General features: G+C 40.4%; 1 long non-coding RNA gene across 1 annotated transcript; it reads right to left on the bottom strand.

Annotated features, from left to right (window-relative positions):
- Positions 1-44,300: 44,300 nt before the first annotated feature.
- Positions 44,301-55,666, bottom strand: LOC115352686. The gene is made up of 3 exons (XR_003927234.1): positions 55,656-55,666; positions 55,272-55,277; positions 44,301-44,415 (listed from the first exon to the last, which is right to left on the bottom strand). It is a non-coding gene; the product is annotated as an uncharacterized LOC115352686 (long non-coding RNA).
- Positions 55,667-72,089: the final 16,423 nt, after the last annotated feature.

Raw genomic sequence — 72,089 nt, 5'->3', positions numbered from 1 at the left:
ATATACCTTAAACCACCTTTGTAGTTTACACAGCTTTTATTAATTCTTCTGACATGATTAATGATGAAGAATGAGAAACAGTTAAGCAAAATACTTAAAACCTCAAGTTATGTGATGTATATTACTCTGGTGTTCATGAGTCAGGAATTTTTAATGAATATATATCATGCAGATGGACATCAGGCAAAAAAAAATACATCCAGTTTTTGAGCATCCATAGATGTGTTTCTATTTATATCATGGGTTCTGGCTCACTGCAGTATCAAATAAGCTATTCAGAAAATCCATAGCTACATGTGGATTCAGTGTGGAATTCAGGTATCTCCAGTATCAGTGTGTTCAAAACTGAGAGTTGGTTTGGATCTGTTTTCTAATGTATAGTATTAGTGGGCTAAATTCAATCTGTGTAAAAGGTTAAAAGTTTGGAGATGCAGTATCATAGGGAAGTTTCTTATGTCTCCTATCACTTGCTCCTATCCTAAGAGGGTGCTTACACCAACCGTGCACCAGCTTCCATGAACCCAGGGACGGTTTCTTTCTTGATGCATTCTGTGCTAAGGCTTTGAAACCAGGGATCAGCAACCAGAAGACTGCAAGGGAAAAATAAGAAAAGATGTGGAAACAAATGAGCTAGAAAGCAGCAATGCCACATAATACCTGGCGAGCCTGATACCTCCCTGTTTGAACAGTGCATATTTTCTAGACAAGAGAAATACAGCAGATCTAAACTATTCATTCACTATACATCTAATACAAGGATACAGAAAATTGTTAGCGAAATTAGAGAACATGAGGATTATTATATGAATAGCAAAGAAAGCAAGAAACAGGCTAAAGAGAAGATGTTTATATTGCATTGAAACAGGAACTACTGTGCTAGAAGGAAGTTTTAGTACAATTCTGGATATTTTTGTCTTTAATACTTTCATTAGAGTAACTATTAAAGACTAGAAGTATACTAATGGCATTTGTTCAAGGTACAGCACAGTCAGGAAGAACTAGAGGCCTTAATTACAGAATTAGGCTGAAATTCCATACTGTAACATGAAAACACCTCCATTGAGGAATTAATAATGAAAACTGAGGAGTTAGCAGTTAGAAAATACAAAGGTGCTGAAAGACTTGGAAGCACCGGTGGATCAGAACATAGACCAGAAGGTGACTCTGAATTTGCCATCTCTCTGTAACTCCTGCTGTGCCGTGGGATGGAGAAAAGAAGTATTTCTGTGTCAATCTGGCAGTAGATATCCAGTCAAGACGTAAGTCTTGACATTCATATGAGGCACTGGCAAATTAGATTTTGGAGTTCTGATTCTCCAAACAAAAAAGGAAAAGAAACAAAAAAAGATGAATTCATGGCATGGAGCTCAAAGAAAGACTGCTCAACAACTTGGAGGAACTGAAAGCCTTTAAGTTTTAATTAGCTGAGTGAGTAAATTTCTAAAACTGCATGGGCTAAACACGAGAGAGGGAAAAGACTAATTTATATTAATTAATAGTGGTCTCAAGAAAATAGAAGCTAAGTAACTACAAATACAGTTATACTGACAGTTTACAGCTTCTAAGACTCAGGGGACAGATGTTCTGAAATATTCTTCCTACGGTGGAAAACTAACTGATTTTAAGTGAGAACTTGGTATATATGTGAAAATATTACTTGATATGTTTACCTATACCAGCAAGAGACATCACTAGAGGACCCAGTAGGTCTGTTCAATTCCATTGTTCATTGAAAAATCAGTCATTTCACTGATTGCTCTGAGGCAATTCTGAAGCAGCAAAGTGATACGTTATGTATATTCAGCAAAATGATTTAATTCCCCTGGTGTCCCAGTGCTCGTACAGCACATTCTCTCTGTTTTGGTAATATTTTTCAATAATTAAATTTCTCCAATAGCTCCAAGAATTTATAAAACATCTTCATTTCATTAATTTAGCAGCCAGTGTAGAATTTTAAGCAGCAAGTGTTCCCAAACTTCAGTGGCTTTGCAGATGTTGCGATGGATAGAACTCCAGTGACTTAAGGCATATTAGTGACAGTAACATGCAATTAGTCACACCCAATTACATTTGTTTATTGTGTTAAAATGGAAAAAAATCCTTTTTAACAACATGAAAATGACTTTAGATGATCTTATATGCTGTCTTTGTAAAGGATCTCATATTCCATCCTCTTGGCTCATACCTGTCCTCAAGAATTTGAGTTCTTTTCCAACTTCTTTCTACCCTCCACTCTGGCTTCCTATCTTCTGACATCACAAATAAATTTCTGTCAACCCCTTTCCGACCAAATCTGCAACTTTTTTCCAGCCACAGTGCTTTTTTGAACCTATTGATCATTCCTGAAGTCTCACCTTGTTTGACTTCTGTAACTAACTCTGGGAGCCTTTCCCAATTGAAATTGCTAGTAAGACTGAGACAGGGAAAACATGGTGACTCAACATTACGTAAACAGGGAGAGCTTTCAGTACACTTCCTCTGAGCCTCTACTCAAGATTTCCTAAGTGTTGCACAATCAGAAAAGGGAGTTTAATGTGCAGCAAATTGGCTTTTTTCACCTAATATGTTTTTTACTTTATTGAAGAGGAGAGTTGCTCTCTTTTACTGCAAGTCCTAGCCACTACTTTGTGATACAAGAAAAATAAAAGTCACATATCTGCCTATTTGAGAATTTTCTTAGTGCAGGCTAATGCAGAAAGCATACCATAATTATTAATTTGACCTATCTGTCAAACTTACATGGGTTCAGGGATAGGAGGCACTGGGTTATGAACTGAAGGTCTCAAGTAGTTGGATACAGAAAGCTTACATACATGGCATCCTTAAAAAAAAGGACTGCAACAGTCCTAACCCAGTGAAAGTGCATGTTTGTATGTTGTGTGCCTGTGTTTGTGTTTGAACACATGCATGCACCTAGGCTTAGCTGTAATTAAAACCTGTATTTGTATTTAAAGTATGTCCTCTCATTCATTAGCCTTGTATATTGGTTTCAGAATTGTCCATAATTTTCAACGTGTTGAACATTTCTTATTTGATGTGGAAGGCCAAAGAACAGAGCTATGGAATAACTGAAACCAACACTATTTTTTTTTTAACAAATAGCAATACTCATTAACTGGAAGAAGGTCATTATATTGTGTAATTCCCTGCTGCTTTGTTATGTGAATAATCAGTTTACATAATGAGATTTGAGAAATCCTACAAATTGCACAAAGTTTACTAAAAGAAGCATGAAGTGTTTAGTTTAACTCAAATACATAACTATAATATTTCATCATAGTAATTAGAGTTATTTTGTAACATCTGCATATCAGGGTCCTGATGCTTCACTTATGATTAACACATAATTAAAGCAAGCACATTATAAACCGGAGATACAAAGACAAATATTATCCTGGAGAACTTCTCATTTTAAATGTCAGTCAAAGGTCAGAGGGACATAAACCCATATTTGGGCTGCCAACAGGCTGCTAAGTTTAAGATGCATAAAATCACATCTATGCTTAATGCAATGAACTGGCACTGTTCTTTGAGAAACAGCTCGTTCCCTGGGCCCTCCCCATGGTCCAAAAATGGCCATTACCTTCTGCTTTATTAAGCCATTCTCAAGCTGTTCCATGTGGAAAAATTCATAACCAACTGTACTAGGTCATTTGTTGGATACACATTTTCATCTAATGGGTCTGCTGAATGTGCCTCTGATAACATGGATCACAGGAGACACCGCTCCATCATCTGGGACTCGAGAATCACCGCTGATGATTCACGTGCATTACCCCTCCATGATGCTTGGCATATTCCTCCTGGGCCAGGCTGGCATACTCTTCCTAAGCAGTGACAAGAATGTCACCAGGGCCCCAAGAAGGAAGTTGTGGCAACTTCCAGGCTCCGTATTTTTAAGGTGCCATGACTGTCACAACTGTTAGCTGGATGTCCACAACTGCTTGCCATTTACAGACCTTCTCTCCAGTAATTTTCCCACCTCCTTCTCACTCTAACCATTTTCCTCTCGCCCTACATAAGACTCGAGGCACTCCAGACATGACTTTTGCTCGTGGGTGACGAGTCCTGTCAACCTTCTCCCTGAAGCTGCCCTAGGTGCCCAGTGTACACCAGCTACTCTATGGGTAGTCTGTCAGTATGCTGGCTTCCCAATGTCTTCTCATCTCTCTTTCTTGAAAGTATTAGCTACTACTTTCACCCTCTAATTTCCATTACGTTCCTGGAATATAATTTGGGAGTTACCATCCTGAAGACTAACTTTCTTCTAAAAGAGTTCATAGACCCAGGAGAAGCACAAGCCAACATCCCCCAGTAATGCAAGCAGCAAGAGTCATATTTGTCATAGGCAGAAAAAAGCTGTCATTGTCTCCACGAGCAAATAAACTACTGAAAAGAAGGGAAAACCTGAAGCCTTCCCAGAAATAACAGGACCCCAGAGGCTGTCTTCCTCAGTGGATCTGCCAATGCTGCTTAATATTAATATGAGAATATTCCTTAGCATTACAGCCAGGTAGTACAGTGCACTTTACCAGCACATTGCTAAGTTCCCCTCCCCTTCCCCCAGTTCAGAGTGGATGTGTCCATACTGTACATTATTTGGAATGATCCTTGGTTTTATGCCCACCCTACTGGTCTGTATGGCTACTCGCCAGGGGACCTCTCTAGCATGTCATGCATGACATCTTCCTTTTTACTTACTGCATGCATGGTATGTGATTGTGCATACAGTCTCTAGAAAAGGGACAAAGTACCCTATGTATGCATGCAGGATTTTAGAGGTCAGCATGACACTGTGCTGTCCATAGCTGCATGCAACTGATGGTCTTGATGGTCTTGCCACAGTTGAGCCTGTTGGTCATTTTCATGCCAGATAACTTTAATACCTTCTCTAGCCTCGGAATCAGTCTCTCAAGGATGGAGCCAGGTGAGCTACCACTTACCAGAAGCATAACAGTAGAGCAGGAAAAACTGCTTCCAGGACTCCTGGGATATGGACAAATACTTAAAATGGGAGAGCTGCCCTCATCATCTCCCTAGATTTGGAATGCACCCATTTTTGAGTTATTCCCACTTTGAGTTATTATTATCAGGTTAATTTGCCCCAGGTAGTGAAGAGACTTCTCTGCAATCACTGAAAACAGAATTTTAATGGCATAATGCATCAAGAATGTATAGGCTACTCTCAGGCATGGTATGAGGAAAACAAGGTGCACATGAGAGCTCTAGGATGCTAGAATGCTAAATAAATCAAAATTCATGTAATCTCATCCATACAGCCGATTACTAACAGGGCCCAGAACAGGTTGCTTCCCAAATGATTTGCAAGTTTCATTTTAGAGAAGGCTAATTGAATGACATCAAAAGAGAATTTGAGAGTGCCCTCAAAATTACACAATGTTGCTGACCATGCATTTAGTACTTGAGCTTGTTGCCTAGTGCCAGTTTATTAAGGTGCATAGACATATTGGAAGCCACCAAATATTTAAATTGTCTCTAGACCCCTCTAAGACTACTCAGACTCCAGGCAGAGAAAGTTACCTACACTCAATTTCCTTGTTTAGCCATTAAAGCATGCAGAGAAAGAAGTGGAAACCTTGTAGAAGGAAGATTTGTCAGTAAGAATAGAATAAACAAAATTAAGGGGTCCTAACCCAATCTGCCTCCCAGTGTCAAGTCTCCATTCCAAGCTATGGGCTGCCTGCCAATGCTGTATTCATTAACGCTGTCTTTACAAGAAACGACGAGATTAGCCTACCTCCAAAAATGCAAAAATACACAACCAAAAAAAGAAGGCAAAAGATACTTCATTTAGCCCTGACTCTGGCTTTCCTTGCCCTTCATCTTGTTGACCAAGTGCTTCTACCCCTTTCTCTTCTGCCGACATTTTGACCTCCTCTGGCGAGCATGTCCACTGCAATACTGAACAAGGCAGAGGTGCCCCCTAATTATTTATAGCCAGGTTGCCAACTGGCTACCCACTCTCGTGGCTGTAAGCTCTGTGGAGACTGAGACCTCCTGAGTACTTCTGAGTCAGGGGACACTTGGATGACTACTGACACCTGGATAGCTACCGAGAGTACCCTTCAGTCTCATTGGGTCACAGTCCCACTGAAAGCACAGGGACCCTAGGCAGGAACTGGAGTGTACCATGCCTGGTCAATTTTAGGATAAGGATGTCATTGGGTATAAAACACATAACACAGCACACAGCTTGGTTTGATTCAATGAAGTATTCTTTTGTGATATAGCCTAAAATTTGGATCTGAGACTCTCATATGTGCTAAATAGGGGTTCAAATCTCTTGACCAAGATGTTGTGAGAGATTTCTTGTATTTTCTCAGTCCAAACAGTCAACAAACACACCAAGCAGAACAATCTTTTTCTTTCAAGGTGAAATCCAGAAGTCTAGATAAAAGCCAAGCTCATTAAATGCTGTTTTGATGGTTAATGAACATAGATTAGCAGGTTGTCGGATAGATGTGTGCAAGTTTGTTCTTGATGTGTTCCTGCAATGAACTACTAATGAATATTTTCTTTTGACAACTCTTTAATGCCTTAGTTCAACTGAATGCAAATCAAGTACAGAGAGAATATGATTTTTTTACAAAATTTCTGATATTCTGCAGCATCTCTTTTCTTTACCTATCAGCCTAGTTATTTTGTCTCCATGAGGCCTAAAAAAGATTTTCCTTGGTTACAGAATCATAGAACCACAGAATTTCTGAGGTGTGAGGGCACTTCTAGTCCAGGAGTTCTCTAATCCATCTCCCCTACTGTCCAGTTGAGTTTTGAAAATTTCCAACAATGGAGACTTCACAAAGTCTCTGGGCAACCTGTTCCAGTGTTTGCCCACCCTCACAGTAAAAAAGAGCAGTTTTAATGTTTAAAAAGAATTTCCTGCATTTCAGTTTGTGTCCATTCCACCCTGCCCTTTTCCTAAACACCGATGAGAAGAGTCCAGCTCTGTCTTCTTTAGTCCCCTCAGTCAGGTATTTATACACACGGATAAGATCCCCCTGAGGTTTCTCTTCTCCAGGCTGAACATCCCAGCTCTCTTAGCTTCTCCTGGTATGACAGTTGTTCCAGTCCCTTAATCACCTTTGTGGCCCTTGGCAGGACTCATGCCAGCATGCCTATGTCCCTCTTGTACTGGTGAGCCCAGCACTGCACTCAGCACTCCAGATGTGGTCACACCAGCACTGAACAGAGGAGAAGGATCACCTCCCTTGAACTGCTGGTGATGTTGTTGGCCAGCATGTCTGCAAGGGCACATTGTCTCCTTGTGGTCAACTCATTGTCCACAATGAAGAGCCCTCTTTTGCAAATCTGCTCTCCATCTGGTCAACGCCAGCCTGTACTGGTGCATGGGGTTATTCCTCCCCAGGTGCAAGACTTTGCATTTCCTTTTATTGAATTTCTTGAGATTCGTGACAGCACATTTCTTCAGTCTGTTGAGGCCCCTCTGAATGGCAGCACAACCATCTAATGTATCAACAACTCTCCACAGTTTTGGATCATCTGCAAACTTGCTGAGGGTGTGCTGCCCCATCATCCATGTCATTAATGAAGATCTTGAATAGTACCGGGCCCAGAACCAACCCCTGGGGTACACCAGTAGGGACTGACATCTAGCTGGACTTTGTGCTAATAAACATAAGCCTTTGAGCCTGGAATTTCATCTACTTTTCAGTCCGCCTCACTGTCCCCTCAGCTGTTCTGAGGGGGGAATATGGTCTATGAGGATGTTATGGGAGACAGTGTTGAAAGCCTTACTGAAGTCTAGGTAGGCAATATGCACTGCTCACCCCTCATCCAGCAAACTAGTCATGTCATCATAAAAGCTATCGGATTGGTCCAGCATTTCTGCTTCATAAATCCATGCTCCCAGTCATCATCTTGCCCTTAATATATCTTGTCCATCATGTGCCTGGAAATGGTTTCCAAGATTATTTGCTCTATCACCTTCCCAGACTGAGGTCAGAGTGACTGGCCTACAGTTCCCCAGATCCTCCTTCTTACCCTTCTTGAAGACAGGAGAGACATTTTCTTTCTTCCAGTCATCAGAAACCTCCCCTGATCACCACAACAGTTCAAAGACAATAGACAATTGTCTCACGATGACATTGGCCAGCTCCCTCAATGCCTGTGGACACATCCCATCTGGTCCCATGGCCTTGTGTATGTCCAGCCTGTTTAAATGTTCCCTAACTAGATCCTCCTGCCCCAAGGGTAAGTCTTCCTTGCTCCAAACTTTCCCAGTGGTCTCAGGAATTTGGGATTCCTGAAGGCAGTTCTTAACAGTGAAGGCTGAGGCAAAGACAGCATTGAATATCTCATCATATTCCATGACCCCTGCCACTAGTTCCCCGGCCCCATTCATCAGCAGGCTCCCTTTACTCCAGCCTTTCTTTTGCTGCTGTAGACACCCTTCTAGTTTCTTTCATAGCCCGTACCAGATTCAGCTCCAGGTGGGCTTTGACTTTCCTAACCCCATCCCAGAACACTTGGACAGTGTCTCTATATTTCTTTCTGAGTCACCTGTCCCTGCTTTCACATCTTGTATGCTTTTTTTTGCAGGGCCTTCTACCACCTTAGCAGGATTTCTTGCATGTGGGGAATGGACCATTCTTGAGTTTGGAAGAGATTCTTGAAAATCAACTCATCCTCTTGGAGCCCTCTTCTCTCCAAGACAGTATCCCACGGAATCCCTCTAAGCAGATCCATGAACTGGCCAGAGTCTGCCCTCCTGAAGCCCAGGGCTGTGATCCTACAGTTTGCCTTGTTCTCTTCTCTCAGGATCCTGAACTCCACCATCTCATGGTCACTGCATCCAAGGCTGCCCCTGACCTTCACATCCTCCACTGCTTCTTCCTTGTTTGCAAGTGTAAGTTCAGCAGAAAGCCTCATCTTTCAGACAGATGACAGCCTGAAGGTTCAACAAAGTGCAGGTCTTCCTAGCAGCCACAGAGAGGGCTTGCAAGACTTTCTTTTGGGAGGGGGTGATCCCTTCAGAGCAGAAAGGTGCCCATCAGGAGTGCTAGTTGCATCAAATGCAGAACACGCATGCAAGGTATGAAAAATGACAAAGCTGTTTCTTTCTACCTCTTTTTTGCCCTGCTGGAAAATCTCATGTGGTGAACAGGAGCAGAATTCACAAATGGTTTCAGGATGACAAAATTGCCTTTATTGAATTTCCTATTCACTATCCCAGACTTGCCAGTCTCCACTGTACAAGGCAGTGCTGCTGAAAGGACAGGTGAAGACAGTGCTGGTCGAAGGAGTGCCTTTGTTGGCAGCCTTAGTAGCTGGCTAATGAACATTTTGTTTTTCTTTAAAGAAGTTATGCCTACTCTTATACTGCAGTCAGGAACACAAGATGTGTTTCAAATTTGCATAGTTCAAAAAAAATCTCAGAAAGAGAGGACAGACCTCATTCATTTATAAACCATGTATAAAACAGTCTTGAGAACTGTGAAGGCCTGGAATATTTATATGAGGTATAGACACACATATTCAAAGAGCAAAGGAATAAAAGGAGCAGTGGAGAAAAACATAAATAAAAGGAAAGCTATGCAATACCAAAAAGGCTGGAGGCCAGTTCTGTGTGCAGAAGCACTCTGCAATTTTAGTACCTGCTACAGCTAATGGTACTAGTGAATATTGGAAATTAGGATTTAAAAGCTGATCTATTATGTACCACTTACTTTGTGACATTCTTCATCCTACATAGGGCCTTTTTTCCAGGTAGTTGCATTTATTATTTTTTTTTATTCCTACAAGAACACAGCATAACAATTCCCTAAATGATTTCTCAGCAGGCCCAGGTGATGCTTAAGGAGTAGAGTAGGAGGACTGACAGAGGTTGGAGTGAATGTTTCAGAAGGCATCACTGAATGGGCTGAGAGTGTGGCAGATGCCTCCTAATAATTCCCACTGTTGTGGTCTGAGATTTGAGAAAAATACTAACCACTGGACACAGGCCCACTGATGGATTGCTGGTGACTATGCAACCACAGCTTCAGCTGTGCATGATATGTTAGCAAACCACACATTTACAACAGAAAGTGCAATTTTATATTTTTCTTACTGACTGTGTAAGCTTTTGTCCTTTTCATACAGAGATACTCTCTGAGAGAGAACTGTTCTCCTCTGGCTTACACCTAACAGTCATTTCTACCCACCTGTGCAAAGCAGGTATGTGCTGCATCTATCCTTATGTCTCAAAAATATATTTACACTCAGATGTAAATGATGGCACACAACTGCAAAGCAGTGTTGAATGGTGCCTATGGTATTCAGGTGGAAAACAAGATGTGTATCCTATGAGCATTATAGGTATGTATTTACTTAGATTATATTTCAGGTTATTGAAACTTTTAAATGTTTCTTTACTTCAGGGAAGTATCTGGACATCTGTTCTTCCAGTAGCTCTCTGCATGTCATCATGCTTTTCTCAGTCACCCTTCTGCTTGTGGAGTTCTTCAGGACCCTCCACATTTATCTTAACTCTGTGGAGGAGTACAAGGCTGCCTCCTTTTTATGGAAGCCTTATTGTAGCATGAGGCTGGGCAACTGTGTCTCACTCTCCTAGCCCCAGTCAAGTACTTCTGGACCTAAAAATAAGTGTCTTGGAATCCCATCTGAAGGGAAGATCATATTTTCTCTACCTTTTCCATGTTCATATCAGAGCACTGACATTTCCCCCAGTTAAATACACAAATCACTAGTCAACAAACATAGATCATAATTAATAAACAACCCTTTTCTCTGTCAAGCTGAGACTTATCCATAGACCTTAACAAACTAAGCCTCGCAACCCTAAAGAAGGCAGTGTACTAAGTGCCTTTATTTTGCAGTGAGGCTGACTGTGGTACCAAAAAGTTCAGTGAGTCCCCCCAGGTCACAGAGCCGGTCAGTGACAGGGGCAGAAGGAAAGTTGGTCTCCTTGAGGAAAAAACCCTGTCCTTGCTGAAACTACAAGTCTCACTGTTTTTACATGGTCTAAGACAGACAGTTTTGAGATTCCTGGGTCTGGCAAAGTCTTGACCTCTTTCCTTTAGTGCAAGCTATAAAGTCCACTTCTCATGCCTGGCAGCTGTGGACTGCTGGTTTGATGATTTTGAGGGTCTTGTTGTAGCCTTTTAGTGACAAGAGCCTTTCACTGACACGGATGTTTTGGAAAGAATATTGATTTACTCCAAAGTGTTTGTAAGTAGTACCACTTCACCGCATGGAACTCCGTCTGTTTTTGCTGAACTTCAGTATTTTAAAGGCACCAGGATTTGTTTTAATATTTAAGGTGAAAGAGATAAAATAAATGCTATTTCTTACTGTGGCATCCATCACAGACAGCTTATGTCACATGCACCATTTGTTTATCGGTCAGAGGACACTCAGGCATGCCCATTGCAATTACTAAGTTCCCTTTTCCAAGTACAAATCACTGTTTATTCATAGTGAGACACACTTAAACAGTCTGAATTTGCAGCATGCCGAGCTGTGTGAATAGTGTGCTGATTTCTTTTAGGAGAAAGTAAATGGCTGTTAAAACAGCTGCAGGTCAACCAGCAGTGATCACTCTGCAGGGACACATGCTGCACCAGTAGCACAGTGAAAACTTGCAAAACCACCTGAGTCCGTTAAACTTTCATTCCTGTTCATGCAGAGAGGTTAGCTTTTTTCCTCTCCTTTCATAATAATTTAGGAACATTGAGAGCCTGTAGAGGATGTCAGTTTTCAAATAAAGTTGAACTAAAGCACACAGAACTTGCATTTTCATTATGAATTTTCAGGCTCTCCCAGAGCCCAGCAAGCTTAGTGTTTAATGGAAAAACAACTATAATGACTAGTATTAATATTATTAAGTCTTATCATGATGATGGCAATCAAGAGCCTCAGCTAGGATTGAAGTGTCTTCTTCCCCTCTCTGCATCCCACTGAGGAGACATAAAATAGCTCAGAAATGATGCCTGACAAAAAGGACTTGCTGCCTATGCAGCGCCTGCCTCTTCTCCAACGTGCTTCCTTCCCACTTTGCTATTCAGTATGCTGTGCAATACACTATGACTTCCTTTTGTGACCTCTCACATGATGATTATTCCTCTATGAGTTTCTCTTCTTCACCAGTTTATTTTCTTTCTTATCCCACTTTTCATCCCTATTTCAGGGACCTACATCCGTTTCATGCTCACTTGCACCACTGGTTTTCCATTCTTACTTAGCTCCTTTCCTTCCTCATCCTACTCTTGGGGGCTTTTCTGTCTTTCATGTTTCTTTCTTTTGTACATTCTGTGCCATGTACATTGGGTCAGATTGCTAAGGCAATATTCAGACCAGTCAGAAACTGGAGTTGCCTACATGGCCTTTCTCGTGCTGTGCCTATATAAAAAGATGGGACTTAGAAGGGATGGTACCAGGAAATCAAGAAGAGCAATGATCCAGTCTGATCCTGATGTCAATTCACTGTTCCATGGTCACATCATTTGCCTCATCTGCACCATCCCTTCATCCCGTGTGGGTAATTTACAACACACTGCTTTTCTTTTCATCTGGGATCAGAGTGACTAAAAGCAGGGAAATTCTTATTCTGTAAAATTTGCACCATATTAGTATAGCTAATATTTCTCTGACAGGTATGCTTTATAGTCAAATGGAGAAGTACTATACTTCTATAGACAACTGTGATACAAGAGCAGAAGTGGCAGATGCCCAATCCCCAACTTCTGGAAAAGAAGGCGCTCCTGCCTGCCATCAGCTGCCCCACTGCCCCTGGAAGTCCTGCCCCTTCTACAGTCATGTGGTCTGTTGTCTCCACCTCAGCTATTTTGTAAAACATCCTCCCCCACATGTTTACAGGTTGTTCTGTGACTCATCAGTTGTCCCATCCAACTTACCCAAAAATACATCAAAGAGGAAGTCCCTTCCCATTTCAGACAGAGGGTCACCTTTTTGTTTCAGCTACCGTGTGTCATTACAGAATCACAGGATGGCTGAGGTTGGAAGGGACCTCTGCAGGTCATCTTGCCCAAACACTCTGCTCAAGCAGGGCCACCTAGAGAAGGTTGCCCAGGACCATGGCCTGACTGCTTTTGAATATTTCCAAGGATGGGGACTCCACAACTACTCTGGGCAACCTGTGCCAGTGCTCAGTCACCCTCACAGTAAAAAAAATGTTTCCTAATGTTCAGTGGCAACCTCCTGTCTTTCAGTTTGTGCTCATTGCCTCTTGTCACTGGGCACTGAAAAGAGCCTGGCTCCATCTTCTTTACACCCTTCCTTGAGATACCTATAGACATTGATGAAATCCCACCTGAGCCGTCTCTTCTCCAGGCTAAACAGTTCCAGCTCTGTCAGCCTTTCCTCATAGGAGAGATGCTCCCATCCCTTGGTCATCTTAGTGGCACTTTGTTGGATATTCTTCAGTAGCTCCGCATCTGTCTGGTACTGAGGAGCCCAGAACTGGGCCCAGTATTCCAGGTGTGGCCTCACCAGTGCTGAGTAAAAGGGAAGATCACCTCCCTTAACCTGCTGGCAACACTCCTCCTAATGCAGCTCAGGATACTGTTAGCCTTCTTTGCCACAAGTGCGTGTTGCTGGCTTATGGTCAACTTGGTATCCATCAGGAACCCCAGGTCCTCTCCCGCCAAGCTGCTTTCCAGTTGGTTAGTCCCTAGCATGTACTGGTGCATGAGATCATTCCTCCCCAGGTGCAGGACTTTGCCCTTCCCTTTGTTGAACTTCACGAGGTTCCTGTCAGCCCATTTCTCCAGCCTGTTGAGGTCCCTCTGGATGGCAGCACGACCCTCTGGTGTATCAGCCGCTCCTCCCAGTTTTGTGTCATCAGCAAACTTGCTGAGGGTACACTCTGCCCCATCATCCAGATCATTAATGAAAATGTTAAACAGGATCAGATCCAGAACTGACCCCTGGGATACATTGCTACCTACTGGCCTCCAGCTATACTGTGCCACTGGTCAACTGCCCTCAGGGCCTTGGCTGTTCAGCCAGTTTTCAGTCCACTGTCTACTCATCCAGCCCATTATTCATCATCTCTATGAATATCTTATGGTAGCTTATTCATATATGATGTTCTCAAGATAACAGTATGATGGTAAAGAATAATCTGTACTCGTTTGAGGAAATAGGGGCCCTCATAACTAATTTTGGTGCGATCAAAAAGACATAATTAAGTGTAGGTTTAATCATAAATGTTCCAGGACAAAATCACTTTAAAGAAATCTTATTTTATGACATTTTGGCAAGGAAAAAATATTCACTGATAATTTTTAACCTGGTAAAAAATGACATTTTTATATGACCATTAGAATGTAAAAAAAAGGAAAAAAAAAATCACAGTATTTAAACAAATAGTTTCAATGGTTCTGAATACAGCAAAAATATCAATATTTACTGAGGAGAATACTTCAATCTTTTATTCAACTGTAGTCCTTGTTTCTTTCAAAGCTCTTTCTTGCTGCCTTCTGTAACCTGCAAGCATCTTGGTTTGCAAGTCGGGTTACAACTTGGCTTCTGTTCATATCAGCAGTTCACATTTTAGTGGCTTCAGAAAGTGGATTTCCACTGCCAAAGCTTCACACCCCACCAGGGGCATAGCAAATGGCTCTTAACTGAAGCAGAGGCATAGACATATTTACTGACAGACTGCTACCACACACATGTAAGAAATAAAACTCTGGACAATCAGTTTAACTTATGTGCTGAGGAAGTTTATTAACAGGGTATGGGGGGTGTTGGTTGCTAATCAGGCTTCTCGAGCCTTTTCCCTTTTTTCCTCAAGCAATGCTGTCCCTTCTGCACCTGTTCTTCCTTTCACTGCTGCAGGATGGGGCAGAAAAGGGAACAGACCAGGGCACGCTTCTCTCTTCTCCCTCCTCAGTCAGTCAAATGGAGAATTTTGAAACTTTCTATAAGGTCATCAGCCTAAGGATAAGGAAACACACCTGGCAGAAGCCTGCACCCTGTACTGGTCTTACTGCTAGGTGTAAGCTCCCCCAGAGTAGAGGGCAACGGGGGCTCCCTTGCGGCCCAGAGCAAAGCCCGGAGGCTGCCCTTGTAACGCTGCTGTGTCACCCTGCTGGGTTCTGGCCCCCGTATGTGGGGCCTCTCAGTGCGCCTCACGGGATGCAACTTTCCTCTGGAAAGCCCCGGGGCATGTTCTAGCTCATTCCTGTCCCCCATCCCTTCGGTACCCCACCCCACCATCCTTGAACTTCCCCCACCCCAAACACACTGCGGCTTGTCCAGCAGCCTTGTAAAGTGTGGGGCTCCAAAACAGCCTTTGACTTTTGTTTAATTATTTTCTATTAAAATTCAACTATTCATTAGTATTAAAGAATGCTGTATACACAGTATTCTTACACTTTTTGGATGTATATATTTAATTTATATCTCTTTAGAAATGTATATATTTATATGACATAACATATATAAATATATATAATGTGTATCTTTGTATCAATAAATAATACACACATGCACATATATAGTGTATAAACTCTTATATATAAGCACTTCCTGGTCAAAAGGAAATGAACAGCTAATCAGAGGTTGTTCTGAGATCACGTGGGTATGACGGTTTAAAAAAATGACAGGCAGCCAATCACAGAGCAATATGGAAACGTGGTGTATGATGTCAAAAATAGCGGCCTCCATGTAGGTGGTGGGCAGGGGCTTCCAGTGCTGATCCACTTCTGGATCAGCTGGAAGGTATGGCTGGTCCGGGCAGCCAATCGTAGGGCTGCTTTTGAGCACATGGTGTAAAATGGTATTAGGAAACAGCCTTCAGCCAATCACAGAACAGTATGAAAACATGTTCCGTACGATGATTTACAAAATGGCAGCTCCCTGCCATGAAATGGTGGACAACCCAAAATGGTGGCCCCCATGCGTGTAGTGGGGAAGGACTTCCTGTTGTGATGTGCACCTGGCTGAATTGGCAGGGACGGATGGCAATGCCAGCCAATCACAGGACAGTCCGTGCTCCCATCGGGGAAGGGCACTTTACAGAATGACAACCCCCAGGGACAGAAAGGGGAGGGGGCAAGCCAACCACATGACCAGAAGAGAGGCGGGACTTCCAGGAGCAGCAGGATAGGTGATGTCACCAGGGGGCGGAGCTTCACCAGAGCCAGGGAGAGGGAGGCACCTCTGATGGTCCAGGATCAACCTTGTCCTGGTGCTCCTGGGACGTGCTGAGTGAAAATCTTTCACTTTGTGAGAATAAGAACACAACTGCATTGTTGTGTTAGAAGTGACGGTCTGATACTGCTATATCTGGTCTAATGAAAATCTTTTCCTCAGTCATACAGCATTTTTTTTTCCTCAGAGAAGGCCTCACTGTGTTCAGTGATGTCCTGACTAGAAGGAAGTGTTAAAAGAAGAAAGAAAAAAAAAAATCAGCTTTTCTCCGCATCAAATCTGTTCTTGTTGCAGAACAGATTTGGCGGCCTGCGTACTGCTGAGGAAGGGCAGTTTTGTGAGGACGGCCAGCATGCCCTTCTGGCCACCTTTGGTTCGGAAACAGGGTTTACATGTACATAAAAGGTTATACTTGGAACTTCATAATCTGCCCATAGGCCGATGCCAATCGCTGCTTTGTCTACTTGTGGGAGCTGGATTTGCAATAAACCAGAATCATTCTACTAAAAAGCACAAAAGAAAACAATAAAAGAAAAAGAAACAATATATTACATACATCATATATAGATATATAGCCTTAACTTTTATCTTTTTTTTTTTTTTTTTTAATTTAGTATGCTTTACACTCTCTGTGAACTTAAAGATTTCATTTGTATCTGTGAAAATTTACAGAAAATAGAGATGGGAGAAGTATCCTGGCCATTGTCTGTCTAATCCTTAATTTAGCGAACCTGCTGTGCCACTCTGGGTAAATGAGACATGGAAGCACAAAGAAACAATATATAAGCAATATGCTCTTCAAGCTGAGAAAGTATTAGTATAAAAAGGGCAAATTATAGAACCGGCTAATGACTGTAATAGTTCCCAAGCTTAAAAACAGATGCATGCTCAATGCTTTACAATTCTTATATAAAAGCATTTACAGTCTTGCAGAGACATAATTGAAAGGCAAAACAAAGAAACCTTTAATCATAGCTGGAACATATTTTTAAAACACCAGAAAGGTACGGGCTGGCTGGTTGGAAAATGAATAGTAGAAAAAAAATGGGTCCTACTCAACCCTTATTTTTGCTGGGGTAACTCACTTGAAACCATTACTCGCTACAGAGTTGCACTGAAGCCAAAGGAGAAATAATTTCCCTTCTCTGAAAGTAACGTCAACAGCACAGAACAGCTGGCAGCTGGAGGTAATCCTCAGCATGAGGTCTGCAGTGATACAGGGTCCAGAGTTCAGTCTCCCTCCTCAATGTCAACGGGTTTATGTCAAACTCCAGCCACTACAGAAAGTTGTCACTCTTGCAGGAGTGCGCTGGGCGAAGGAGCTGCGAGGGGCTGGTCTTCATGTGAACGCTGATTCCGGGACGTCGGGATATAACGAGGTGTGTATAAATGACATGGTGTAAATTTATTAGCTGACTGATCAGATGGGATATCTCCAGCACATGAAGTCCTGAGTCTGTTTTGCCTGTTAGACATGGGCCATGGCATTAAATGACTCTCATGAGAGCAGCCATGGTGAAGGGTGTTTTCCCTGCATCATTACCAAGAAGGCCAAGTCTTATTTTTATAGACAGCCTTCAACACCAAGTCCAGCCGTCGCTTTACTAACACCCTAACTGGCCTTTGAAAATATGTTCCTGACTCAAGGATGCAAGCAGCTGCATTCCTGGGAAGTGTTAGATTACTGTGTAACATACCAGAATTACTTTTTATTTCTACTTTCACCATGCGGGCAAAGCAACAGGTGAACTTTAGTAAAAGTCTTGTATGTAAAAGGAACACAGAGCACTGTCCTCTCAGGGTTTTCATGCAACCCTTTTTTTCTTTTTCCACCAGACTTAACAATCTCATGAAGTGTTACGACTTTTACATCAACCAGTCTTTGAGCCCCCTCTAGCCCTAGAACATACTCCTGAGGAGTTAGTACAAAGGAAAATTAACTGTTAGAGATAGTTCTACAACTCAGCTGAAAAACATGCAAAACCTGGTGTGTTTTAGGTCTCTTAAATGGTTTCCTATATCTGTGCTTTTTTTGTTCCTTGTTATTGAGGCAAATCACATCATTGTGAGGAGTATCCAGATTGCTTTGCTTATTAGTGTAAGAGGTTAAAAATGATTACACTTTAAGCATTAAAAATGACAGAGACAGAAAGAAGACTTTCAGTCAGTCATTATGTAGCAAGCTATTTTTTTCCCAGAGAAAATATAATCACCATAAATGATGAATTTTGTATCAGTTGTTATTTCTCATAAATTCTATTTGATAAAGGCAATTAAGCATTCTGCTGAGGTATTGCTGTTATAGGTTCTGTCTTTATAAACCATTGCTAGACAATATAACAAAACAATCATAAAACACAGATGTATTTTATTTGCATTCATTTTAGAAGAAGGATGTATCAAAATCTTATTCTGATGCTGTAGTCTCAATCAAAAAAAAATTTTAGCACATGCAAAATTAACAGTAGCTGTGCATGTTTAAATTGAGATTTCCAGAGCTCTAATGATACTACTGATTTATTTCAGCAGTATGGGGTTTTGTCAGTTTATCAGTAGCTCCTGGCAGCCATGGTGAGGCTGTTTCTTGATTCCCAGTTCATTTCACAGCACAGTTTTGGACAATTCTTCTGATTCTAAAAGGTCTGTTTTATACTGTTCGTACACTATCATACTGTGATATACCTCATGTGTGAGGCTGTCAGGAAAATTAATGGGGGGAGGGGAAAGAGGAAAGAGAACCTCAGCTGCTCCTCATAAGTCTTGTGCTCTAGACCCTTCACCAGCTTCGTTGCTCTTCTTTGGACACACTCGTCGTGCTTAACCCCAGCCAGCAACTAAGCCAGCAACTAAGCACCACACAGCCCCGTCCTCAACTGGACAGGGGAGACAAATTATAACAAAAGGCTTGTGGGTCGAGATAAGGACAGGGAGAGATCACTCAACCAATTACTGTCAAGGGCAAAACAGACTCGACTTGGGAAAAATGAACTAAATTTATTGCCAATCAAACCAGAGTAGGGTAATGAGAAATAAAACCAAATCTTAAAACACCTTCCCCCCACCCTTCCCTTCTTCCTGAGCACAGCTTCACTCCTGAATTCTCTACCTACCCCACCAAGCACTACAGGGGGACGGGGAATGGGGTTTGTGGTCAGTTCATCACACGTTGTCTCTGCTGCTTCATCCTCCTCAGGGGCAGGACTCATCACACTCTTCCCCTGCTCCAGCGTGGGGTCCCTCCCACGGGAGACAGTCCTCCATGAACTTCTCCAACGTGGGTCCTTCCCACGGGCTGCAGCTCTTCACAAACTGCTCCAGCGTGGGTCCCTTCCACGGGGTGCAGTCCTTCAGGAGCACACTGCTCCAGCGTGGGTCCCCCATGGGGTCACGAGTCCTGCCAGAAAACCTGCTCCAGCGTGGGCTCCTCTCTCCACAGGTCCTGCCAGGAGCCTGCTCCAGTGTGGGCTTCCCACAGGGTCACAGCCTCCTTCGGGCACCCAACTGCTCTGGCGTGGGGTCCTCCCCGGGCTGCAGGTGGAGATCTGCTCCACTGTGGACCTCCCTGGGCTGCAGGGGGACAGCCTGCCTCACCGTGGTCTTCCCCACGGGCTGCAGGGGAATCTCTGCTCCGGCGCCTGGAGCATCTCCTCCCCCTCCTTCTTCACTGACCTGGGGTCTGCAGGGTTGTGTCTCTTACATGTTCTCACTCCTCTCTCTGGCTGCCATTTCTGTGCCCGCCACAACTTTTTTTCCCTTCTTAAATCAGTTATCCCAGAGGCGCTACCACTATTGCTGATGGGCTCGGCCTTGGCCAGTGGCAGGTCCATCTTGGAGCTGGCTGGCACTGGCTCTGTTGGACATAGAGGAAGCTTCTAGCAGCTTCTTACAGAACCCACCCCTGTACCCCCCCCGCTACCAAAACCTTGCCATGCAAACCCAATACAATGCTGCAGCACCTCAATGTCTTTCCTATAGTGAGGTGCCCAAAGCTGAACACAGTACTGAGGTGCAGCCTCACCAGTGCCGAGTACAGGGGGACGATCACCTCCCTGCTCCTGCTGGCCACACTATTTCTAATACAGGCCAGGATGCCGCTGGCCACCTTGGCCACCTGGGCACACTGCTGGCTCATATTCAGCCGGCTGTTAACCAGCACCCCCGGGTCTTTATCTGCCGGGCAGCTTTCCAGCCGCTCCTTCCCAAGCCTGTAGCGCTGCGTGGGGTTGTTGTGACCCAAGTGCAGGACCCGGCACTTGGCCTTGTTGAGCCTCATACAATTGGCCTCGGCCCATTGATCCCGCCTGTCCAGATCCCTCTGTAGAGCCTCCCTACCCTCGAGCAGATCGACCCTCCCTCCCAACTTGGTGTCACCTGCAAACTTGCTGAGGGTGCACTCAATCCCCTCATCCGGATCATTGATAAAGTTATTAAACAGAACTGGCCCCAGTACTGAGCCCTGGGGAACACCGTTTGTGACCAGCCGCCAACCAGATTTAACTCCATTCACCACAACTCTTTGGGCTCAGCCTTCTAGCCAGTTTTTTACCCAGTGATGAGTGCACCCATCCAAGCCCTGAGCAGCCAGTTTCTCTGAGAGAATGCTGTGGGAAACGGTGTCAAAGGCTTTACTAAAGTCCAGGTAGACAACTCCACAGTCTTTTCCTCATGCACTAAGCAGGTCACCTTGTCATAGAAGGAGATCAGGTTGGTCAGGCAGGACCTGCCTTTCATAAACCCATGCTGACTGGGCCTGATCACCTGGTTGTCCCGTATGTGCCACGTGATGACACTCAAGATGATCTGCTCCATAACTTTCCCCAGCAACAAGGTCAGACTGACAGGCCTGTAGTTCCCCAGATCCTCCTTCTGCCTCCTGTTGACACAATCTAGGTGGGATTCAGCTCATGGATTAAAATGCATAAATTAAAATGTTAACATTTGGGCATACACTGGCGCTCAGTATCTGATCTCCCATTATAATCAATGGAGAGCAAGATGCTACATGTGGAGTCTAGAGAGCTATTCAGTTTATTCTCAAGCGGACACATACATCTGACCGGCCTAATCTGAAAGCTCAATCTTGTTTTGCTTCTCTGTCCTATTGTCTTTCCAGCAAAGGATGAAGAACTGTAGCAGAGGCAAAAACAACGTGGAGCCAACAAACAATCCCACAAACATGAGACATGATTACTTCAGGCTTTGTTTTAGTTACCAGGGCTGGAGGTCTCATACATTCTCTAATTTCCTTCTGAATTATCAATGCTTCCAGAGTGCTTCTGGAGGTCTTGTTTTCCACCAAAGCTCAGTAAGAAAGTTGTCTCTTCCTCTCAAATGGAGACGATGTGTGTCTCCCTACGACATCTCTTGCAAATGTGCACTACATAGGATGCTATTCAGTATTTGTCTTGAATTTGAAGCTGAGCCATTTCTTGAGAGAAGTATTCTGGTGTAAGCACATCTTATCAGGTCTTCAAGATCTGGCCTGCCTATACACAGCTTCGAAGGGTCCCAGAAGCGCTGAGATGAGCCCGCTTCACAAGCTGTGGCTGTGTCCTGAAGTACAGACATGTACAGAAAACCTGTGGAACCTCCTTCATGTAGAAGGTTTAGAGGCTCTGACTTCAGAGTTCATCACCACTTACATACTTGACAGGAAAATATGGTATCTGTCTTTGTAAAGGCAGAAAGTAAGGACAGGCATGCCTTCAGAAATCTCACGGAGAGGGATTTTTATTTACTGGGCACTATGAATTAAGTGCTTCAGCACTGGAGTGGAAAATGGTTTTTTATAATGATTGTGCAATCTATTTTAAATGTAATGCTTGTGAGCTGTTTGAATACTGAGAGCATCAGCAAAAGTTAAAAGCTCATGGGCTCTGACCCCAGATACCACCGAAGACCGGATCAGCATTTGGAGTTAAAAATTTGAATTTATTGGTATGATATCAATTTATAAAATCCCATGTTATCATTATTCTGTCAATTATGTATATATTGCATTAGTATATGTGCTTTTATTTGCCAATTTTATTAAAAATAACTCTGGAAATGAATATATACTTATTATAGAGTTTATTATTTATTCTGTGTGAGAAATTTCAATAATTTCTAATTAGAGAAGAGGTCACCTACCCCTTCCAGACACCCAGGCAAGTTAAGTTCTTTCTGCAAAATTCTAAGCTGATGTCTACCAAGAACATGCTGATTACAGTTAATCCAGTTCAGTATGGAAGATATCTGAATAAATTCCTGTGATTCCTTCTACCCTAACCTGTGATTTTATTTTTAAAAGAAAACCACTACCAACAAAAAGGGAGCTGAAGAGTGTTGTTTTGTAGTGTAAAGTACAAGAAGCTTTGAAGATCTCCAGGTGAAATGTATTCATGGCTTTATCTTTGAGCAACTTCAGTTACATGAGTACTTTAAATATGTGTCAGGTACAATTAGTTTTTAATGAATCCATAATGAGTCTAATTACATTCTGCAATTCAAAATTCTGTCTAATTTACTTCCTAGTCAAATTTGCCTGCTTGCTTTTCTTACCTGCTGTAGTCAGGACAGTATTTACTGCCTTAATTCCCTGAATCATGAGTCTCTCCTGTTTGAATGGGAATCAGTGATTTCCGGCTTGAAAAGCAGCAGGGCACAGATGTACCAACTCTTGAACAAATGGATCAGCCAGCACATTACCTTTAAGAACTGATAATCAGCCTCTTTTATGTCTTTTAATAACAGTGAAAAACATCTGAATACACAAATATATATCATCTTATTTGATTATATTAGTTCTTTTCTCTTATTGGCTGGAGTTGCCCTTTTGTAGCGTAGCAGCATAAACACATTCTCAAGCGATGGTGAAAAGTAGCTGCCAAACCAAATTGAAACTCCTCATAATAATAACCTCCCTGTGTGAAACTTAAGGGTCTTCTTAATGTGCTGTAAAATAGCACTTTGCAGCCTCCACAACAAATAGAACAGACATATTCTCAGCAGGTTTAGGGGAGGAGGCAGGGGATAATCTCAAACCCAGCTGAAACAGGGTTACAAATAAATTATTTCTTGTATTCGACAGAGTCAATGCACAGTTTTAGGCTTGCAAAGAGGTTAAGAAAAAAAAAAAAATCAATGTAGTATACAAATGAAGAACCAGAGCCTAATAAAATTTATGCAGAAAAAATTTATAATCTAGATGAGAAAATGTAAAAAAAATATTAAAGATAACATAGTAAAGAAAAAAGGTGAAAAAGCATTCATTTCACGGCAGAGAGGATACAAGTCTTCTTACATAAGTGAAAGCAGATTTTTATCTATAAAAATTTTGGCACATATCAGTAGTGTTAATTCTGATGTAAATGATGACAGAGGTTAGTCCCTTAAGTCCTAACTCAATTTATATGAAAGTTATTCAGAAACAGTGACTTTAAGGAAACCTATTCTCTTTTGGAAAGTATCTCAATACATATACTGCATACAGGAAAAACAAAAAAGTCAAATAATATTATTTGCCTAAGAAGCTGGGGAATCTCTCTGGGCTAAAAAAGGCAAAGAAATAAAAAGAAAATGATGTAATTTGTCTTTGGCAGGAGAGGAACAAATGAAATAACACCGATTTAACTTGGGAAAAGCAAAAATGGAAGTAGAAAAAAGGCATGAAAAGGCAAGAACAAGAGTTCTGAGTAAAATTCTTTCAGTTTTTCCCTGGGCTAAAAATAAATAGCTAAATAAACACATTAAAACATTCACAGCTTTTTTCAAAAGAAGAAAATAATCCTTATTTCACAGATAAGTGAACTGAGGGGATGCAAGCTCAAGCAAGGGAGGTAGTCATGCTTTAGGATGCCTACTGTAAAAAAATCAGATTCTTTAAATCCTGTTTATCTGCTACTTCACCCTGGGGTATCAAAGCTGCTGATGCTGAAGTTCTGCTTGCAACTTGACCAGAAGCATCCCAGGGCTGAATACAACTAAGCCTTACTGGAATTCAAGGAGAGGTGCTCTTCTGATTGCCTCATCCCAAGGGCTTCATCCCCTAGAAGTTGTTCAGATTATGTTAGAGAGCTAAACTCTGCTCAAGACACCAAAGGATCATACACTGTTGGATCCTCAATTTTCTTCCCAGTAGTTCAGAGACTAGCAGGCTGTGGGAAAAAATAGGTCTAATTCTCACCTGAATCTCCACCTGTCTCAGTTTGGTAATGACCAAGCCATGCAGTGTCCTGAGATAGGGCCTTTCTATTTCTCCACATCAAAACTGTTCTCCTTTGCTCAAAATTATTAAATATTCATTTGACCAAAGAGAGGGAAGAGAGAGTACATTGATTTGATCTCTCTCTGGGCCAATAGTTAAGGCTCTGAACTCTAATAAGGGAAATTTGGATTCCTGTTTCTGTTCCAGACAACTATTTCTGTAGGTTATGTTAACAAACCTGGAATACAGATCACCTCCTCCACAGCAATGAGAAACAAAATTTTGCTCTTATTTATGTCAATAGGAGTTTTAGCATCAACCTCAATGGGATCAATATATCTTCTAAAAAAAATGTCACCCATTGTTTCCATAATTTCTATTCACTTTCTAGAAATCATATTTTCTCCTAGTTTTCTCTGTCCTTCTCAACTGCTGCATATTGGCCCCAGGAATGAATGGGAAAAAATTTCCTTCATGAGGCCTGTCCTCATGTATCTGATCTAAACCCCCTGAAATCAGACCTGATGTGTCTATCTGCTTGTTAAATAAGTTTATCCAGCTGCAGTCTATGATGATGCAGTCAACCAGAGGAAGGTGGTACACCTGAGTTAACTTAGTGTGCTTAATGTATTTTTCCTGACTGCTGGCTTGCTGCCTATCTAAAAAGTAAAGTTAATAATGGGTCTGAGGAAAAGTGTATCCAAGATAGCTCACCAGATGTTTGGAGTTTAGAAAAAGTGACTCTAGCACATTAGTCTTCTATAAAAGCTTTAATCTGAATATATATTTAGAAAGCTACAGTGTCATTGTTATTGATAGGAGAATCTTGCTCGTTGAGAGGTACTCATGCTTTCTTAGTGGTAATTACAAAATGTTTGTTTTGCACATCCTGGTCTAGTATGGAGGATGTGACAGAAGGTGTAGGCAGTGATTTTTTAAAGAAAGCAAGCTATCTCCTCCAGAGCTATTTTTTTTCCATCTTTACAACCATAGGCTTCAAAAAGCTTTAAAACTCAGTATTGGAGAACTGCTTGTTAGAATCAGACCTGTAACAGTTTTCTTCATTCTATTGAAGCCCTACATATAAGAAATTTGCTGATCAGTATTCAACAACCTTGAAATATAGATGCAGAGAGTCATAAATACATGGCTGGAAGGGGCCTGGTAAAGATGTCTAATCCAATTGCTTGCCCCAAGGCAAGATCAAATGCAGCTAAAGTATTTCTGACAGCTGTTTATCCAGTCTATTCATAGGAATGTCAGTGATGGATATTGTACAATGTCTCAAGACAAGCTGTCCTCAAGACAAAGAACAAAATTTCAAACTGCAGCCTTGTGTTCTAGGACTAGGAGCTAAATGACAGCTCTCTGAGAGGTCTGTTATACTGGTACTTATCCTGATTTACAGTAACCTACATATCATCCATAGGGTGTTGAAATTATATCTCCTGCATGATGTGCTGGCAGCTGGGACTGTGTGAGGTGACTGGAGATGTATATGGTGAATTGATTTTCAGAAAACTGCACTTATGAAATATAAAACCTTGCTATGTGGTTTAAGGATAACTACCTTAAGGATGCTATCTTTAGCCATATTAAGAATACCTGCTGGCATCTTCAAAAAAGTCCAGATGTTTTAGGCCCACAAATGTGATTAAAAGCTAGGAGACTTCACATTCAGAAAGTTACATGCACACTTTAGAAAGGTATGTACAGGTCTGCCATCTGATAGAAATTATTATTGAAGGTATAAACTGCAGTGCTGTTAGCCTAGGATATGTGAGTACTTGGCTGAAAACGTAGTGTTATCTTAAAGTGAGTATGCCAATGGAATTAAATAAAACAAACATCTCACACAATGATGTATGTGTGGACTTCACTGTTTTTTTTTCCTTTGTCTACTTTCAAATACCTACTTGACTTAGTAGGCATTTGAAAATAGACTAAAAAGATAAAGGTTCAAATTATCTTTCATGACCCCAAAGAGAAACCAGTATGAGATACAATTTTAAAATATGATTAATAGCTTCTATAGGACTTTTTCCAGGATATTTTAAATCTTCAGACCTTCTGCTTTAATTATATCTGAATTTGAACTATCCATTCTTTTTTTTAATTGTTGTGGGGCTGTGCAATATTATTAACCCTTGTAGCAAACAGCTAAACTTAAACCAGAAATGAATCAAAAGATTTATGTGCTTAACAAAAGATTCACATGCTTAAAAATGAGGAAACCACACTGAACATCTAGACTGATACTTCTCAGCTTTTCATATTGACAATGCCCCTTACTCAAAGAAAATAAAATATTTCACAAGATATTAACATTTTCTATGAAAGTATGAATGGAGATGAATCAATGAGAGCAGCAATGTTGTGCTGTGTTTGTCCGTATGCTTCAAGAAGCTGACAGAGTAACTTGATCATGAGGAATACTGAAGGCATAAGTTACTGGGAACAGAACTTTCAGGGCTTTGCAACCCCTTTTGACTACTTTTTGGGGTTCCTCTAGAGTATATAACAGGCTGTGCTTTGGGAAGCAGCTCTTGTCTGTCCTCTTGCTTAATGGTCTAAAGCAATTTGCCCAACTGAAGAGTGGCGTAACACAGGACCGTATAAGGGAGATTTTGATACATATTATATATCTGTCTTTTTATAAGACCAGGTGATGTCTATTGGTGTCCATTCCTTGGTTTCACCTGTCTGTGGCGTATGTCTCCATAGCATACAAACACACTAATCAGTGCAAAACCCATAGAATAGGTGTGCAGGAGTAAAAAATCTTCCCTTACGCATTGAGAAGGTGTACTTCTCCTTCACCACTCCTTTCTCTGAAAATGATAGATGGTTACCATAAGAATAGTAGAAATTTAGATTGGGACAGATCTGCAAAAATGTGCCACTAATTTCACAATATGTGTTTAATGATACAGTCTGAACTTGACAACTAAACAAATTTGGGAAAAACATCAGGTTTCCCAATTTACAATACATGAAATGGGAAAAGATAGTTTTACTCAGCTCTGTCAATGACACTTTCAGTCCAGTATGACAGGGAGTAGAAAGAAGCTCTGGAAACAGCATTTAAAAGATGAAAACCAAAACCATGTTCCGAATAATTATTGTGCCTTTATCTTATTTCTATTGCTTGTAAGGAATTTTGTCAGCAAACAGATATGAAACACTGTATAGCAACACTTTCATGAAATTACTTTTAATGCACAAAAAGCACTCTATTCCATTCAAAATCTTTTTGGAAACTGAGAACTGTTCCCAACCATTAAGGGAAACCTATCAAAATCGTAAAGCATATATAAAATAAATGTATGAATTTAAGTTTCAGCTTGACTTTTGCTAAGGTATAATAGAATATCAATGAGTAGGATTTACCATAACAATACTGTATCCATTATTTTGTTTGCTCAGTGAATTACAAAATCTTTCTGTTGTTTGATTTACTACAGGAGAGAGTATTCGTCTTAAAACCTCCACTCTGTATTTTGCTGCACCCATCCTTCACTCCTAAGAAAGTCAGAGGATCTGTAGGAGGCACAAGTGGACTCAGGTGCATCATGGGTTGTCAGAAGGATGAAACATCGGCTTCTCCTGTATATAAACCCCTATGCCGAGAAATGAGAGAAAGACAGACATGCAGAAAATGTGTTATCAATATCCTCATTTCTAGAAAGTATTCAGCATTTATCATTCACTGAAAAGAGGCACTAAATCATTCCTGTGTTACAGTATTGATTTGCTTATAAGATACTTTCTGAGGCTTAAAACACACATGCTGACTAGGTAAAGTGAATTTGAGGGTCTTTCCTACAATACCCTAATAATTTAGGAAGTACAGCAATCTAAAAAGTGCTGATTCAATTGACTATCACTCTACCTTTCCACAATTTCAAAAGCATTGTATGTTCCTTAACAAATCATGTCCTTCCCTGAGAGAATATAACCTTGATTTTTTTTCATTTAAGTGGAAATATGTTTGCATAAGACAGCTTCTTTTCATACGGTAGGCCCAGGTCACAAGATCACCAATCCTTAAATGGTAGTTCTTTTTAGAATTAAAGAGCTAGACCTTCAAAACTAAGTTGTCTAGGCACCTTGAAAGAAGTTCTGCTTTCTCTGGTAGAAGCTTGCATAACTGAAAATTTGATCCAAAGCCTTTTTAACCCTGCTGACAACCATCTTTGGGAGAACTCTTGTACTCATATAACAAAACCAACAACTGTCACTGGAAGTTTGATCTGAACAGGCACAGCAGAATTTCTGTGTAATTTAACAAGTTTAGCCTTCTTATTATTTTTTAACAGAAAAGCAGTATTTAAATCTGCAGAGTCAATATGTTGTCAGGAGTTGTAGTTGAAGAGACTTTGCATTTTCTTCAGCATAAAATAAGCATTTTTCATTCTAAGGTCTGCAGTATGTCCTTAGTTTGACACCAATCACTGAATTTTTTTGAATGCAACCTGCACTAAAGCTAGCCCAAAGAAGGAAAAAAAAAAGAAAATAGATGGCTACAAAACGTATGTTTGTTGGACAATTGCAAGGGTGAAAACAGAGCTCCAGTCCATGGAATGTAGGACTAAGATGCAGTTTGTAAGCAGGTGTCAGGTCTCTCCATCACAATGTTGCCTCTTCCATGTCACTAAGTAGAAGCACAAGCTTACCTAGATGAGACCAAAGCACTGAATTGTAGAAAAGGGAACAGTCATGCTGAAGAAGATGCGAGACCATGTATTAGAAGATGTTATTCAGGTGTTATTCAGGCTCTCATCTTGTACACTTTCACTAAACTTTAAATACTTTTAAACACATTTAAACTTTGATTTTTCATAGGCACTCTGCCTTTGAGCCTCAGTTCTTTTTCATCTTTTTGGTATTGTGTACTTTTGCACTTACTCTATGTTTTTGTGCCTTCTACATTACTTCGTCTGTGTGACAATATTTTATGGACATGCCACACATGACCACATATACGAAAATGTGCTACATTATCTTTCCTTTACATCTAACACTCTTCCTAAGCAGCTGCAGTGTCGTAACTGCTCAGGGGCATTTAATTGCTATAACAGTATGATAAACTGTTGGAAAGTATTGAACTTTTAATTGCAGTGATTGTATTCTTCCATGTTATACTTGCTAAAAAGACTTAGCAATGTTGGTAGTACTGATGTAAGAGGGCTTAGATGAATTTAAATATAATCCTATTCTAAAGAGGCAACCCAAGAGTGGTTTAAGCTTGAGGGAAATTCAGGGTAGAGGAGACATTTTGAGAGGTACCAGTGAAGAGTAATTTACAATTTTCTTTTTTCTCTCGAGTACAATAGCAATATCAAGGAAACAGAAAGGAAAGAGCTAATCACTGGACTTGTTCTTTTAGGCACTGCATTACATCCACTGTAATTCAGATCTAAACTCCACTCTGTGGAGGGCACTGCTTACATTTTAGTACCTTTTACAGGCTACCTAGAGTGTTTCACATTGCATAATGGCTACTTTATTAAAAGGAGTCATCAAAGTAGTTTCTGAGAAATACATGATAGCTTACGTAGTCATACACTACAAGCTGTTCCACAGAAAGGTTAGCAAACACCCTTCAGGCATCTGTTTTAATAACACTTTGCAGTGGAACCCAACCTCTTAGATAACATATTTTATTCATGGATTATCAAGTTTACATGTTTTAAATATTTATGGAATTCATAAACCCATATGGTCCTTACTGTGATGCATGATACAAGTGTTTAATGAGAAAGTGTGCACATATTTATATAAAAATAATATCTGCTCTTTCCTCTCAATAGACCTGAATTGCTCTATTGAGTAAACTGGAGTGATTACACTGATTTTTGTCTCCTCTGTTCTGCTTTTTTTGTTCATTTAGTCTTCAATCAATTTTGAGGTTTTCAGCACCACACAGTTATCAAAACAGCATTCTGGTTGAGATCAGTCTTATAATATCCATATAAAAAAACATTCTTTGTGTCTGTCAGTATTTCTCAGGCTACAGAATGGAACCAGATTGGCCTTTTCTTCAGAGTACAGGACTTCCTTCAGCAACATCATACCTTTTCATACATTCTTAAAGACAATCAAAAGCACACATCCTGGCTTTTCAGTTTGCAGACATAAGCAAGCCAATATATCTAATTCCTCATTAATTTTTGTGCTGGAGAGGAAGATATCCAATGAATAGGGAATAAAAGAAAGGAGTTATACATATACAGAAACTTAATTTTCTAACTACATTTTGCAACTAGACAACTGAGATGGGCTCATGAGTGGACGTAAAGATGGATATTGCAATAAAAGCAGAAGATAGTGAGACATCGTTTAAGTCCAAAAAGGGAAAGATATATTTGAAATTAAGAGGATTTCAACGTCATCAAGAATCAACAAGATTCCAGCTTGTAATGCAGACAGAATCAAGGTTAAAGAAATTCCCAAGTAGTTGGAATGAATATAGGCAGCACGATATAATGATGAATAATGATAACGGAAACTAAAGTGGTCAGTGTAATTATCTTCGCAGCTATCCCAGGAAAACCTTGAAATGTTGGACAGGGTGAACAGCAAAAAGGAGTCATGGTTTCTTTCTGGCTGCCCATATCTGGTTTATGGGACCAAGAGATGAAGGAGAAGGAGTGACAGTAGAGAACATAGTTTATGCCTGGAGAGAGAGGGGCCTGATGCCTTCTTAAGCTCCCCCTTTCACACTTTCATTTATTCTGCCTTGAGAATGTGTCTGAAGTTTTGCAAACTTCCAAAGTCAGACGGGGAAGATGCTAGATGGGAAAGGAAGATCTTGAGTAGAGTAATAAACCAGAATGCCCCTCTTGAAAAGAAAATACAGTTGGTATATTTTTGTTTAATAGATATGTGCATGTTGATCATCCTCCAGAGGAAAGGAATGGGGAAAATTGCCGTTGTTGCAGAAAAAAGTCCCATCTGCCTGTCTTACTCATGTCTATTCCCCTCAAACCCCCCCAAAATCCACCGAAGAACCCAAACCCCCAAACTTTTAAAGTTATTTAAAATAACCAAATGATCCTTAGAATCTTCTGAAGTCTTCTACTCTTTCTGTGGTTTTCCTACAGAAGTATGTTGTTTGAAACTAGGACTTTTTGTACTTTGTATCCTGTAAAAAACTGAACATAACAACATGAGTCAATATCTTAATCAATGAACTAAATATGATGGTCAATCCTTCATGACTGACCCTTACATGGATAAAAATTTTGCACATAGATGAACCTCATCTTTTAAAGAATGAAATTTTACCTAGTCAACAGGAATTAGACAACTACAAAGTTTCCAAGCTCTTACTGACGTTGTTGACATGGGTTTCATACTTTAAGTAGATAAATAGAATGCTAAAATCCCAGAGGAAGAGGTAATTTTGACTTTTCCTTCATATATACATTTTGCTCTTTCCAGAAGATGTTATCTAAATACCAGTTAAACTAGCAGCTGAGTATTTTTTCAAAAAGTGTTCCAGCTGTGAAGCTTTACAGCCACATCATTAGGATTAACTTGTGATCTAAATGCTATCTTGCAGCTCAGCTATCTGCTACTAAATATTGGATGCTTCTCTGTGGAAACCATTTTATTACTTGCCTAAATATTTCATTCAGAACACTCATGTGAACAACTGGCTATGAGAGAACACAGAAGGAGCCTGGAAATGTCCACTGGAAAACAAAACAAAACAAAACAAAAATGAGGCTGTAGGTCAGCAGGCAGCCAAGACTTTATGACCTTTTTGAATCCCCAGCATTTAGAAAAGAGCAGATCAAACAAGGAAAAGTTAGGGATTGAAGATAAGATACTTATCTTCTTGAAATACTGACAAGATAAGATTGCCACTTGTAACAGTCGTACATTGAATTTAACCTTGTGAGACCAATGGACGTTATGGTTAGCATCTTTGGCGATGTGGACACTTCACATTATAGATTTTCATGAGCATTCCACGTGGAATAGTAGTCTGGAAGCAATGTAGTCAGTGCAGAGTACCATTTGAACCAGTTAGTAAACATCTTGGAAGGCTAAATGGAAGATTCCACAAGTCACTATGCTGTCTCCAGTTGCAGAGTTACAGCAATAGCGTGGCATTACCCTGTGCAATGCAGACATATCCAGAATATTATCCACCATGCTTTAACCTCTTATGGGACATAGTAAAGATGCACTGTGTGATCATTTTTAGTCTAGTCTGTTCAAGTTATTTAAAACAGTAGGTAGCAGATGCTTGTCCATCCATTCAGATCTAACTAACTTAAGCAGCAGGTACTCTGAGGTAGAATTCTTGATTGTCTAAAGCAGTGTTTTTACAGAGAAAATTAATTCTCCCTCTACAGAAGAGAATAAGGCAAAGCATTGATGAGGAAGGAAAAGAAAGAAGTCCTCATTCACAAGTATTTTCAAAGTCAAATCTCTTTCCTCATTTACCTTTCTTAATGAAGTTTACTTTAGTTATATATTTTTGTTGCCTTCTCTGTAAACCTACAGTAATTTATTAGCTCTTCTTTTCTGTAATAATTTAGGGTCATTGTCCTATTTAAGGCTATTTGCACACAGAAGTTAACAAAATATTAGGATGCTTGGTCCCAGTTAATTGCCTTTGGTTCCACTGCAATTTCCGTATGCAAAGTTTTGCAGCCTGAGAGCACTTGCTCCTCTCTTCTTGTATATAAAAAGAATAGCAGGAAATAATGACTGTTGTTTTGGAACAGGAAGCTTGAACAACAGTGAGTTGTACCACTTACATCAACAAATCCTGCAGAGCTGGATTTGGGGCCATGCCTATCTATACCTTTTCTGCTGTCCTTTCATTCCATCAAAAACTAGCTAACCAAATATTTACTTCTCTATCTTCTGAACTACTATGGAGTATGTATGGTTATTTGTACCAAAGCAAACGCACTTCTGCCACCTGAAAAAAAATTATGACTGGTACAATGCTGTGTAAGTTCAGATGCGTACAACTGAAATTCTGCTATGTATTGGCCTGAAAGTTTGACCTATGAAATAGAGATGGGAAATTGCATTGGCTTCCAAGACAACTGCAGTAAACAAGCACAATGGCTTTGCAAAGTTTATTGGATGCAGTAAATATCTATTTAATTGGGGTTCATATGTATTGGATATCTGCAAGTCTAACTGAGATGGTTAAATTACTCAAAGGTTTTAAGTACTGTACTTACACAGGCTACTTATTATCCACATTTTGATTCTTTCTCTGCATCATCATCAACAATAATAATATTAGCAGCAGTAATAATAATCCAACTGGGAATAATTCTTTGATGTTGTTTCTGTGGCTAATTGTGAGAATATAAAATAAATCCTACTTCTAACATATCTGCCAGCAGTGTCTGTTTACTTCTGAAACTGTGAATACACTTTGGATCTGTGAACCGTAGTTGCCTTGGAGAATATGTTTTACATAAACATTGATGGAAAATTGGTGTATGGTATGAAAAGATACTTAACCTTTGTGTATTAGAAAACAGGTGGGTCAATAACAGGATATGGTATGGATTATGTCTTACTCATTATTTTCATTCCAACCAAAAAGCTGAAAAAGTCTGAGATACAATACTGTTCTGTGTGCCTTTTTTAAAATGAGAGCTTATTCCACACAGAAACTGGGAAAGTTAGGTTATGTACAAGATTTCTTATAAACCACACATAGCAGACAGTGTGATTGTTCTGTGAAAATCTGACAGCTATTGACTATATGATTATTTGCTGTGTGTGTACCAATGACTAAGAATTAATTGCCTGCAGATTTCCTATTATTAAATAAAGGCACATTTAAACATTATTAATTCAACCCCTTTATCCTTTGTGTTAAGGATAAATAGTTTATAAAACATAAATCAATTCTGAATAACCACTATGAACATTTTCTGAATGTCTTGGAGGCAACTGCAAGCACTGCAGTAGGCAGTATAGTAAGTTATAGCTTCCCTTTAATGTCCTCAACCTTTCTGACCATTGATTAGCTATGCATTGGAATGTTTGTGAGCTATTTATTAACCCATTATAAAGTCCTTGTATGTGTCTACATTCACAAAATTCTAGGTGTGTTCCAAAGGACAAACAGAGAAATGTTTGTTTGCTTTTCCCTTCTAGGTATGCTGGAACAAAATGAGGTATGTATGTAGGAAATCAGAAATATTCCCAAGATTGCTTATGAGTTGTCACCCCAGGTCTTAGTGGCTGGCTTTGAACACAGAATAGTGACACAGGGTGTAAGGTAACATATTTGAATGTCTCATGGAAACAACATGTCTTCAAGGAAACTCATCATGAAGAGGTTGAAGCACAAAGGGCTGACTTACAAAGCAGGCACAGATTTTGCATTTGCTGACTTTGAAGGATGAGTCTCTGTACAATGAACTGGTATTTTCACAGGGATCTCCCCTGAAGACAGGTATGCAACTCTTAAGGCAGTGTATTGGTTTTGGCTGGGATAGAGTTAATTTTCTTCACAGTAGCTCATATGGTACTGTTTTGGATTTGTGACCAAAAAAGTGTTGATAACGCACCCGTGCTTTAGCTATTGCTGAACTGTCCTTACAAAGCATCAGGAGCTTCTCTGTTTCTCAAGCTGCCCTGCCAGTGAGCAGGTTGGGGGTGCACAAGAAGCTGGGCAGGGACACAGCTGGGACAGCTGACCCCAACTGGCCAAAAGGATACCCCAGACTATATGATGTTGTGCTCAGCAATAAAAGCTGGGGAGAGAAGAAGGGGGATGTTCAGAGCTACAGTGCTTGTCTTCCCAAGAAACCATTATTCATGATGGAGCTCTGCTTTCCTGGATGTGGCTAAACACCTGTCTGATGATGAGTAGTGAGCGAATTCCTCATTTTGCTTTGCTTGCACATGCAGCTTTTGCTTTACCTATTAAACTGTCTTTGTCTCAACCCACCAGTTTTCACACTTTTACCCTTCTGAATCTCTCCCCCATACTACTGGGGGAGTGAGTGAGCGAGCATTTGTGTGGGGCTGAGCTGCTGACTGGGGTTAACACACAACAGTCAGGCAACATTTTCAGCATATGGACAGAAAGCCGCTTGATAGTCCCTCCATTACCAGTCCATTAGCTCCACTTTGTAAGCTGACTTCATAAATTTTTCCTATTGTGAGTATGGCAGTAGGTATGCAGGAGAGAAATGGTTTGAGTCAGAGTCACCAGATGGGAAGGGAGATCTTCCGGACATTCAAAATAACACAGGAATGAAGATCTGAAGCACAATGTGGAGTTAAGCTATACGTATTGGATGTTATCCATCTAAATTACATTTCATTACATTGATTCAATTGCAAGCCATCTCCGATTTCCAGCTGGATACAAATATTTTCAGTGTTGTTATTGTTTCACCATCTAAATTAAATTCCCTGTTTGAAACTTTTTCCCCCTATTGATTTTTTTTCTGTTATGACAAATCAATGACAGGCTACATTACATTTTCATCTGCTAGAAAAAGAGGTTTCTTTCCAGGAGGCTCTTTATCCTTTGGATTAGGGCTTTTTCTGTTACAAATTACCCCTTCTAGCCAGCTGCAGTGTATGATCTGTATTCATAGGACAAAGCACTTTCTCTTTTTAGCAAAATTTAATTTAGGTTTACCTGGCTTGCAAGATGGATAACACTCCCAGGGGTAAAGCCTCCTTGGTCTAAATAGTTAGGTGCAGACAGTCATATGTTAGCTCAGTGTCTGCTCTGGATTGGTGGGATGCAAGCCAGATTGCGTGAAGGTTGTTCAGTCATGTCAGTGCTTGGCTGTCCTCACACTGCCAAGTCCTGTCTCTCAGCCGGTCATCCACAGCTGACCTCTGGATGGGACTCGCCTCCTCGTGCTGCACAGCAAACCTGCAAGAACAGCCAGAACATGTTCCAGCTGTGCGGGAACTTGACCTCCCGTGGCCAAGTGCAACAGGCATGACCATGCTGTGGGGCACACTTCTACAGGTCACCCGTGAGGCAGCCCTGGGCATGGAGGGCTGGCAGGCAGGAGGCACATCATGCCGCATGGCTGGTAGGGCCAGGAGCTTCTCCTTTGGTGTGGCATGGGCATAGCCAGGAACACAGGCAGAGAAACACCCAGCAACAGACTGAGGAGAAGAGCCCCTCACAAGTTGTGGCATATCTCCAAATCTGATCTATGGGAGGAAAGGGTTTCCATCTGCCCAAACTGGTGTAGCATTCAGAAGACCAGGTTATCAAAATACCTTCAAAGAGAAAAACAAAAATCAATTGGCACTTTGCTGTCACCTTTTCTTCCCTTAGTCTGGTATAGTTAGCATACATGCACGTGCATGTGCATGTGCCTGGGAGGGAGAGACTGCTAGGCAGGACAAAGTTAAAGTGAGAGGATTATATTGAGTGGTTTCTAATAGCTTTTTGGTTTAAAGTTGAGACTTGTGTTTGGTTCTGAAAATGCTTTAGCTTATAATGATTCTCTCTTGAAGTAATTTAACAGCTCCTCTGAAAGCAGCATTTCTCTCTCTCAGTCTTGCTTTCCATGCAAAGTAACCATATGGTGGAAAGTCAAGGTGACCTCAGACAAGTTAACCTCAGAACGTTTGATGCCAGTCTTGCTCCACCTTGTAACGCATTTCTTCAGCCAAATGAAAGAACAGAAATGTGGGGTGCCAACTGAATTGTGTGACTTCACCTCATGGAATAATATTTGCTTCTTGTGTTACATAGGGAAAAATCTATTTGCAGTTAATGTAGAGTTTATTTCATTCAGTTGTTGTGTGTAAGTGAATGGTGCATGTTAAAATATGCATATCTAGGCAGACATATGTAACAAAAAAGCTGTTAATTTAGGATATATAAATAATACACGTTTCCAAAATTAACAGGTGCATTTCCTCTAATGGGAAAAAACAGTCTGCAGGCTTAGTCACAGAGAAAAATACTTGATTCGATAAGGTTGTTCATGAAGCTAAACACACAGCTATGGCTAACGTATATTCTTTGTTCTAAAAATAGGATTATTTGCTCCAGTGTGAAAAGAAAATGCAAATGAATTAGCTAAAAATAAGTCATAAGACTTCGCTTTCATGCAATAACAAAACTATGAGCTCAGCTTTGTTTTCACCCTGTATAAGGCTTGGCTTTTTCACACTTTACTTTCAAGTTGCTCTAGTAAACAAAGCAAGCTGGGTGACAGTGAGAAGGCCTGAACTGAAAGCCCTTGCTGAGAGGTGCGAGTTAAGACAGGATCATAGTAATCACAGAGGCTCAGCCTCAATTTAGCTATATGGACAATATAAATGTTTGCTATCTAAGCTAAACACTTCCTATCATGTTTACATTACTGAAAGAGTTTATGCCAGATAATGCCTCCTGAAATATAGCACTCCAAAACTGCAAACCAGAAGTGTCATTCAGGGTTAAAATAGGGGGAAAGACTTTTAAAAGCAGTTTGATAAGCTGATGTGAATTGTATACACACAAATCTACAGTATGAGGATCTTGCGATAAACTTACAAGGGCAAACTCTTCAAAGATAGTGTTATTCAACCATTTTCTCTGTCAAGGAGCTGCTTCTAGAATGCTGTAAACTGAATTCCTACCACTGAAGCACCTATTATGAGAAGAGCTAAGGATGTACAACCTCGGGACTTACAGTTGTGAGGAAAATGGAGCAGCTTTTCCACTAAGTCACAGAAGGAGACACTTATGTACACAGACATAGATATAGGAAGAGTTTTTTCAGTGAATTGACATGGTTGTACCAGCAAATACACTGGAAAAGAGATTTAGCAAAGCTGGCTGTATCCATCCTTCTCAATCAAACAATGCTAAAAATGTTCTTACTTTTGGCAACATTTTCCAGGCTGCTTGTATTTGAACTGCCTATGACCAATCTATCCAGGCTTTTCAATGTGGCCACTAGTCACCTGCCTGGGAATTCATCCATTGCATCCCTCGTGTGCTTTAGATTTCCATGTTCTGAGATTCATCATGTCCTGTCTGCCCTTGGACAACACTTATGGCACAGACCAGCTGCTTATGACCCTGTCAGGGAACTGAAACGGAAGGCACCAATTGCCCCGTAGCCTCCTGAGTACATTTCTGTGGCTCCACTCCATGCAGCTTGAGCACATCCTTTCTCACCGGCAAACCCCTAACTCCTCAGGAGTCCAGTATTGCCGGGTGGGAGGAATGAGACAGAAACAAAAGCAATTATGAACAGCGAACAGAATGTCACCAGATACTTAAAGATTAAGTGCAAGTCCATGCATATCATCATAAAAGCAGCACACTTCCTGATCACTCAGTCACTCTCCAAACTCACCAAACTCTCACTTGTCTTCCTTCCAGCTAACTCTGCTTGTGGGAAGCCATGGGAGTCATACGCATGGGTTTCCCCGCTCCCCGAAGGGCTCAGAGCAGCTATCCCTCAGTGTCAGCTGATCAAAATGGCTGAAGCAGAAAAATGGATGGCTTGTGTTTATCTTGCAGCCCCTCTATCAGGTAACTCCTGGTAAGTCTCAGCAGAGGGTCACAGACTCCTGCTAGGTGACATGCTTACCACAGCCAAGTGATCCTTCACAAGCCATCTTCCCCCTTTAAGGGTTTGTTTATCACCCAGTGTGTATGGGCTGATGGTGGAGCCACCCTGGCCTAACACTACTCTGTTCATCATCCATGTTGACATTCTTAGGAACATTTGCATTATAGTTTCACTGAAGATCATGCATTTTGGAAGTGAATCTCCCAGTGGTGGTCTTTAACTGTGTTCTGGTTCACATCATGGAGCAGTCTCAAAGCACAGAAATTCAATTCCTTTTGGATGAGATTGAACTGGATAATGTGTCCAGGAGAAAACTTAGCACATTCCAGCTGCTAAACGGAATTCAGTCCCATGTGCTTCTCTTTAGAGCTAATCTGAAGCAGCCCCTCAAAAAACCTCACCTAGTTTGTTTTCAGCAGCAACTTTTTGGCTCTACAAATCTGTTCCTATTGGGCTGCATTGTTTACTAACATAGGTATAGCTGTTAAAACGATAGACTGAATGTTAGACAACAGAGAAAGTGAAGGGCTGTGTACTTAAAAATAAAACTCACTGCTTGAAAAAGGTATACTGGACAGATTAGATTCATAAAGGCTTAGGAGTATGTAAAAAACATTCATTTCAGTGAACTATAAGGTACTAAATATCTCTCTGAATCCGGGCCAAAGTGTAGGTTGATTCTCCAAATCGTCATACCAACACAGAGTGGTAGCTACATCTGTAACTCCACAGTGGTGAATGTGGTGATGCCCTCTGGACCAACTCAGTGGCAAACTCTTCCTATTCCTTTTTGTGCCATTTATACAGGATTCCTTATGTCCTCCCTGAGATTGGTGTAAATCACTGTCTGCAAGGGAATGTATGCAAGTTGAAACTGTCAGGGACTGCTAATAACTACCCATCTGTTAGCAGTTGATTCTTATGGGGCTCTTAATGGGGAAAAAAAAGCAGCACAAAGAATTGTTAGTTTTGTTTCTACTTCGTGTCTGTACTCAGAAGGCTTTCTTATAAGTCTCTCGCTCGGTAGTTTCCAATGTGCACCTGAACTATACAAGGCTGAGGCGTACCTACATGACCTGCTACTCACAATAGGATGGGCCAGTAGGAAGAGGAAGGTCTTGCTGTGTTCACTTGACCTACTTCCTCTCTTATAACAAAATGTCTGCTTCCAGTAAATAAATGATAAGTTCTGTAGAGCCTTCCAAACAGCATATGTCTTCTGGTAAAATGGGGGAGACAAAATTGGCATATGTGTTTTACAGAGGCCTAATGTTTTTGGAATTGTTGACTCTAATAAAGAGACTTCTTAGCAGTGACCTCCTGAGGATGATAATGAGGTGCCTTAATTTAGATTGATTACTGCTGATTCTATGTAACTTTATGTGGGCAGATTTTGAAATAAAATGCATAATGCACAAACTCCTTGACTTCTCAGTAGCAAAAGAGAAGGAGAAAATGTTACATAAGGGGACATTATTGTAACCCAGCTTTTGTGGCTTCCTCATGTTTTGTCAAGAGTTAGTCAGGGAAAATAGGAAGAAGAAAAGCCCATCCTACAACAATAGCTGCTTTATCTGGAGAAAGTCACATTCTTTTTCCTTGAATGAAATCCCATATCTTGTGCTCTAATCCAAACAGTGATTAACAATGCTCCAGTTCTTTGTTTGTTTGTTGTTTTTTGGCAGACATTGTGGCTTTCATACTTTGCTCCTTAATTACTTGTCATTTCACCCCCTGATTGTTTTCAAGACTCTCTTAGCACAGCTTCCACAAAAGATTCACTTTCAGAGTGTCTTGTAAAGTATTTATTTATTTGTTGCCAGGCAATAAGGCCCCTTTGCAAAGCCTTTGTCTTCTATCAGAAATAAAGCTGGCTGCAGAAACTTAGCAAATATTTCCTGTACTACATGAATATATTTAGAGAAGAGTTCTTCTGCTGCTTGGCACTAGGTTCACTGACTTTGGCCCGTTTTGAGGACTCTTGTCACTCCAGTAATGTGAATGGTACCTTTCCTTCTGAGGCAGAAAGAGGCCCTTGAGAAATAAGCCATCAGAATAATAGTCCCGTATCACCCATTGTGCTGCAATCCCTATCACGCTCAAGTGTAAACCATATGAACGGTGGGTTCAGTCCATGTAAAGCTGGCTAAGGGTCGCAGAAGATAGGCTTTTATAGCCTAAGCACTATCCTCACTGTCTCTGTGCAGTCTGTTGCTACGTTTGCTACGAAAGGAGATGCTCAGGTATAGCAGGGGATGCTGGCTAGTTTTGGATGAGAGGGTCTTTGCCAAAACCAAAAGCTGCTCTCCTCTTTCTCATCCCATTTGCAACAGCAGGAGCAGAAAGCCCTTCCCTTTGGTGATGTCCCCAGCATTGTGGCCTGGCCTGCATTTATTCTTGTCCTCCTACAGTAGGAGCATGATCTTGCCCAGGTCCCTTCTTTCTCTTCTTTCACAGAAAGAGAGCAGAGGGAAGACAGGGGTGGCTCACAAAGTGCATTCCTCTGGTGATCAAAGCATGTCAGCAGGGTGTGAGGACAGCATGTTAAAGGCTGGAGTCCTGTGCCACAACAGAGCAGAGAAGGGAAATCCTGTGGTGGGGAAAGATCCACTTCCCTACACATTGCCCTAAGGAACTCTCTTGTTTCTTCCCAACTCTCCGTTTCCTCTCCCAAGCCCCTGGCAATTGCTTTGCTGTTGGGAGAGATGCAGACATAAACAACTGTATTGCAATGGTGGCAGCTATAACTGGCCAGAAAACTCATCAGGATTACAGGAAAAAAGAAAAAGAGAAAAATTCATTTTCTGTGGTATAACTTTAAAATTACTATGTTGGACAAAGACATTTAAGGATAGCTAGAGACAGAGTGCACTAATAATAACCCAATCTGCAAGAAAATTTTGCCAATGAAAGAAGGAAATAAATGAGGTATAGTTGGAGGATGATGCACACTCATCAAACCTCTGCAATGGATGAAGAAGGTAATTGATTCAGTTGGAACTAGAGAATAGATAAGTGTATTAGGTATCATATTGCATATCTCTAAGTGAAGTGTCTGGCCCCACTTGCCTAAATAAGTCATTCCCCTTGAGCATCCCCGCTCTTTCCTTTATGAATGCTCTGTGCAGTAATATTGCACAGACCTGAAGCACATTTTGAGTGCTATTGAAATGAGAAAAATTATCTCAGCAGCAAAGGGTTATTATTAAAAATAATAATGCTGATAACAAACCAGCAATAACAACAACAATAATACAATGATGATAATAATTAATATAAATTGCCAATTTCTTGTCTTAGCGTCATAAATTAGGGAAATGTTGAACCTACTGACATAATCATGAATCAGTCTGTTAATGTTACACTTAGCATATCCTTCCTGTGATTTTCTCAAAACACTTTTAATTGAACAAGAAGAGTTGGCTCCAGGTTAAGTTGTGTTCAAATGACTGACCTGAAGAGTGTAAGGGTTTTGCTAATGTCTGAATAAGTAATTCAGAACAGTTGGTAGAAAAGTAGCCATAAGCTCTTCATTTCTTTGCTGCTCTTTATTCTAAGGAGAAAAAGCAAAACAGTGTGGAAAAAACGTTCTCTGATGGCATGATAGAGTGAGAGAGTGAATCACGATACTAGAATTAATTTCCTGCATTATTATTTCTAAAACTCCACATCCTAATAAACATGCCCTTAAATTTAGGAATTGATTTGAGTACTTTCCACTGACTACAGGACTGGAAGTTTTGATAAAAGAGCCACATACTTTTCTCCTAGTTCAAAATACTATTGCATGTTATAGTGAAATCTAATTATACTCGCTACTTAAATAAGTCCAATTTCACATAGAGTATCAGTATTCTGGCTTCACTGATGAGTGAGCTTTCTTGCATGGATATGTGTTGCAATGGCATCTCTGAACACAAGCAGGCAGCTGAAAGAGAGATACAGGCTGAGCTTTTGGCCCAGTTCTTGAGCAAAGGAAGTAACATTAGCAACATTGAGCTAAGCCTAGGAGACCACTAGGCTGCAAGTGATCTCCATGTATCACAGAGAATCTTACAGAACTTTCTCAACAACACATCAAAGCTCATTAGTCAGCTCAGAGATAATGTTCCTCCTCCCTTGCCAGCTACCAACCAATATTGAACCCTTTCTGTCACAGCTAGAGCTGTCATGAGATAGTACCTGCAAATTATACTGTATTTATTCACCAGGCATTCTTTCAGTGCAGAGTAAAAGTATGTTCATTTTTTATCAATTGCACAGCTGTATTTCCTTAGAATAAAATTAAAATAAAAATTAAAAAGAACTGTTTTTCCAGAGAGCAAAGCAGATCATGCAGCAGAGATACAAATTTAGTGCAAACTTGGAGGTGAGCAGAAGATGAGATTTGTTACAAGGAAAGGTAGTACTTTTTGTTACCTTCAAACAGTGCTCGAGTCCCCCTCATCAATAAGATATCTAATAACTGTCACTAAGTGCCAGGAGCAGTCATGTCACTAGGCTAAAGGTGGGCCAACCTAATCTCTCGCTGATTGAGCAAACAGCCAAATTCATCATTTTCTCGTCATACTGCTGTCTAACAGCACGCCAAGGTGTATGAAGAAGCAGAATTGGCTGCACTTTAGGAGTCCATCAGGATGGTATTGAGGGGAAATGTCACCTATTTTTCTTGTGTTCTTCTCTTGTCAAAACTGTAGTAATTCTGTCTTTTAAGGGACTGGAGAATTATAGCAGTCTCAGTGTCTAAGCTTAGCTTTCCATAGTGACTGTCAATGATACTTCCCAAACCATCCCTATTTGCATCCACGGAGCTACCAAATGATGTATGTTCACCACGGTGAGTATTTAGAGGATTTAGCATTACTGATTCACTATATAGGTGAGAGGGGCAGAACGACAAGGTTCAGTTTTGGTCTGGGAATTCATTTTCGTATTGGGTCTGGCTGAGATGGAGTTAATTCTCCCCATAGCAGCCCGCATAGTGCTGTGCTCTGCATCGGTAGCTAGAAAGGTGTTGATAACACACCAGTGTTTTGGCTAGTGCTGAGCAGCGCTGGCACAGCACCAAGGCTGTCTCCCCAACATTTTTGCCCCCTCCCTCAACGGCAGGCTGGGGCTGGGCAAGATCTTGGGAGGGGACATAACCAGGACAGCTGACCTAAACTAACCAAACAGATATTCCATACCATATGACGTCAGCTCAGATATAAAAGCTAAGTAAAGGGAGATGGAAGGGGGCCGTTTTCGTCTTCCGGAGCCACCACTACGCGTACTGAAGCCCTGCTTCCCAGGAAGTGGCTAGACATCGCCTGCTGATGGGAAGCAGAGAATAACATCATTTGTTTTAATTAGCTTTTCACGCGCGACCTTTGCTTTCATTTTATTAAACTGTCCTTATCTTGACCCACAAGCCTTTGTTATATTTTCTCTCCCCGGTCTAGCTGAGGAGGGGGAGTGATACAGAGGCTTTGGTGGTCACCTGGCATCCAGCCAGGGTCGACCTACCACAATTTTCTCTATAAACCATCCCTATATGTCCTATACATTCAATGACTTTCTTTTCAGTTCGCTTATTGTTCTCAGCCGGGCAGATGGACAAATACCTAACTGAACCGATGCTGGGAAGTGGGTCTGCTGTCAGACTGAAATGAAACAGGAGATGCAGCATCCCATTGTAAAGGCAAGGAGCAGCAATTGCAGTAGGCAGCGGGCATGTAGGGCCTATTTGGGAAGCACTGGGAAGCAGGTTGCCTTGGCTACTCGTAAGCTGATACGTATATTCAAACACAACATTGACCAAGAGACTATGATGATATGTAATAACTATATTTTATTTATATAATTGAATTTTGGATATGGCTTGTAGCATGGCATTCCAAATATAGAGACAGGTCTGATTATTTTCCTTTCCCTGCAACCCTGAAAGATATTGGTAGGGACCATATTGGAAAGGGGGAGGAAGTTTCATACACTTGAATTTCTACAACTGTATGCCCAAGGTAGTGTAAGTGGAGTCCTGATGCCACTGAATTTATTCCACTGATTTCCTTTAAGCAGGGATTTTATAGCTGATGAAACAAAGCTGCTGCAAAACATACATAGAAAAGATCTTTCCTGCCTCTGTGTTTCTGTATAGAAAGAAGAGGGATGATTAACATCATAGAAGAAAAGTATAATGGTAAATTGATAGGCAAGAACACTTATAAGAAACTCTTATTTGAACTTGATTTGCCACAGTCTTTTTGTGTAACATTTATGCATCTAATCTTAAGAGGTGTTATTCATTGTATGAAAAGGGGAAAGGAAAAAGAAAAGTCCTTCAAAACTAAAGTTATAAGCAGAAGGAATAGTGAAAGGAAAGCATTTGAATAAGATAAATACAGAACCAAATTACTGAGACTGAAATATCTTCTGAATTTTGGTTTTATAGAAAATAGCTAGAATTCCTTTGAGATGAATTATTTGCCATTATTAATGTATTGATTAATCTGGATAAAAGTCACTGATGAGACATATATAAAGCCATCCTCATTTTCAGAATTAATAATTTCCTGACAGCCTTATTGTCTGTCATCTCAGAACAATGCAAATACATGTCTGAAAAACAGAGAATGACATGTACACAAACCCTCAAACTCTGACTTTTACCATTTCCAGTTAATCAATCTTTTATGGTTTTCCTCATCCTGACTTGGGTGATAAGAGATCCCTTACCATTTCTTATGGTTAAGTGCATTATTGTCAAAGATCTTTTGCCATTGGTATGTCTGATAGAACTTTTTTATATCCCACCCTTCTGTTAACCATGCTTCAACCTGTGTGCACTCCTTTATCCCTCAGCTACAGCTACCAAAACCTTTCTTCTTGTTTTCCTACTATGTCTGCCCATTTCTACAAGAAGCTGCCTGCGTAGCTTTCTCTACCTTTCTCTATTTTTCTCCTTTTTTTTTTTTTTTTTCCTCTAATACACCACAAATCTCCAGTAAGACAGGGTCTGAATTCTTATTTACAATACAGTTCCTTCATAGTGCCTTAGAGGAAATGAAAATCTGGCCCTCTGAGAGCACTCCTGTGAAAGACATAGCTGTGCTGCATATCTTGTGGTGTTTATAGAATACAGAATAATATCTAGAAAAAAGACTCTCCTTTCTTCTGTAGGTGCATATACATGTCTAAGTCCTCCAGTACACCGCCAGGATGACTGCTGAAAAATGGCATCATCCCATTGAGTGTTCGCAGTTATCAAAGGTCAACTGTCTTTAATAAGTTGCTCAGTCTCCATGGGCAACTTTCCTGATGGGCAAAGTTGACAGTTTCATTCTGTTAAAGGTTTGGATTGCATTCAGTTCAGTGGAAAGTGAATGGATATCAGCATTTCTTGGAGACAAGTTTTACCTGCTGCCATTTGTGAAAGAAATATAATCCTTCCATAAAAATTAGAACTAAAAATGTCCCTTGTTTCAATGGGAAATCACACCTCCTCTTTGGGCTCACTCGTCATCACAAAATTCTGGATTTTATGTTAACAGATAAAAAGAGCGTTACTATTAATCTGTGCTTGGGCTCATTGGCTGTCACCATAAGATTCTTAGAATAAAGAAAATCCCCCAAAACCTCAGCAAAGAGAAGTTTGATGGTGGTTGAAGAGCTATGAAGCACATTCCTGAGAGAAGGATGTATTACTCGCTAGGCTTAATAAAAATTCTCAAAGTAATATACAATACCCCCTTCTATTGCTTTTAGGCTGAACATTGAAAAGACTTCACTCCATTGTTACAAAGCTAAGAAGAAATTTGGAAATTCATTAGTTGTGACTATGCTGACCTGGAAAGGAATATTTTGATGTGACTTCCATAATGAAAGGCAAAGTAACATATTAATTCACCCTGGAGAGGGGATTTTCACAGGGGAAACCTGTTTCTGTGGATTGTGACAGCAGTGCTCAGGGCACAGCATGTGTGGAAAGACAAGCCAGCTGATCTCAGTTAGTTCACCAAGACCAGTGGGGAAAGGTGAGTACAGGAAATTCCTACATTGTTAATACCTCCTTGTGGTATGTGTTCAGTATGCTGGCACATCCAGCCACTTAAAGGGAATTGAGTATTCTTAAGTTTCCCGTAACTATGTCACAGAATTGCTAGCCCTGTTTAGTGGTTGCTGATTAATTTTTAAAGACGCACCTAGAAATGCAATGCAAGCCTTAGGAAAGGATGTGCTTTATTGCCTAGCAAATCAGATGGTGTTTTCCCTACTTGGGACATTTTGCCTGTTGCTGTGCTAGTCAGTCACAGGAAAGAGGGGGATCTTCCTTTGGAAGAGAGCCACTGGAGGCTGCTTAAAATAGGTCTTCATATGTGCAGTGTCAAACTGTCACAGCAAGCAAGACAAATAACTCATTATTTTTAGGGGCTAATAAAGTAAATCCCACCACTAATCAGGACAGAGTTGGCTGTTCTCTAAACAGTAAGAAAAAACACCATTTGCTTATTACAGTCACCATATTAAAATTGGATGAATTCTGTGAATATTTAAAGATGTGGAAATAGTCCGTCTCTCTGTTTTTGAATGATGCCTTCTACAGATCTATTCATAAAGTCCAGGTACGATACCACAGTGTCTCAAACAGTCTGTGTTCGTATTAATATCTGCTAGTACACCAGTTGCCTAGGAAGGCTGGGAACAGAAGAGACACTGAACTGATAATTTGTTGCAGATAAAGGCTATGAAATGTTAATTACAGGACAGGAAAAACACTCTCCTTTATGTTATCGCTTTTGCCTGGGTGGCCCAGTGAGATAAGATATTGTTCTAAATTCAAATTAGTCAAAACAAAGCTGGATTCACATAGCATATCAGTGACTTAATGGGAGAGAAATGACCTGATCCAGATAAAAAGCATGACACCCCTAATCTGTTTACACACTGGAACAGATGGCAAAGCTGCATTTAGTTTTACCTGCAAAATCTCCAGCCACATTCTTCCCCTGTTCCCTGAGTACTGCTCCTCTTTGCTGGGCTGTGCCTGCCTTAACGCTGCAGCAAACACACAATAAGCCCGTGTTTAACTTGTCAGTCAGGACATTCAGAGGAACTATTGAAATTCAGCCAGGTGCCAGTTCCCCTGTTTTAATAGAAGTCATTATGACCTGTTACATTTGAAGGGCACTTCTGCTTTTGGCTACAGTAGTTGGACTACTGTCAGCTTATTTCATGTCAATGCATTAAGCAAAGCACTAGGTTCAGCCATTTCAGTTAAAGTAACTGTGAGGTTCTGCTGCTGCAGACCTTGCACCAAGACATTTTGGAAGGTACATATACGAGCAGCTGTGGAAATATCACATATAAGGGGTTAAAACCTAACCTGTTTCCAGCACTATTATTATCAAAGCAAGTTTCAACCTCTTTGCTGACTGGTGACACATGAATCAACCTCTGACCATTAGTGTGACCTGACTGGAAGCTCAGTTTGTGTTTATCACAGGGGAATTTACGATCAAAGCATTTAGTGCCCTCATGAATACCACCTGTGTAATGGCATTTCTTATTAATTGTGCTTCATAAGGCATTAATACTCCAATCTACAAATATTTTCTTCTATTTAAAAAAGGACCCAAATGGGAATGGTGACCCTCCTACTGCTGATGGAAGTGGTTGCTTATTTGGCTATAAATATATGTCTGATCTCATATTTTTGCCTTTTAAAATAACTTGATGCTTGTTCCTTGTCTAGTTGTACCACCCAGTATCAACATCATGTGTGCCATCATCAAACTGAATGCATAAGACATTATATATTTGAGGGCTCAAAAAATTATGTTCAACTCAAACTATTCACTACCTCTTGAGTTAATCCACTCACCAATCAACACTGATAGTGAAGAGCACTGAAGGCTGGATGCAATATTGCTGAAATGCTGTAGAAGTAAGACAGCAAGCGCTTGGCATACCTGAGAACTCCTTAGACCATAAGGAGGTGAGTCTGCTGGGAGGCAAAAGTATCCATAGATATGGGGTTATTTGAGGAACTGTGAGACAGAGCATAGTTTGGGTCTCTAAAAAGAAATGCCTCTTAAGTTAGTCTTTTGATTTTAACTTCTCTGTTCCTGGGTTCTGTCAAATCGTGATAAACTTTTAGGTACCTTGAAAATTTAAGCTTGATTTGTTTGTTTGGATCAGTGGATTCCCTGCCTATTCTGTCTGAAATGGTATCTTTCCTGTTCTGCATACCCTTCTCACCGAGATGGTTTCTCCTGACCCTATTCTCTGTAAAGATATCTTCCAAATGCTACGCATTGCTCCTAGCAATCCAGTCACTCTGTGGGCCTGCATCTTTAGCCAATTTCATTCAAGTGCCTCTGAAATTACCTCATGATATGTTCACCTTAAGTGCCATTGCTTTGTGTGTATCTTCCTGTAATTAGGTTGCCTCACTGCCAATTAGAGACAACAGAGCATGCGTTCAGAATGTTCTAGGACATTAAAGTGATTAATGGCAGAAAACAAACTGTACCAGGCCTAAACAAAAATCTTCCTTTCATTAATCCATTTTGAAAGCAAATTAAACATTTTTTTCCTCATGCTTTAGTGCTTGATCTATTCAAGCAACAGTTTTTAAAAGCTTGATGATTAAAAATATTAATTATAAAATAATGGTGAAAATAACGAATGATTAGGGTTGTGTGTTCACAAATAGGTAAATCAGGCCCTGATTCATTCCCAGATGAGTCAACAGACTCTTCAACTGATTCAATCAAATGTTGAATCAAGTCCTTAATGCCTGTTTCCTGAGCACATTTGTGCACAGAGATAATGACCTGTAATGTGGATGAGATTCAGAAAGCTACAGTGGGGTCTCTCTGGTACCTTAGTGTTCACAGATAACCTACAGAGGCCTAATCCCAAAGGTGCTCTTCTATCAGTTTCACCTAAAAGATTCCTTTTGTGGAAATACGCTTCTCTTGTGCAGGTGCAAAGCCTCTCCAGACCTCCATAGATCCTGCTCTGTTACCTAGTCCCTTAGCTGTAAGACAGGATGGTGCTAGGTGTCACAATGTCCAAGTGTTTGTGTGTCTTGCAGTTGATTGATAGAGAAACCAACTGCCATGAATCCTCAGCCAAGAATATAGATAATAAATACAGAAAAAAGAGAACACTACTGCTGTGATTGATGGTGGGCATGAAATCTTCTTCCAGACAATAGGAGAGCTGTTTGGCATTTGAAGACTTTGTTGACGCTACTGCAGAAGATAGTTGTTTTAGCTTTGTGAATGTATGTGTCTTGTAGTACGTGGGAAAATGAAATCTCTCAGAACACTTCATCTTGAAGCAAAAGCTGCAGAAACTCAAAGGTAAAGAACAGGCAATAAAGCAGTGAGAGAGAGTATTGTGGGAACTGCAACTCAAAGAAAAAAAGAGACCCAAGATATATTCTACTTTGTTTTAAGTATCAAAATATATCAAAATATTAAAAAAGACTTAGTAAAACAACTGCAGACAAATCTTTCTCTCAGGACCAGGCCAAAATGGTATTGGGTAACACGCGATGGCCAAAAGGAGAAAACCGTAAAAAAGGTATTTTGTTTCCCTGGCCTGAAAATGCATGTCAGAGAAAATGGAAGACTTGACAGAAATGTGAAGCTCTTTGAAAACCTTCCATACGTGATGACACACGTTGGGACCTACGGCAGCATTCGGAGCAAAATGCACAGTCAAAACTTCAAGGATTTTGTAAAGGAGCTGAGGGAAAGGTGAATCCAAAATGAAAAAAAGAGAGGCAGAAAACAGTGGAGATGACTTACAGAAGGTATATGAAGTTGCAGATATTAGTTTTAAGGAAAAGCAGGGAGAGGATCTGGAAGAAAGTGGGGAAAGAAAAATAATTTTGTCAGGTGGAAGCTAACAACTAGCTGGAGCAGACAGGAGTGTCATTATATGGATAAAGAGGCAGATGTGAGCAACAGAACTCAGAACTGGAGTGATGCAACAATGAATGAAGAAAATGGAAAATCAATGAGAGGAGTCCAAGATATGTTTAGAGGATTATAAGTTCTTTTTGGGATGCAGTAAAATTGGCATTACTAAAATTTAACAGGAAGACCAATTTCAGTTGGATGTGAAAAATCTCCTTTTGAAGTCTGATATTGTTAAAGTTATTATTATTGTTGTAAACATCATCATCATTATGTTTGTCACCATTATGTTTGTTTCTTAAAAACCTACCAAAGCAAGCAAATTTCTGCATATTTTCATATTCCGAGCAAATTAAAAGGAATAGGATGTGTCTCAGATAAGTAGCAATCTATCACTGTGCTAGGCAGTTTGGCAAAATGAAATGGTAATTATTTCCTTTCCCTAAGAGCTTACATCTGAAACAGACAGAGACAGCAGGTACGTGCAAAAATCCAACAGACAAACAGGGTCAACAGTGTTACTGTGGCACATTACTTTCACTTATTTTCCCCAAGAAAGATGAAGGCAAAATGGAAGGAAAGGGTACAGGACATGGTAGTTGGAGCAGGTAGGCTGAGGGAGACCCTCACTTGATCAGTCTCAGAGGGGAAGAGCACAAGACAGTTCCTCTCCAGAATAGACACTTCCTTCAAATTAACTAATTTTCCAGAGCCACAGAAAGTAAGGAGTGAAACTGATAAGGAGGAAATTAGGGAAAGTAAAAAGCTCAGCTAAGGTGTCTGATATTTCAAGTAAATACTCTCAGCGTGGTGTCATTTATATTTCAACAAATTAGCATGTCCAAGGTAAGAATTTCTTAGCTACAGATTTCTGTCCAGCTCTACTTTTACCACATAAACAAGAAGAAATGTTTTAGCACTCTTTAGTAACTTAGATGTATACTATCAACTAGAGAAAAAAAATACATATGGCATTCCATAATAATTGTGTAAGAGATTTCTAATTTGTTAAATTTCATCTAAAAAGTCTTAGAACTACAGATACACTTCAGAGGACTGGAAGAACATCATGGCACTGGCTAAAAATGGCTTTTTTCTTAACTTTATTTGATAAATAAGCTGTAAGCTTGACATCTGTCACAGGTTAAATCAGGACTAATCTGATATCAGGTTGAATTTTTAAGGAATGAAATCATAGCAATGCAATTAATGCCAGTTAAGATAATGCTGCATTAGACCTAGTGTGGTTTATATTGACGACTAGGAAATAAATATGACATCAAAGCTGCTGCAGTGTGGATGACACAGAGTCCCTTGAAAGAGCGAGTGCTAAGGGTGAACAAGCAGTTGCACACTCCAGTCTTGCTCGTGAAGGCTGTTGAAATCCTCGGTAGGCATATGCAGTGGGTAGGGCCAAAGAGTGATTAAAGAAGACTTTGAGCACAAATAAGACAAATGTGTACTGGAACCTTCTTTGCAGTGCTCCCCATTTCCCAGATGACTTTGAGTCGTACATACTCACTTTGTGATGCTGAGCAGAGGCATAGCCTCCATTCAGACAGCAGAAGTAGCATAGCTGTGAAAGCAGATCACTCCACCATGTACCTCTTGTTAGGTAGGATACATACAGAAACAACCTTTACTCTCACTTTTCCCCCATTTACTCTTGCACAAAACAATCCTCCAGGACCTTCCCACAACATCTCAGTTCCCCTGTCTGTAGTGTTAATATTGCAGAGTACAGAAATGAACCATAAATGTGATACTTTACCTAGAAAATTGCAATGGAGATGAAAACCAACTCAATCTATTAAGTTTATTAAATAAATACTGGACAGTTACTTGCTTATAGTGTATATGTATCTTCGTGCAGGGAAAAAACATGGGGAATTAAAGGGCTTTCTGTAGAAAAGCCCAGTCAGGACAAGTTGCTAGAACCTGAAGTCAGACAAGTTCAAGTTATAAACTAAATATATGTTTTTAACCAAAAAAGTGACTGATTGATGAAATAGACTAGCCAGGAAAATTATAGATGACTCATTTTTGTGCTTCTTGAGGCCAAGATATGATGTCTCTGTGGAAGGCATGATTTCATTTTATACAATCTCAGCATAGGAATGGCCAGTGAGGTTTAATAGCCTAAAATATGCTTAAGATTAGAATGAATTGTTCCTAATGACATTTATGAGACTAAGAATCAGCACCCAAGTTACTCTGGTATATAGAACAGCAGGATAGTTACACAATAAACTATATGCTGAACATTGCATTTTACATTAATAGACAATTATTTTTGTTTATTTTTAAAATGTGCTTTAAAATTGCCCCCCCAAAAGCAAAACAAACCCCAACACCCTCAAAAACTTGCTCTAAATTAACGGCAAATTGTGAATTAGAAACAAACCCCAAACAAGCCTTGCTTAGTGAACAGTGTTATTTTTCAGTTCTCCCTTGAATTAGCATCTCCCATGCAAGACCTGACTCATACCTGAGAGGCACAGGCCTTGAGAAGACATGCACAGTCCTGGAGTCCCAGTTCTGCAGAAATAAGGACTGGGAATATTGAGAACAGTGACTCCGACTGACCTTCTTAAAAGCTCCCTGGACTCCGAAGACTTTCAAGATGTTTTCTTTACAAGGTCCAATGAGCAATCCATGTGTGATCTCTTGAAGCCTGCCTTGTGTATAGCAAAGATTCCCTTGAATGAAGATATCTTGGGGTCAGTGATTCAACGCTTCCTTGAGAAACTGTTTCAGTAGAAATTTTATGGGCGGCTTTAATGCTAAGAGATTTAAAATAAAAATCCAGCATCCAAGCCCCCATGATTTTATTTTTGTGGACAACAACCCTTTCTCAAATTATAAAAAATGCAGCTAATACAGCATGTTTATTCCCAGCTCAGAATGTGTTCCATAGCTCAAAAATACCATTTAATGAAAGGAACACTTGATGTAGCTGTTGCCATAGTAACAAGATATGTTTACACAGAAGCCGAGATGGAGAGTAGTGTGTGTAAGTGGGGCTGCAGGAGCTGGGTGGAGTACTGGAACTGCATAACCTATGCACCTCTGTTTATTCTGGATTTCCTTCTGGATTTATTCTGTGCAGGGATGATTTGTGTGCAAATGTTATAGTTGGTTGCAAGGAGCTATAGAAGATACAAAATAACCAAATTTACAGTAAAGTTACAATTACCAGACCTCAAGATTTCTCTTTTTTGCAGAGTTAAAAATTATCAGCAATCAATCACATTCTGACTTGGCACCATCTCCAAGAGCTCTAGTGCTAACATTTCAGCACTCAGACTCACCACCAGAAGTACTGACATGTCTTTTTGGGTGCTAAAGCCAGAGGCCAACTTGTCAAAAGCTCAGCGTGTCAGGTGTTGAGATATTTTGAAAAGGTGGCTGTAACTGCCTGAGTAAAAGCTGCAGAACAGGGAGGATTTAAAAGTTAGCTAACTTTTCTTTCTTGCATGAAAATTTCCATTTTTTAACTTAGCAAATTACTTTTGCAAAGTATCTCTATCTTTGTGGAAAAAACAGCATAGCCCTACCCTGCCAGAGACAAATTTTGTACATTTGGTTGACCAATTAATCCAAAACAATTCTCAAAGACTGCCCTGGAGCTACTAGTTTACTGTTTTATATAGTTTTGTGACTCAGCTGAGGACTAAACCCCCCCAGCAGGTGGGCCATCAACCTCCTACAAAAGAAGCCTCCAAATCTTATGTTCTGACCAGCTGTTCTGATGAGAGAGTGCTTTTTTTCTGAAATGTGAGCCAAGTCTTATCCTTTGAACCACTAGATATAGATCTGTGCTTAGCTGCATAGAGTGCTGATCTTGAGTATTTACTTCCTTCCTGCTATCTTTTATGACTCAGTGCAAACATATGATCTAGTCATCTGAATACAGGACTATGACATGGAGGTTTTTGTTCTTATCCATGACTTTCTAAAAACAAGGGTATCATACGTCATGGCCCTGCTCTATAACTCCTCTTTCAGTGAGGGGGATAACTACATGCCCATCAAACCTTTTATGACTTCCAAGAAACAAGCCAGCTACTGTTCATAAAGTACTTGAAGAGAAAATTACTACACCCTGAATCTGATTCATCACTGCATTCCTGGTCTAGCTCTGTTAATGGAGGAACAAGATGCTGAAGTAGGATCTACATCATCTATCCCAAAAAATTCCAGGAAGAAAAAACCAAAGCCCACTCCAAAATTAAAAAAAAAAACCCAAACAACCAAACAAAACCATTTCTTTCCTGTTTAACTCGGATGTGTAGTCATTACACTTCAGAAAAACAAGAAAAGCTCCAGAATATTTGCATTCTGGATACAAGTTAAAAAACACTTTTTGAATATTTTTGACATTTTTGTCCATTCTCTTTTTTTTCAGAACCACATGTCGTCCAGCAATTGGTTAGGCTTTCTCACAGCAGCATCATTAACCACTTCCTTATACTTCTATCACTTATTTAAAGCAACAAGTCAAATCCTGTAATTTTGATTTTTGCTAATCAGAGAGGAATGAGAATCACTGTTCATATTACCTTTGAAAGAGATCCAGAATCAAAGCATGTCACTTTCAGACACATAGGCAAATGAGTGTCTATGTCACACTTTCCCAGCTCTCTGCCTCTCCAGGCTATTAGCCTGTTTCTCCATGGTCCCAGGTCTCTGCTCGCTGTAAGATGCATCTTGCCTTCAGCTCCCTTTCCTCAAGAGCTACCCTTGGTCCCAACAGCAGCTGTTGCCTGGCCAGGTTGACCTACTGTCTTATTGTCACAGTACCTTCAATGTGCCTATACCAGATGATGTTTGGTATAGCATGACATATTTCTCTTGTGCTCCTCTTGAGTTAGAGAGAAAAGCAAAGATATAGATGGATGCATGATCACTGTGTCCCTGCAGAACTTTTGGGTGTTAAGCTCTAAGTCTTATGGGTTCATGAAACGTTGGCCTTGAACCATTTTTCCTTGTTCTATTTCTGTTTCTCCAAAACCCCATTTCTAGTTTGATTAGCACTCTGCTCTAGTTCGTGGTTTCTCAATGATGCCTCTGGCAACATTTCTGTGTGCAGGAAATGCTTAAGTAGATCCAGTCATTCCCTCGCTTGGGAAGAAAGTGGTGGATTTGTCAGGACAAAACTGCTGTGGTTCTCAAATCATGGGCTCACAGAAGATAGAACTAGAGTTTACATCTGGGTTACTTCTGCTTTTTCCAGAGCAGGATTAAGTAGCCCACTCCTAACACATTTTTTTCCACTGACATGTCCTTAAAAATCTTCACTGCTGCAGACTTCATTGCTGCCTAAGATAGCTTAGTGCTTCATCGTTAGAAAGTGTTCCTTAAAATGTAGCCTAATCTTCCAGACTTTTCACTACTTGTCCTGTACTTAGTAGATATTCAGTACCTTCATCAACCTGGCATGCTTAAGCATATTGCCACAGAACTATCCCATGTTTAAAATAAAGAATCACACTTCTTTCAGACTTCTTCAAGTGGTCCTTGATTCTCCTCTTTGCTCTTTTCTGGCCTCTTCCTGCTCAGATCAATCAACATCTCTCCAGATGTGCAGTGCCCCAGACTGGGCGTATTTCTAAAGCTGAGCATGAGTAGAAAGAACAGCGTGATTGCTTCCGCCTGTCTACATTCATGTTTCCACTTGTCCATACAGAGTTCCATTATTTCTCAGCAGCTTGAGTAAGTCATGCTCAGCTTGTGATCTACTAGAGACAGTAAGCCACCTTCTTCTATCAGCCAGTGATTTCAGTCCTCAGTTGAGGTGGCTGATTATTCGCACCAAACAGAAGGTCTTTGCCCTTGTCCCCATTGAAGAGCATCTTATTTGCTTTTTCTTGTTGTCAGGGTATACATTTTCATTTTAACTGTATCTTCTGAAAGTGAATATTGACTTCCTCTCTCCTTTTTCTCCTGCTTACAGATTTTAACAGGGACATTCCTTCCCTCTTCATTACCTAACCCAGAAGAGAACCCTAGTGAATGTTGATAGATATATTCATCAGTCTGCCAACCACTGGTGACTTGTCCTTCAGGTTGCAGACTAGCTGAGCACCATTTGTTAACAATTTCATTGAGACCATGTTTCTCTAATATGCTTATGAAGAATGTTGTGTGAAACAGCATCAAAAGACTAAAGTGAAGATACCCATCATTTACAGCCTTTTCTCCTACATGCAAAGCTGAGAGTAGAGAGGCTTTGCCCTTGACACCTGCATGTTGGCTATTGCTTATCTCTTAGCTGCTTAAAACTAGATATCTGGGTTATTTGTTCCAGCATTTTCCTGGGTAGGGAGTTACCTGAATTTTCCTGTGTCACTTTTCTTCCACTTTTGAAGACCAGTATGTCTGTGTTCAGTTTTGGTCCCTGCTGTACAAAAAAGAGAAGGTCCAGAGAAGGGCCACAAAGATGATCAAAGGACTGGGAAGCTTGCCATATGAGGAAAGGCTGAGAGAACTGGGTTTGTTCAGCCTTGAGAAAAGAAGGCTTAGGGGAGATCTTATCACCATGTTCCAGTATTTAAAGGGTGGCTACAAAGAAAACAGAGACTCCCTTTTTGCAAGGAGTCACATGGAAAAGATGAGTGGTAATGGGTACAAGTTAATTCTGAGGAGATTCTGATTGGAGGCAAGAGGAAAATTTTTCACAATGAGAACAATCAGCCATTGGAATCATGTCCCCAGGGAAGTGGTGGATTCCCCAGCATTGGACACTTTTAAGATTCAGTTGGACAGGGTGTTGGGCCATCTTGTCTAGACTGTGCTTTTGCCAAGACAGGTTGGACCAGATGATCTTTAAGGTCCCTTCCAACCTGGTATTCTACGATCCTATGATCTTCCTCAGTTTTTTGGAAATTCACCATTCCTTCAGGTTCTCGGAGGCAGCTGCTTCAACTGGCTCCCTAGGTACTCTAAGGTGAACTTTATCAGGTTCACTTATGTATAAACATCTGATTTCTCTGAATATTTCATATCCTGATCTTACATCTAAAACTTTTGTACATTTCTTGCTGTTGTTAGGCCACTAACCCTTTGAGTGAAGACTCCATTAAATGGCACTAAATGCTTCAACCTTCCCAACATCATCGGCTATTGTTTTTCCATCTGGCTGAATAACAGAGAAGGCCTTTCCTTCATTTTGCTCTTATTACTCCTAGTAAACAATTTATTGTTACTCTGCATTTCCTTTGTTAATATTGGCTCATTTGGTACCTATTAAGAGACTATTATATTATTACAATAGACAAAAGCCACTATCATTTTAAGCAAAACATTGGGATGCAAGCAATTGCTATTATTATTGATAATTTAACTGCCCCTCTGATACTTGTTGATGTCCTTTCTAAGGTCTTGGTGCATGGTCTGTTGTTTTTCCTCAGAGGGGAACACTGTGTCTCTCCCACTCTGATACACAGCCCTGGGCTGCAATGGCCCAGCACTAATTGAGATTGTCTCAGCAGGTCTAAGTGCTGTTTTGCACTTCTGTTCTTTCCAGAAGCAGTAACATGTTGTTAATAAACTGACCAGACAGCCTTCTTAAAGCCAAGTATTATTTATTTAGAACCAAGGCTTTTCAGAGAAAATCAATCTTTATGCTATAAGCTGTCTATTCACATGTTCAGCTCAGTTGTTGTCTATACATGGTGATCTTGATAGGTCTAGGTTTCCAACAGACCGTCGCTAAGATCTGGGCACAGCAATGTGTTCCTTTAGCTCAGGGATCAACTCCCTCACCTTGGGGATAGAGGCAAGTATTTTTTACAGAAAAACAGACTTTTACTTCATCGTCTTTTCCAGAGATGAAAACGCTTTATAAATATTTTTCATAGTTTTTCATTCACCTGTTCCCAGCACAGGCAAAATGGTTTTCTAATTTTGGGAGATGCAGCACAGAAAGAAGCTGTTGCCATGGATCCCCCCCCTCTCCTTCCCTTCCCACTGTGTTCATTTGGAAGCAATTTATCTACATCCAGCTGTTGCTTTCCTGCTTGATTTTTTTCAGTGGCCTTCTATTAAGCAAAATCAATATATTATTTACAGGATATGTATCTCATTGGCAAGATTGCATATAAGGCTCCCAATATTGCTGCATGGTACTTATTCAGCTTGCTGTCTTACATTTTTCCTAGTATTGTTCATTATGAGATTAATTGTAATGACAGTAGCTTTTGTGCTCCAGGGAATGTGTTGCAGCTGTTCCAGAAGTTTTGTTCACTATATTGCCTAAAATGTATCTACATGGGCTAGTAAGAGATGGAATCCTACTTTTTCTTTTTTTTCCCTCCCTGTTCCGCATATGCACTTTCCCAACTGCCTTTTCAGGTACCTCTGGCATCTCAAAGGAAGGGAAAAATGTCACATTGGGATGTTATCAGTCAGTGCTTTGAAAGGGGGAAGGCTTCTTCAAAGGTTTAGTATCACTTAGGTGACTCCTCTTAAAAGAACATTATTAGAATTTATTCTTCAAAGAAGAACTGTAGAGTGTATGGTGAAAAGGTCATTCAAATGTTTATGATTGTAAAGACCAACCACATATAAAGAAAAAAATAACCAACACATCAAAGCAGATACGTCATATCAAATGCTCTACTGGAATTGTAGTTACTGTAGTAAGTCTGTTTAAAAATGTTGGTTGTACACTGAGAGACAAGGTGTGAGGCCCTGAGTTATTATGCCTGCTGAGGAACTCAGAGCTGTTGTGATGGCTGTGCAAGAATTATTAGCAGGTGTGGCTCTAGGTGCAAGGCCAGAATAGGGAGTGGGTGATTATTGCTTAAAACTCGCTTTTTGGTTTAGGGGATACCAAAGTCACAGAACAGGTGAATGAGAGGATTTCTGGCTGGGCTGCCAAATTCTTTTTGGACAAAAAATGGTCTTGGAAATTTGAAAAATTTTAAAATCAGGCCTGCAGCTATTAAGTGAAAGCACAAAAAGAAAGTGGGAGGCCCAGAACTGCTTAGGTTTAACTGGGGGTAATCTTAAGCAGTTTGACACTCTTGCCAGCCAACCTTTCCCTTTGTGCCTAGGGTCTTCCCTCTAAGTATTCAGTAGGATCTTTTTTTTTTTTTTCATGGACTATAATCCTGATGCAATAAAACATTCTCAATGCTCAGACATAACACTTCAGTACACGTGAATAATGCAGCCTTCCTGAGCTTCCCCTAATGCAACTAATTTACATAAACGAAGTATTGCGGTGTTAAAAGGGACTGCCTGCTGACCGCATGAGGTTAAACAGCTACTGCTTGTCAATGGGAATAGGCTATTTAAATATCAGATGTGGACTTCATACAAAAATGTTACAGGAAACCATAAAGATTTGTTGAGACCACTGCTTATGCCTAGTATCTAAGCTAATCTGAAGGCAAGGGGAAGTTCTTGTGGCATAATATTAGGATATTTACAGGGAAAAGCAAATACTGCTGCTTTCTAATAAATAGTTGGTACCTTGAATTTAGATATATCAGTGTCTTTAGTTTACAAATTTTGCTAGCACTGAGTAGCTAGTGATCTTTATCACAAGCCTTAGTATGGATGTGCTTTTTTTTCCTTGCACTTGAGTAGGATCTGGATTTCTGTGACATTAGCCTGCAATAAACTCTATGGTTCATCATTGTGAATCTGGTTGATTCACTTCAGCTGTGACTCTGAGTGAAATATATTTAGTGAATAACATCATTTAAGAGATTTCATTATTTTCAAGCAATTTTTTGTTCCATAGACTACAACTTGGGATCAGTAAACCCCTCCTGTCTTACAGCAGTAGGTCCTAATCTGGTAGGGTGAAGGACACAGCCAAATTTTGAGCTGTCATTGAGAATCTGTCAGCAAAAACAGAGGGCATCTTAAACATATTTACAGCTTCTTCCCAATCCTCTGCATTTCATCAAAGTGACAGACTGCATTGCAGAAATTATACACTGAGAGAAGCTTTTGTAAACATACTGTGTGATCTGCCTTCCCTCTGAGGTCACGGTTTTTGGCCTGGAGGTGCCAGGTCACTTACTATCTTCAGGGCTGCAGAAAGGGACCCACCTCAGGTGACATCGAGAGAATGAGGAGAAGAAACTGGAGCTACCACCAGAGTTTGGAGGGACACTGATGAGATCCAGTATTTGGGAAGCTGTCGTCTTCAGTCAGGTAGAGCAGACGGAGGTTGCTGGGCTGGACATGGGGCTTTGAGAAGCTTATCTATCACCCTGATCGAGTCAGCCAGAAGCCTTCCTTATCTTAATTTGTATCTAAGCTGATTCCTTCCAATACACAGTTGAAGAGCTTTTGTGTGCACAATTGAGGCAGGTGCTGGAAAAGGGACATTTGGAAATTTCAAAATGCGATGGGTTAACAGGTCAACCATTCAAGTTGCAAGCTAGTGGTTGCTGTTTGCCATTAGGGAAAAATCCTGACTGCCAGTAAGTTTACTGAGGTATGTTTAGTGCTACCGTCTAGAAAAGTCAATGGAGCCTGCCCCAGGAGGGATACAGTGCTGGCTGGATACAGTGCAGTGTCTATTATATCCTTGCGATACAAGCCAAGAGACTTTAGTAACATACATTCATCTAATAGCTCATACATAGACCAAACACTTGAGTATAAAAGCAGAACTACTCACTGGGTGTCATTGCAAAGCTCATACATCTCAGGCACTGGTGGCAGCTTTTTGTATGCAAGCTGCACTTTATATCCCTGGGTGGAATAAAGATCACACAGCAGCTAAGGTGCTACTGAAGCTTAAAGAGCAAATATGCATTTGGCTTTATTTTGCTTTTCTTGCACTTGTTACTGTGATCACTACAAAGGCAACTTAAAAGATCCATGTGAGAAAGCCATATCACTCATGTAAAAATTTTGTCTAAACCCTTGACTGACTGATTTTTCTTACTAATAACCCTATCATTATGAAGTCACACAGAATACTGTGCCCATTGTGACTGCTGAGGAAATACCTGTGATATATGTTGTTGTCAAACAGAGAGAAAAAAAAACCACACCAAAAACCGATTTAGGCAGGAACAAAGTTAAAAAAGGTCACAAGCTGAAGTTGGTATATATTCAAATAAGCCAGAAAAATAAGGGTTGAAAATAAGACAGGCAATACACAACATATTAAGAAAAGTGCAAACATTTAAAACCAGATGTTTGTGTATTGAGATTTAGATGTTCAAAAGCATCGATGTTAATTTAGTAGTAAATTTTAAGTTCACCCAGTTCAAGCCACCTGTAATAGGTCAGCTCAGCTTTACACACCTTGTAATAAACTGTGGTAGTTCAGCAGAAAATAGCAGTAGTTCGGCTATTCCCTAACCTGCAGCAAACTCTAAATGAACCTGTGTGTTCCTGTAGAAGGGTCTGCTCCCTCCAGTCAGGACCTGTGATATTGTCAATACAAAACTGTCTCATAGTGGAGCAGGATGAAGTCTTCTATCGTGAGTTAACTTTGTCAGGGTTGAGCACAACTTGTGGGGGGCTGACCTCTGGGGAAGACAAGGCCTTTTTGGTATAAGGTATATAGAAAATTATTTATTTAAATATCACAGAGGTATAAGGGTATCAATAAAACAAACCAAGATCAGACTTGCAGACGTCATTCTGCGCTGATCTTCAGGAGCTGGTTTTCTGAAAGGCATAATCTTAGGATGATTTGGAAATGGACACCCCAGTTTTGTGGTGAAGAGGGATACCACTGGCAGGATACTGCACGCTTCCCTGGATTCATTCCCTTGGTACTTCTTTAGCGCGGATGGCAGGGGTGAGAGTTATGTTGAACACAGGCACCCTCAGTCCAGGGGTAAAACACATTCATTATGTCTGCAGACCTCCCCTAGAAAGCAAGCACAAAACTGTGCATGGATCAATGTTGAGCACTCAATGGTGGCTCTCAGGTCAAAATTAGATGTTAAGTTCCACTGAGAAGGTAATGAAGAAACTGTATGTCCTTGTTTGCTCCGCTCTTAAGGAAGGACCTTGTAAAAGTTCAGTCACTGCCAATGTAAAGAGGAACTAATGTGCAAGAGATGTGGTGCCTGCAGGCCTAATTTCATTTTCTCCAGATACGACTACGTACATAAGATGATAAATAGATGCTTTGGCTTTTTTGCTTCATATTACTTAGTGTTGTTATAACAGTAATAACGTGATTCCACCAACAAACAGGTTCTCCCATATCGTTTATGCGCTGAGGCAGTTACATCATGCCCCATAGCCTGGCATGCCCTCGAGGTTGCATGAGGTGGATTGCTGTGTATGAACAAAGGAATAATGTGAACATGCTTATTTCAGCTGATTGTGGTAAGATGTGTACGTTCATTTTACAGCATGATTTGTGGGGGATTACATAATGAAAAACATACAAACAGATAAACCTGCATTCAGATTTGGTTCACCATCAGAGGATACTATGAGCTCATGCACCTGACGGAAATTTGTCCCTAAGAGAGCTGAAGCAGAGTTAAAGCTTCACAATAAAACTTGAAATAGCACTTTCATATTTAAAATTCCAACCTGGAGTGACCGGCACTTTCTTTCATACCCTCTCCAGAAGCAGAATAAGTTCTGAAACAGAAGTGACAATTTCAGCTGATTATATAATTCTTCTTAATTTCATTTCATTTCTTATAAGCCACTGTTGTGTCTTGTGCCTAACAGCCACTTATCCCATCCTGAAACAAGAAGTAAATTAAGCTTATATATAGCTCAGAAGCAAGTGTGCTATTCTTGTGGAATGATAGGTGAATGTAAACGGAGAAGATGCTTACTCGCTGCTAGGGTTCAAACTGCTCAATATTAACTTGGGAATATTGTGCCAACTGTTGCAATGAACATTTCTGTAGTGTGAAGGAATGCTTCATAGCAATGCCCTTCTCAACACACAGAAAGGGTTTCTAGAGCACTCTTTTGTCAGTTCCCTGACAAAACTTTCTATCATACAAGGCTCTTTTTTGAGATGCACATCTATAAAACTGACAGAAAAGAAAATAAATTGACTTTATTCCCCTCTGTACATATATATAGATCACCGTGTTCCTGGCAATGCTCCAATGCCATCTCCTCTTATTGGTATGTCTATCTTAGAGACAAGTACTGCCTGGTGCTGAGTTGGGTGTTGTTATTTTTATTAAAATTATAAAAAATATTTTACGAAAGCAATCCTTGAATTTTTTTCTCCGTTGATCTGAACACCTTGGTGTCTGGAGGCAGAGTCAGGGCTAGGTTTCTCTCAACAAGCTTTGATGAGGTAATATATCAGGTATGTTTCCAAATAGATCTAGTGTCAGGCTTACAGGACTGCTACAGTATAAATCATAAGTCAGGATAGATTTCCCCTAGTCTACCCACTGGAGTCTGCAAAGTCTTTGCAATCTTCTTTCTCATTTGCCCCATTATATTAATGAATTGTACAAAATCATTAAGCCTCACTTTCTCTCAAAGGCAGAAGAATCACCAGGAAAATCCCAAGTCTCTTTTGTTTCTGAAAGCTGATTCTTAAGCTTTTTAATCCTCACTGGACAATAGCCACAAGCTGTGATAAACAAAACCTGTCTTTCAGCTACTAAGTATTGGCATCCCCAAATCTTCTGGTTTTTTGTTTAACTAGACTATAAAAAAGATGTAAAAATAACTTTCCTGGGCATGTGGTTGTTTTGATCCCAACTGAAAAAACATCCTTTCTAAGTCACAAGAGAGGCGAAGGGTCAGACAGCTTCTGGAAGCCATGGGCTAAAAATTCCTCAGAATGATTACATTTTTTATATTTATTTATATTAAATGAAAACTGATGGAAGGGGCACAAAGTTTTCCTCTCTTCCTTAAACTTGCATTTTTGTAGTGTGAGAGCCTTTGCACAGGGAGAGACTTTCATCTCGCTTCTCCGTATGTTTTTCTGCTTCCTCGTTCATAGCTTTATAATGTCTCTCACCTAGGGAGACTGATAGGGACATTGAGCTAACGATAATCCCATGAGAATTATGTGTACTCTGAAGTGCCACACTGCAGAAAGTATCAAGCGGAGCTGGTCAGAATATTTTAATAATTACATGGTATTATGTTGTTTGCCAAAGTTGAAGCAACTTGTGGAGATTCGTCAGTTCTGATGAAGTTTAAGAAGGGCAGTGACTGAGGCTCTGGGATCTCTGGTCATTTCTGCTGAGAGAAAGAAAGAACAGGAAAGCTTAAAGCTAACCTTTCAAATCTGAAAATAGGCTTTTTGATGTAGTTTCATTTTGTCTGAGAACTCTGGTTTTGCCTCATCAAGAAACTATTTTTCCTGAAACCTCAAAAGCTGTCAAAGTTGGAGTTAGCATCCTTGAATCATCTTAGTTTTCAAAATCAATGAAAAAACTTCCATAGGAGCTAATGGGCTCTGAAACAAGTCCTCAGTGGAACAGGGCTGAAGTGCTCTATAAAAATTACTTCTCTCTTGTGTTAACAAGCAGTTTACTCAATTACACCACAAAATGAGTCAGTAGCATCAGATGATCCAACATCAATGAACTGTATTTCTGTGAAACCACTGATGAATTGAAATGCAGTGCAGGTTCTGTATCAGAATCTGTTCAGCATAGAAAATCTGAAGTTGTTGTAAGGGGCAGAGGCTGTGGATTATAAAAGAACATCCCAGTTTGTCTTCTGGATGTTTTCTTGTTTTCTTTTTCTTTTTTTTTTCTGTAGCTGTTTTAGACAGGCCTAACAGAAAAAAAAAATCTTCAAGACTCCTTACTGCACACTTCTTTTTTTAACAAGTATTGGTCATAAGTCACTCTGTCAGAAGACCATGAAAGGATTTAACTCTCTGAGATGGAAGAAAGTCGTTCTGAACCAACCACTCAATTTGAAGACAAAAATGTAAGCATGGATGATACATCAGTGTGTCAAAAGAAAGTTCAAAAGACAAACTGAAAAGTACTCCTTGAGAAGGGAAAGTCCCACATAGGTAAGAGCTTGCAACCAAATGAAGGTGGAGCAGGTCCAAGCACTGCATAGCAGGAGCAGGAGCAGGGACTCAAGTTGTGGAGGCTTTTGCTGGCCCTTGCCAGCCAGCCGGAGGAAGAGCAGCCTGTTTGCAGTGTGGCCGCAGGAGACTGACTGAAGTTATTGGTCAACGTAAGCACTCCGGCCTGGGTTTGGACTAGTGCCAGGGTGGGGCCCCAGGGTCAAATCCTGCCCTGCAGGATACCCACTGGTGAAAAGAAGGCTCCTGACTTCAATTACCTTCCCTCACTCCAAACTCAAGGAAGAGTGATGGCATTGGTCCAGGATTATCTTTACATGACCATTTCCATTAAAGCCAAGTGAGAACTTTTTCCCTTCCTAATCCCTGAACTCTTCAGTTCTGGAAAACAGAACTAACCATGAGTTTTTGTGGTGTTATTAAACAAGCAAATATGTGGCTGAATAAGACACCGCCTGTCATTTTATCTCAGTTTAAGACACAATATGCTTTCTAACCCTATGACATCCCTTTGTGTTTTTCATAATTAGAAAAAATGTTGGCATTTAGATTCAGCCCAGTTTTGGATATCAAAAAATTGCCCATTTCATGTTAAAACTCTAGCTCACTAATTAGTTTCTAAAGTTGGAATCAGGTGTTTATAAGCCATTTAAACAAAACAAATTAGTATTCTATAGAGACTGCTGTTGGCTAGCCTGTTAACCGAGTTAAAGTACTCTTTAAAAACTTTGCAAAACTGAAAAGTAGCAGCTTTTTTTTTCAGATCTTCTGAAAAAGAATGGGTTTCTATCTATTTAGTACCATGCCTCAGTCTATTTATGGATATCTTTGAAAAAACACCTTCTAAATATTTTTTGTCCAGTCTCAAAAGTAGTGTTTACAATGAAATTGTGAAAGCAATGGAAAAAGATGACCAAATAAATTCCTGGAAGATATTTGAAGTAAGCCCATTTATAGTAGAGTGCTTGCCTAATCATAAGGACATTTACCACTGGTGAAAATTATAGGTGTTAGACAATTTCAATTACTCTTAGCTATCTAAGGCACTAAGCTGGCAGTCAGTGACACATATATTTGACTTCAGATAACCACATTACAGTCTGTTGAAGTTTCAGAAAACCCTGTGTGTTTGCAGAGCTGGGACATAATCAGGCATGTCCTGTTTAATTTGCACACAGTCACATAAATACACAAAATGAGTGTAAAGTAGGCATAAAAAAGAGTGGATCTGGAAATCAGTAGTTTACCCCCACCCACTTCAGGTTTGTTTAGTCCTGGTAAAAGTAGCTATACAGGACAAAAAAGCAGCTGGTTCTTTACATCTGTTTAATAAAATTGGGTGATTTTGGCCTGTAGAGGACAACCATATGTTTTGTAAAAGGGAAAAAAAAGAACCCCTGTGGTGGGTTGACCCTGGCTGGATGCCTGGTGCCCACCAAAGCTGTTCTATCATTCCCACCCAATTCAGCTGGACAGGGGAGAGAAAAATATAACAAAGGGCTCATGGGTTGAGATAAGGACAGTAGAGGTCACTCACCAATTGCCGTCACGGGCAAAACAGACTCAACTTGGGAAAAATTAGCTCAATATATTACCAATCAACCAGAGTAGGTTAATAAGAAATAAAACCAAATCTCAGAACACCTTCCCTCCACCCCTCCCTTCTTCCCGGGCACAACTTCACTCCCAGATTCTCTACCAACCCCCCCAGCGGCACAGGGGGATGGGGAAATGGGCGTTACGGTCAGTTCATCACACGTTATCTCTGCCGCTTCATCCTCCTCAGGGGCAGGACTCATCACATTCTTCCCCTGCTCCAGCGTGGGGTCCCTCCCATGGGAGACAGTCCTCCACAAACTTCTCCAACGTGGGTCCTTCCCACGGGCTGTAGTTCTTCACGAACTGCTCCAGCGTGGGTCCCTTCCACGGGGTGCAGTCCTTCAGGCACAGACTGCTCCAGCGTGAGTTCCCCACGGGGTCACAAGTCCTACCAGAAAACCTGCTCCGTGGGCTCCTCTCTCCATGGGTCCGCAGGTCCTGCCAGGAGCCTGCTCCAGCGAGGGCTTTCCACAGGGTCACAGCCTCCTTCGGGCACCCACCTGCTCCGGCGTGGGGTCCTCCCCGGGCTGCAGGTGGAGATCTGCTCCACCGTGGACCTCCCTGGGCTGCAGGGGGACAGCCTGCCTCACCATGGTCTTCCCCACGGGCTGCTGGGGAATCTCTGCTCCGGCGCCTGGAGCATCTCCTCCCCCTCCTTCTTCACTGACCTGGGGGTCTGCAGGGCTGTTCCTCTCACATGTTCTCACTCCTCTCTCTGGCTGCCATTTCTGTGTCCCCCAGCAACATTTTTCCTTCTTAAAAATGTTATCACAGAGGCGTTACCACTATCGCTGATGGGCTCAGCTTTGGCTGGTGGCGCGTCCGTCTTAGAGCCGGCTGGCACTGGCTCTGTTGGACATCGGGGAAGCTTCCAGCAGTTTCTCACAGAAGCCACCCCTGTAACCCCCCCACTACCAAAACCTTGCCACACAAACCCAATGCAACCTCCCAGATCCATTCCTGTTCAGTTCTTGTTTATACCTCATAGGTCAAGTTCTCAGACAGCTACAGCCTGTGATCTCAGGGAAGGCAATGGCATTGCCAGATATGTGTGGAAAAAAGAACATGAAATCGAATCTGTGGCAAAATCTTATAGTTAACTTGTTAGTTACAATAACATTTGGAGCCATACCTTTACCATCACTCAGAGAACAAGGAGATTTATCAATGATTTTGAGGTGAAACAATTTTATCTAGTCTTGTTAAAAGTGGCCAGTCTTTTCAAATATATTCTAAATGAAATTCTCACAATATATACATTATTGCAGGTGATGTAACTTAATCATCATTGACTGGGCAGATAATACCTGAATAAATTAAAATATAACTGATTGTTGGTACTAGTTGGTTGGGATGTGGTGAAATGATGTGGCTAGAAACAATCTTCTTTTGAATTCCTGGATCCCTTCAGGCTTCATCATCCTTGTAATTGTCAGTCAACCCACATAGATGGTCAGATGCAATTCAGTCTGTACCTTCAGAAAAAAGTACGGGAAACTTCTGCAACATCATCACATTTTCTGCTTTTTCCAGGGTTTCACTTCTTTTCTCCTTCTACTGAACTGAAACAGGATAGAAAGAGTCCAGTTTCATTCCTGTTATTTTGGACCTTTCAGTCTTTCCTTAGCCATTGGTCCCAACAGGACTAGAAGAGATCTTTCTCATATTTTCAGATTATCAGTGGTGTAAAGGAAAGCACTTCTACCCTGTAACCTTGAAAAAATGACTTTCAACTTGTTGACTCAAACTTATATGGGAATAAAATAACAGAATTCACTGGCTAAACAAAAACTCAACACCTATAAAAATAGCTTAAGTCAAGCCAAAATGAAAATACTCTGTTTCCTTTTTTAACAAAAAAAATCAAAGCATTATATTGAAACTAAAATTCAATATCTCCTTTCCTTTGGAGACAATGCAACCTTTTCATGTATTTAAAAATTATGATGATTTCACAATGAAAATATTTCTTAGGAAAAAAAAAAAGCCTTAAGATATTTTGTTTCTTCATTTAAAAAAATCTAAAGTTGTCGTGAAGAAAGATTGATTTTGCTGTTAAATATAGGAATAATGCTTTTCTCAAAGTTTAAAAGGACCTCCCTAGCTCTCTTTTGAAAAGTAGTTTAGTGACTAGGGCTCCATCCTTAATGAACAACAGTGGAGGGTGTTATCCTTGCTGTACTTGCAGAAGATTATCAGCAGAGATTTTTCTTCAGTCAGTGCCAGTTGAGGAAATTGTGTACAACAAAGGAAAAGTAAATATACCTGGTCCATCTACTTCCTCTTTCAATAGCCCATTTAGAACATGCCCTATTTTCACTTCCATTCATCTCAAATAGCAAAGGTAGATCATCTCACTTTTTTTTTCTGGCTAGTCCTCTGATGGATAGGCTTGCTGCTTATGGGAACTGTGGTCTACGTCAGGGTTAGCTCTCGTGTTTCAATACACTTGCTCTCCCTTCTCAGATAAGAGCTGCTCTTTTCCTTTCTCTAGGCACATTTACTTCTCCTGGGAGTGATCAGCTTATATCATGATCCATAAAACTGCATTATTCTTATCAGTATTTTCCTCTGTGAACATCAGCAGGGAAATCTTATATGCTAAGAGCTTAATTATTCATTAGCTTATGGCCAGTTTCTTCATACAACTTCTTTGGTTATAATTATCATTTCAGCTGATACAATAATAATAAGCCAATAATAGTGTGCCTAAAACCACTTCCCTACAAAGAAAGAGCTGGAAACAGATGCTTAGATTGGATGGCTGGCAGATTTCTGAAATTTTTCTTCTATTGCATGGAAAGCCCTGCGTAGGCTTGCATTCAATTTAAGTAAGTCAGGTAACTTATCTTGCTTTAAATTGCACCCCCTCTGCAATCTGATGCCAGGAAACCCATTCAGAAGAGTTCATCGTTTGTCTACAAGAGAAAATTATTTCTCTCTGGTGAGTTTCTGAAGCTTAAAAATATATTCCAGAAGTGGCTCAGCAGCATACATACAGCATGAATTTTTTAATGTACTCATTGTAAAACAGCAAATGAGATGCTGTTGACTATGCTGTGAACTCTACTGTTCAAATCACATGTGAATATGAGCTTTCCCAGCTGTTTTGTTTGTTTGTTTGTTTGTTTTTAACAGAATCATGCTTAAGTCTGAATTTCCCAACATGTTCAGTTTTTAGATCTCACAAAGTCTTCACCAGTGATAGTTTATCTGACAGATAGTGTCAGTTCTACCGAGCATTCCTTTTACATTGCTCTGTTTTTACAAGTTCCATGTTTAAAGTGTATATATATATATATATAAATATATATATAATATATATGTTTATATATAGATACACACATACATATAAATGTACTAGCAGTTCTTATAAACATTCATTCTCTTCCATGGTGGTGACCTATTTGGCTATGAATCAGGACTGTATGGTCAAGTAATGGTAATATCTAGATTAGCTGTCCTTCCAGCTTCAAGATTATGAGATATTTTCAGCAAGTTTAGACAAAATGCATCTTCTATTATATCAAATAATTTACTCTCTAGTAGTCTTCCAGTATATAAGAGGCTGTGAGAAAGAGGACAGACATCAGTTGTTTGCTGGGTATGGGACTGGAAGAAATCGGGCTGAATTTGCAACAAATAGTAATCAGACTAGGTATTGGGAATATACTCAAAATAAATAGAGTGAAACTCTGGAAGATGTGACATGGAAATGTTTCTAAATGTCTTTAGAAGTTTATAGAACAGGTTAAGAAAAATTTGTCAGCCATGGCCCAGATACCCCTGATCCTTTTTCAGGACAAAGTAAGGGACTCTGTGGTATACTGAAGTTCTTTCCAGATACATAGTATTTGCATGAACGGTTATCTACAATCATTTATGCTAACCACCATCACGTACCTGGCTTCTGCTTCTTACATAGAAAATTTCTTGTTTAATTGCATTGTTAATCATCCATAATAGATAATCCAAATTTAGAAAGTTCCATTCTGAAAAGTTCACTGATTTGAGGCACATCACTGTTTGGGGGCTCAATTTAAGCCAACGATCCTGTGCTTCTCAGGGAGTTCTGAACTTCCAAAGTTGCTGGGGCTTCTCTAGTAACCCAGCCTGACCAGGACTTCTGAAAATCAGGGTTTAAGCGTTACATAAAGGTAACACCTTCCATTAGAGACCTATTTGATCTTAAATGCTTAGCTGATGTGTCTGCTACTCTCTGGCTCTTACCTGAAGCCCAGTGAAAGGGAGCCTTTCTTTTTGTTTGACATTATGAGGCAGATGAAACTATGTGACAGTTAAAGCATATTTTGAAAACTGGCATGTGTTTTCATAGGTAAATTAAGCATATCTGTGTGCTCCAAAACATACTAGCATGTAGCTGAAAACGAGAAGGAAGAGAAAATTTGGACAGACTGTTCAGGCACATATTGAATATATAATTTTTATTGTCATCTGTTCAAAGGAGTTAAATGACCTGTGCAGATTATCCCAGAGTGTTGTATTCCTAGGACTATAAAAATATCATACAGTTAAATGAAAGAGAGAAGTCGCTGGTCATTTTGAACTAGCTGGTTTATAACTGAAAGTACCACCCGCTTAGGAGAAATATGTTCCTTAATCATTTAATCTCCTTCTTTTCTCATCCTGTTTATAATTCAATTTTCTTCCAAGTAAAAAACAATAGAAGAGATGCATAA

The sequence above is a fragment of the Aquila chrysaetos genome, chromosome 17, assembly GCF_900496995.4.
Source record: "Aquila chrysaetos chrysaetos chromosome 17, bAquChr1.4, whole genome shotgun sequence".
NCBI classification, from domain to species: Eukaryota; Metazoa; Chordata; class Aves; order Accipitriformes; family Accipitridae; genus Aquila; species Aquila chrysaetos.
Note: the sequence above shows the minus strand (reverse complement) of the source record. Positions and strands in the feature narration are given on the sequence as shown.